Source organism: Squalius cephalus (assembly GCF_949319135.1).
Source record: "Squalius cephalus genome assembly, chromosome: 8".
NCBI classification, from domain to species: domain Eukaryota; kingdom Metazoa; phylum Chordata; class Actinopteri; order Cypriniformes; family Leuciscidae; genus Squalius; species Squalius cephalus.
Window position 1 is genome coordinate 425,001 of NC_137129.1, and position 70,000 is coordinate 495,000.

The 70,000-nt window shown below is 44.2% G+C and overlaps 4 protein-coding genes across 6 annotated transcripts; 1 reads left to right on the plus strand and 3 right to left on the minus strand.

Annotated features, from left to right (window-relative positions):
* Positions 1–1,021: 1,021 nt before the first annotated feature.
* On the minus strand, positions 1,022–16,420 carry LOC307163831 (uncharacterized protein). Its single transcript, XM_079880071.1, has 5 exons — positions 16,298–16,420; positions 5,832–6,197; positions 1,569–1,679; positions 1,434–1,486; positions 1,022–1,326 (listed from the first exon to the last, which is right to left on the minus strand). The coding sequence occupies exons 1-5, from the start codon at positions 16,326–16,328 to the stop codon at positions 1,219–1,221; spliced, it is 669 nt and encodes a 222-aa protein (XP_079736197.1). The 5' UTR covers positions 16,329–16,420; the 3' UTR covers positions 1,022–1,218.
* A 7,520-nt stretch (positions 16,421–23,940) lies between these two features.
* Positions 23,941–29,092, minus strand: rpl14 (ribosomal protein L14). 2 transcript variants are annotated; one of them, XM_079878878.1, is made up of 6 exons: positions 29,015–29,092; positions 28,153–28,254; positions 27,910–28,004; positions 25,177–25,276; positions 24,889–24,942; positions 23,941–24,035 (listed from the first exon to the last, which is right to left on the minus strand). In XM_079878878.1, the coding sequence occupies exons 1-6, from the start codon at positions 29,015–29,017 to the stop codon at positions 23,973–23,975; spliced, it is 417 nt and encodes a 138-aa protein (XP_079735004.1). In that variant the 5' UTR covers positions 29,018–29,092; the 3' UTR covers positions 23,941–23,972. The 2 variants fall into 2 exon arrangements, with proteins under 2 accessions (XP_079735004.1, XP_079735005.1); XM_079878879.1 differs by lacking the exon at positions 23,941–24,035 and adding an exon at positions 24,777–24,790 and having other exon boundaries at positions 24,856–24,942.
* A 1,995-nt stretch (positions 29,093–31,087) lies between these two features.
* Positions 31,088–42,397, minus strand: sgo1 (shugoshin 1). 2 transcript variants are annotated; one of them, XM_079878873.1, is made up of 9 exons: positions 42,009–42,397; positions 41,215–41,399; positions 39,394–39,437; positions 37,471–37,520; positions 36,323–37,138; positions 33,217–33,318; positions 32,248–32,415; positions 31,660–31,759; positions 31,088–31,317 (listed from the first exon to the last, which is right to left on the minus strand). In XM_079878873.1, the coding sequence occupies exons 1-9, from the start codon at positions 42,151–42,153 to the stop codon at positions 31,185–31,187; spliced, it is 1,743 nt and encodes a 580-aa protein (XP_079734999.1). In that variant the 5' UTR covers positions 42,154–42,397; the 3' UTR covers positions 31,088–31,184. The 2 variants fall into 2 exon arrangements, with proteins under 2 accessions (XP_079734999.1, XP_079734998.1); XM_079878872.1 differs by having other exon boundaries at positions 31,660–31,825.
* Positions 42,398–62,901: 20,504 nt separating this feature from the next.
* On the plus strand, positions 62,902–64,969 carry LOC307163367 (uncharacterized protein). The gene is made up of 2 exons (XM_079879397.1): positions 62,902–62,998; positions 63,941–64,969. Exons 1-2 carry the CDS (start codon positions 62,930–62,932, stop codon positions 64,412–64,414), a joined length of 543 nt encoding a protein of 180 aa, XP_079735523.1. The 5' UTR covers positions 62,902–62,929; the 3' UTR covers positions 64,415–64,969.
* Positions 64,970–70,000: the final 5,031 nt, after the last annotated feature.

Here is a 70,000-nt window from a genome sequence, read left to right on the forward strand (position 1 = left end):
ATCAAAAGTGACAAAGACATTTATAATTTTACAAAAGATTCTATTTCAAACAAACGCTGTTCTTTTGAACTTTCTATTCATTAAAGAATCTTGAAAAATAAAATGAATGACGGTTTCCACAAAAATCTGAAGCAGCAGAACCCAACTGTGTGTGTGTTGTGAAGCCGTGACTCGGGGTGTGTGTGTGTTGTGAAGCCGTGACTCGGGGTGTGTGTGTGTTGTGAAGCCGTGACTCGGGGTGTGTGTTGTGAAGTAGGGACTCAGGGTGTGTGTTTTTGTGAAGCCGTGAGTCGGGGTGTGTGTTGTGAAGTAGGGACTCAGGGTGTGTGTTGTTGTGAAGCCGTGACTCGGGGTGTGTGTTGTGAAGTAGGGACTCAGGGTGTGTGTTTTTGTGAAGCCGTGAGTCGGGGTGTGTGTTGTGAAGTAGGGACTCAGGGTGTGTGTTTTTGTGAAGCCGTGACTCGGGGTGTGTGTTGTGAAGTAGGGACTCAGGGTGTGTGTTGTTGTGAAGCCGTGACTCGGGGTGTGTGTTGTGAAGTAGGGACTCAGGGTGTGTGTTTTTGTGAAGCCGTGACTCGGGGTGTGTGTTGTGAAGTAGGGACTCAGGGTGTGTGTTGTTGTGAAGCCGTGACTCGGGGTGTGTGTTGTGAAGTAGGGACTCAGGGTGTGTGTTTTTGTGAAGCCGTGACTCGGGGTGTGTGTTGTTGTGAAGCCGTGACTCGGGGTGTGTGTTGTGAAGTAGGGACTCAGGGTGTGTGTTGTTGTGAAGCCGTGACTCAGGGTGTGTGTTGTTGTGAAGCCGTGACTCAGGGTGTGTGTTGTTGTGAAGCCGTGACTCAGGGTGTGTGTTGTGAAGCCGGGACTCGGTGTGTGTGTGGTTGTGAAGTAGGGACTCGGGGTGTGTGTGTGTTGTGAAGCCGTGACTCGGGGTGTGTGTTGTGAAGCCGGGACTCGGTGTGTGTGTGGTTGTGAAGTAGGGACTCGGGGTGTGTGTTGTTGTGAAGCCGTGACTCAGGGTGTGTGTGGTTGTGAAGCCGTGACTCGGGGTGTGTGTTGTGAAGCCGGGACTCGGTGTGTGTGTTGTTGTGAAGCCGTGACTCGGGGTGTGTGTTGTTATGAAGTAGGGACTCGGGGTGTGTGTTGTTGTGAAGCCGTGACTCAGGGTGTGTGTTGTTGTGAAGCCGTGACTCAGGGTGTGTGTTGTTGTGAAGCCGTGACTCAGGGTGTGTGTTTAGCGATGGTTGCGTACGTCACGTCCACCGGAGCCGGAGCCGGAGTTCTGGAGCGCTGGATGAACCGGAGACTGGAATACTGGACCGGAACCGCCTGGAGAACAACAACAAATCAATGTTCATCTGACTCTCAAAGCAGTCGAGCACAAGCTACCCTGACCAACAACACGAGAGTATTTGACAGGATCCACGAACTCAGACCTGGACATTGGAGTTGCCGCGCACACAGCGGACGCAGGAGACCGCCGCGGAGTCTGAAAGAGAAGCACTCGGGTAACTCACGCATGCAGGAGGAATCACCTTCACATGAGTTTTGTTTCATGAAGTTTATCTCACCTTTTCTGAAACAGAGCACACAAGCGCAGAGAAACCCGCAGAACACACACGCAGCACACACACACACACTGATGCAGAGCGCAGAACAGCCCACGCCTGATGGTGAAGCGTCTGAAACAACAAAACCACACGATCAACAGCAGTGGAAACTACAGCAGATTCACTGGAACACATGAACGACAGAGACGAGCTGCTGTACACACACACACACACACACACACACACACACACACACACACACACACACACACACACACACACACTTCTGTGATTCGTCAAATAATGACCAACTGACTGAGGATGGAGATTGTGTGAATAAAGAGACATTTATTGCATCTATATTGCATTTGTTGTGTTGTCAACAAATAAAGCATAAAGCAAATTTTAACTGAATAAAAATAAATAAACAAATAATAAAGTACACATACACAAATATACATCTCTCTCTCTCTCTCTCTCTCTCTCTCTCTCTCTCTCTCTCTATATATATATACATACTGTGTGTATATCACAGATTGTTGTTATCATTACATAAAGCTTTAAAAAAAATCTGTTACTTGAAATACAGTGTAAATGAATTAAAAGCTAATTTTAAGCTAATTTTAAGCTAAACAAAAATTGGAAATGTTTCCTTGGCAATAAACTGAAATAAGTTTAGGTTGAAACACTAAAATTGTTACCTGGCTGGAAATGAATAAAAACCAAAAACTGAAATAAAAAGAAATGAAACCAAATAGCAATATATAAAAAAGAGAGAGATAAAAGCACATAACATAATTACTAAAAACTAAACTAAAATTAATATGAAAACTAAGAATAGTCAATACACACACACATATATGTATATACTGTACACTGAACAAAATTATAAACACAACACTTTTGTTTTTGCCCCATTTTTCATGAGCTGAACTCAAAGATCTAAGACTTTTTCTATGTACACAAAAGGCCATTTCTCTCAAATATTGTTCACAAATCTGTCTAAATCTGTGTTAGTGAGCACTTCTCCTTTGCCGAGATGATCCATCCACCGCACAGGTGTGGCGTATCAAGATGCTGATTAGACAGCATGATTATTGCACAGGTGTGCCTTAGGCTGGCCACAATAAAAGACCACTCTAAAATGTGCGATGTGATCTTCACTGTCCTCTATAATGATTCAGTGTATCGATGTGATCTTCACTGTCCTCTATAATGATTCAGTGTATCGATGTGATCTTCACTGTCCTCTATAATGATTCAGTGTATCAATGTGATCTTCACTGTCCTCTATAATGATTCAGTGTATCGATGTGATCTTCACTGTCCTCTATAATGATTCAGTGTATCGATGTGATCTTCACTGTCCTCTATAATGATTCAGTGTATCGATGTGATCTTCACTGTCCTCTATAATGATTCAGTGTATCGATGTGATCTTCACTGTCCTCTATAATGATTCAGTGTATCGATGTGATCTTCACTGTCCTCTATAATGATTCAGTGTATCGATGTGATCTTCACTGTCCTCTATAATGATTCAGTGTATCGATGTGATCTTCACTGTCCTCTATAATGATTCAGTGTATCGATGTGATCTTCACTGTCCTCTGTAATGATTCAGTGTATCGATGTGATCTTCACTGTCCTCTATAATGATTCAGTGTATCGATGTGATCTTCACTGTCCTCTACAATGATTCAGTGTATCGATGTGATCTTCACTGTCCTCTATAATGATATAGTGTATCGATGTGATCTTCACTGTCCTCTACAATGATTCAGTGTATCGATGTGATCTTCACTGTCCTCTATAATGATACAGTGTATCGATGTGATCTTCACTGTCCTCTATAATGATCCAGTGTATCGATGTGATCTTCACTGTCCTCTATAATGATTCAGTGTATCGATGTGATCTTCACTGTCCTCTACAATGATTCAGTGTATCGATGTGATCTTCACTGTCCTCTATAATGATATAGTGTATCGATGTGATCTTCACTGTCCTCTACAATGATTCAGTGTATCGATGTGATCTTCACTGTCCTCTATAATGATTCAGTGTATCGATGTGATCTTCACTGTCCTCTATAATGATTCAGTGTATCGATGTGATCTTCACTGTCCTCTATAATGATTCAGTGTATCGATGTGATCTTCACTGTCCTCTATAATGATTCAGTGTATCGATGTGATCTTCACTGTCCTCTATAATGATTCAGTGTATCGATGTGATCTTCACTGTCCTCTATAATGATTCAGTGTATCGATGTGATCTTCACTGTCCTCTATAATGATCCAGTGTATCGATGTGATCTTCACTGTCCTCTATAATGATTCAGTGTATCGATGTGATCTTCACTGTCCTCTATAATGATTCAGTGTATCGATGTGATCTTCACTGTCCTCTATAATGATTCAGTGTATCGATGTGATCTTCACTGTCCTCTATAATGATACAGTGTATCGATGTGATCTTCACTGTCCTCTATAATGATTCAGTGTATCGATGTGATCTTCACTGTCCTCTATAATGATCCAGTGTATCGATGTGATCATCACTGTCCTCTATAATGATACAGTGTATCGATGTGATCTTCACTGTCCTCTATAATGATACAGTGTATCGATGTGATCTTCACTGTCCTCTATAATGATTCAGTGTATCGATGTGATCATCACTGTCCTCTATAATGATACAGTGTATCGATGTGATCATCACTGTCCTCTATAATGATACAGTGTATCGATGTGATCTTCACTGTCCTCTATAATGATACAGTGTATCGATGTGATCTACACTGTCCTCTATAATGATACAGTGTATCGATGTGATCTTCACTGTCCTCTATAATGATTCAGTGTATCGATGTGATCTTCACTGTCCTCTATAATGATTCAGTGTATCGATGTGATCTTCACTGTCCTCTATAATGATTCAGTGTATCGATGTGATCTTCACTGTCCTCTATAATGATTCAGTGTATCGATGTGATCTTCACTGTCCTCTATAATGATTCAGTGTATCGATGTGATCTTCACTGTCCTCTATAATGATATAGTGTATCGATGTGATCTTCACTGTCCTCTATAATGATCCAGTGTATCGATGTGATCTTCACTGTCCTCTATAATGATTCAGTGTATCGATGTGATCTTCACTGTCCTCTATAATGATAGTGTATCGATGTGATCTTCACTGTCCTCTATAATGATCCAGTGTATCGATGTGATCTTCACTGTCCTCTATAATGATTCAGTGTATCGATGTGATCTTCACTGTCCTCTATAATGATAGTGTATCGATGTGATCTTCACTGTCCTCTATAATGATCCAGTGTATCGATGTGATCTTCACTGTCCTCTATAATGATTCAGTGTATCGATGTGATCTTCACTGTCCTCTATAATGATTCAGTGTATCGATGTGATCTTCACTGTCCTCTATAATGATACAGTGTATCGATGTGATCTTCACTGTCCTCTATAATGATTCAGTGTATCGATGTGATCTTCACTGTCCTCTATAATGATTCAGTGTATCGATGTGATCTTCACTGTCCTCTATAATGATACAGTGTATCGATGTGATCTTCACTGTCCTCTATAATGATTCAGTGTATCGATGTGATCTTCACTGTCCTCTATAATGATTCAGTGTATCGATGTGATCTACACTGTCCTCTATAATGATTCAGTGTATCGATGTGATCTTCACTGTCCTCTATAATGATACAGTGTATCGATGTGATCTTCACTGTCCTCTATAATGATTCAGTGTATCGATGTGATCTTCACTGTCCTCTATAATGATTCAGTGTATCGATGTGATCTTCACTGTCCTCTATAATGATACAGTGTATCGATGTGATCTACACTGTCCTCTATAATGATTCAGTGTATTGATGTGATCTTCACTGTCCTCTATAATGATTCAGTGTATCGATGTGATCATCACTGTCCTCTATAATGATACAGTGTATCGATGTGATCTTCACTGTCCTCTATAATGATTCAGTGTATCGATGTGATCTTCACTGTCCTCTATAATGATATAGTGTATCGATGTGATCTTCACTGTCCTCTATAATGATCCAGTGTATCGATGTGATCTTCACTGTCCTCTATAATGATACAGTGTATCGATGTGATCTTCACTGTCCTCTATAATGATTCAGTGTATCGATGTGATCTTCACTGTCCTCTATAATGATACAGTGTATCGATGTGATCTTCACTGTCCTCTATAATGATTCAGTGTATCGATGTGAACATCACTGACCTGTGAGAGTGAGTCTGACCGCGGTCCCGAAGCGCAGGCTCCTCAGACTGGTTCCAGTAGAGCAGAAGTAAAGGCCGAGATCCTCGTCTCTGAGGCTGAAGATCCTCAGACTCACAGACTCCAGTCGCCTGTCGGCCTGAAGCTCAAACCGGCTTTCCTCCTTGTGTTCGACTATAAACGCTTCTCTCTGCAGGCCTCCTCTGCTCGCAGACACCAGTAAAGTCATGTTCTCCCCGGAGCCCAGCCGGAACCAGGCCAGGACAGCGCTGGAGTTACTGTGAGAGTCACAGGGTAGAGAGACGTTCTGCTGGAGCTGGACACTCATGTTCACCGCAGGAACACACACCACACACACCACACCGAGACCTGGGGTCAACAACACACAACACATCAGATCTTCAGCAGGAACACACACCACACACACCGCACCGAGACCTGGGGTCAACAACACACAACACATCAGATCTTCAGCAGGAACACACACCACACACACCACACCGAGACCTGGGGTCAACAACACACACCACACAACACACATCAGATCTTCAGCAGGAACACACACCACACACACCACACCGAGACCTGGGGTCAACAACACACACCACATCAGATCTTCAGCAGGAACACACACCACACACACCGCACCGAGACCTGGGGTCAACAACACACAACACATCAGATCTTCAGCAGGAACACACACCACACACACCGCACCGAGACCTGGGGTCAACAACACACAACACATCAGATCTTCAGCAGGAACACACACCACACAGAGACCTGGGGTCAACAACACACAACACATCAGATCTTCAGCAGGAACACACACCACACACACCGCACCGAGACCTGGGGTCAACAACACACAACACACACACATCAGATCTTCAGCAGGAACACACACCACACACACCGCACCGAGACCTGGGGTCAACAACACACACCACATCAGATCTTCAGCAGGAACACACACCACACACACCGCACCGAGACCTGGGGTCAACAACACACACCACACAACACATCAGATCTTCAGCAGGAACACACACCACACACACCACACCGAGACCTGGGGTCAACAACACACAACACATCAGATCTTCAGCAGGAACACACACCACACACACCGCACCGAGACCTGGGGTCAACAACACACAACACATCAGATCTTCAGCAGGAACACACACCACACACACCGCACCGAGACCTGGGGTCAACAACACACAACACATCAGATCTTCAGCAGGAACACACACCACACACACCGCACCGAGACCTGGGGTCAACAACACACACCACACAACACACATCAGATCTTCAGCAGGAACACACACCACACACACCACACCGAGACCTGGGGTCAACAACACACAACACATCAGATCTTCAGCAGGAACACACACCACACACACCGCACCGAGACCTGGGGTCAACAACACACACCACACAACACACATCAGATCTTCAGCAGGAACACACACCACACACACCACACCGAGACCTGGGGTCAACAACACACACCACACAACACATCAGATCTTCAGCAGGAACACACACCACACACACCACACCGAGACCTGGAGTCAACAACACACAACACATCAGATCTTCAGCAGGAACACACACCACACACACCACACCGAGACCTGGGGTCAACAACACACACCACACAACACACATCAGATCTTCAGCAGGAACACACACCACACACACTGCACCGAGACCTGGGGTCAACAACACACAACACACACACATCAGATCTTCAGCAGGAACACACACCACACACACCACACCGAGACCTGGAGTCAACAACACACAACACATCAGATCTTCAGCAGGAACACACACCACACACACCACACCGAGACCTGGGGTCAACAACACACACCACACAACACACATCAGATCTTCAGCAGGAACACACACCACACACACCACACCGAGACCTGGGGTCAACAACACACACCACACAACACATCAGATCTTCAGCAGGAACACACACCACACACACCGCACCGAGACCTGGGGTCAACAACACACACCACACAACACATCAGATCTTCAGCAGGAACACACACCACACACACCACACCGAGACCTGGGGTCAACAACACACACCACACAACACACATCAGATCTTCAGCAGGAACACACACCACACACACCACACCGAGACCTGGGGTCAACAACACACACCACACAACACATCAGATCTTCAGCAGGAACACACACCACACACACCGCACCGAGACCTGGGGTCAACAACACACAACACACAACACATCAGATCTTCAGCAGGAACACACACCACACACACCACACCGAGACCTGGGGTCAACAACACACACCACACAACACATCAGATCTTCAGCAGGAACACACACCACACACACCACACCGAGACCTGGGGTCAACAACACACACCACACAACACATCAGATCTTCAGCAGGAACACACACCACACACACCGCACCGAGACCTGGGGTCAACAACACACACCACACAACACACATCAGATCTTCAGCAGGAACACACACCACACACACCACACCGAGACCTGGAGTCAACAACACACAACACATCAGATCTTCAGCAGGAACACACACCACACACACCACACCGAGACCTGGGGTCAACAACACACACCACACAACACACATCAGATCTTCAGCAGGAACACACACCACACACACCACACCGAGACCTGGGGTCAACAACACACACCACACAACACATCAGATCTTCAGCAGGAACACACACCACACACACCGCACCGAGACCTGGGGTCAACAACACACACCACACAACACATCAGATCTTCAGCAGGAACACACACCACACACACCACACCGAGACCTGGGGTCAACAACACACACCACACAACACACATCAGATCTTCAGCAGGAACACACACCACACACACCGCACCGAGACCTGGGGTCAACAACACACAACACACAACACATCAGATCTTCAGCAGGAACACACACCACACACACCACACCGAGACCTGGGGTCAACAACACACACCACACAACACATCAGATCTTCAGCAGGAACACACACCACACACACCGCACCGAGACCTGGGGTCAACAACACACACCACACAACACATCAGATCTTCAGCAGGAACACACACCACACACACCACACCGAGACCTGGGGTCAACAACACACACCACACAACACATCAGATCTTCAGCAGGAACACACACCACACACACCGCACCGAGACCTGGGGTCAACAACACACAACACACAACACATCAGATCTTCAGCAGGAACACACACCACACACACCACACCGAGACCTGGGGTCAACAACACACACCACACAACACATCAGATCTTCAGCAGGAACACACACCACACACACCACACCGAGACCTGGGGTCAACAACACACACCACACAACACATCAGATCTTCAGCAGGAACACACACCACACACACCGCACCGAGACCTGGGGTCAACAACACACACCACACAACACACATCAGATCTTCAGCAGGAACACACACCACACACACCACACCGAGACCTGGGGTCAACAACACACACCACACAACACATCAGATCTTCAGCAGGAACACACACCACACACACCACACCGAGACCTGGGGTCAACAACACACACCACACAACACACATCAGATCTTCAGCAGGAACACACACCACACACACCGCACCGAGACCTGGGGTCAACAACACACAACACACACCACACATCAGATCTTCAGCAGGAACACACACCACACACACTGCACCGAGACCTGGGGTCAACAACACACACCACACAACACATCAGATCTTCAGCAGGAACACACACCACACACACCACACCGAGACCTGGGGTCAACAACACACACCACACAACACATCAGATCTTCAGCAGGAACACACACCACACACACCGCACCGAGACCTGGGGTCAACAACACACACCACACAACACACATCAGATCTTCAGCAGGAACACACACCACACACACCGCACCGAGACCTGGGGTCAACAACACACAACACACACCACACATCAGATCTTCAGCAGGAACACACACCACACACACTGCACCGAGACCTGGGGTCAACAACACACACCACACAACACATCAGATCTTCAGCAGGAACACACACCACACACACCACACCGAGACCTGGGGTCAACAACACACACCACACAACACACATCAGATCTTCAGCAGGAACACACACCACACACACCGCACCGAGACCTGGGGTCAACAACACACAACACACACACATCAGATCTTCAGCAGGAACACACACCACACACACCACACCGAGACCTGGGGTCAACAACACACACCACACAACACACATCAGATCTTCAGCAGGAACACACACCACACACACCACACCGAGACCTGGGGTCAACAACACACACCACACAACACACATCAGATCTTCAGCAGGAACACACACCACACACACCACACCGAGACCTGGGGTCAACAACACACACCACACAACACATCAGATCTTCAGCAGGAACACACACCACACACACCGCACCGAGACCTGGGGTCAACAACACACACCACACAACACACATCAGATCTTCAGCAGGAACACACACCACACACACCGCACCGAGACCTGGGGTCAACAACACACAACACACACACATCAGATCTTCAGCAGGAACACACACCACACACACCACACCGAGACCTGGGGTCAACAACACACAACACATCAGATCTTCAGCAGGAACACACACCACACACACCACACCGAGACCTGGGGTCAACAACACACACAACACACCACACATCAGATCTTCAGCAGGAACACACACCACACACACTGCACCGAGACCTGGGGTCAACAACACACAACACACACACATCAGATCTTCAGCAGGAACACACACCACACACACCACACCGAGACCTGGGGTCAACAACACACACACACACATCAGATCTTCAGCAGGAACACACACCACACACACCACACCGAGACCTGGGGTCAACAACACACACCACACAACACATCAGATCTTCAGCAGGAACACACACCACACACACCACACCGAGACCTGGGGTCAACAACACACAACACACACACATCAGATCTTCAGCAGGAACACACACCACACACACCGCACCGAGACCTGGGGTCAACAACACACACCACACAACACACATCAGATCTTCAGCAGGAACACACACCACACACACCGCACCGAGACCTGGGGTCAACAACACACACCACACAACACACATCAGATCTTCAGCAGGAACACACACCACACACACTGCACCGAGACCTGGGGTCAACAACACACACCACACAACACATCAGATCTTCAGCAGGAACACACACCACACACACCACACCGAGACCTGGGGTCAACAACACACAACACACACACATCAGATCTTCAGCAGGAACACACACCACACACACCGCACCGAGACCTGGGGTCAACAACACACACCACACAACACATCAGATCTTCAGCAGGAACACACACCACACACACCACACCGAGACCTGGGGTCAACAACACACACCACACAACACATCAGATCTTCAGCAGGAACACACACCACACACACCACACCGAGACCTGGGGTCAACAACACACAACACACACACATCAGATCTTCAGCAGGAACACACACCACACACACCGCACCGAGACCTGGGGTCAACAACACACACACATCAGATCTTCAGCAGGAACACACACCACACACACCGCACCGAGACCTGGGGTCAACAACACACACCACACAACACACATCAGATCTTCAGCAGGAACACACACCACACACACCGCACCGAGACCTGGGGTCAACAACACACAACACACACACATCAGATCTTCAGCAGGAACACACACCACACACACCACACCGAGACCTGGGGTCAACAACACACACCACACAACACATCAGATCTTCAGCAGGAACACACACCACACACACCGCACCGAGACCTGGGGTCAACAACACACACCACACAACACATCAGATCTTCAGCAGGAACACACACCACACACACCGCACCGAGACCTGGGGTCAACAACACACACCACACAACACACATCAGATCTTCAGCAGGAACACACACCACACACACCACACCGAGACCTGGGGTCAACAACACACAACACACACACATCAGATCTTCAGCAGGAACACACACCACACACACCACACCGAGACCTGGGGTCAACAACACACACCACACAACACATCAGATCTTCAGCAGGAACACACACCACACACACCGCACCGAGACCTGGGGTCAACAACACACAACACACACACATCAGATCTTCAGCAGGAACACACACCACACACACCGCACCGAGACCTGGGGTCAACAACACACACCACACAACACACATCAGATCTTCAGCAGGAACACACACCACACACACCACACCGAGACCTGGGGTCAACAACACACAACACATCAGATCTTCAGCAGGAACACACACCACACACACCGCACCGAGACCTGGGGTCAACAACACACAACACACACACATCAGATCTTCAGCAGGAACACACACCACACACACCGCACCGAGACCTGGGGTCAACAACACACACACATCAGATCTTCAGCAGGAACACACACCACACACACCACACCGAGACCTGGGGTCAACAACACACACCACACAACACATCAGATCTTCAGCAGGAACACACACCACACACACCACACCGAGACCTGGAGTCAACAACACACAACACATCAGATCTTCAGCAGGAACACACACCACACACACCACACCGAGACCTGGAGTCAACAACACACAACACATCAGATCTTCAGCAGGAACACACACCACACACACCACACCGAGACCTGGGGTCAACAACACACACCACACACACATCAGATCTTCAGCAGGAACACACACCACACACACCACACCGAGACCTGGGGTCAACAACACACACCACATCAGATCTTCAGCAGGAACACACACCACACACACCGCACCGAGACCTGGGGTCAACAACACACATCAGATCTTCAGCAGGAACACACACCACACACACTGCACCGAGACCTGGGGTCAACAACACACACCACACAACACACATCAGATCTTCAGCAGGAACACACACCACACACACCGCACCGAGACCTGGGGTCAACAACACACAACACATCAGATCTTCAGCAGGAACACACACCACACACACCACACCGAGACCTGGAGTCAACAACACACAACACATCAGATCTTCAGCAGGAACACACACCACACACACCGCACCGAGACCTGGGGTCAACAACACACAACACATCAGATCTTCAGCAGGAACACACACCACACACACCGCACCGAGACCTGGGGTCAACAACACACAACACACAACACACATCAGATCTTCAGCAGGAACACACACCACACACACCGCACCGAGACCTGGGGTCAACAACACACAACACATCAGATCTTCAGCAGGAACACACACCACACACACCGCACCGAGACCTGGGGTCAACAACACACAACACACAACACACATCAGATCTTCAGCAGGAACACACACCACACACACCACACCGAGACCTGGGGTCAACAACACACAACACATCAGATCTTCAGCAGGAACACACACCACACACACCACACCGAGACCTGGGGTCAACAACACACAACACATCAGATCTTCAGCAGGAACACACACCACACACACCACACCGAGACCTGGGGTCAACAACACACAACACATCAGATCTTCAGCAGGAACACACACCACACACACCACACCGAGACCTGGGGTCAACAACACACAACACACAACACATCAGATCTTCAGCAGGAACACACACCACACACACCGCACCGAGACCTGGGGTCAACAACACACAACACACACACATCAGATCTTCAGCAGGAACACACACCACACACACCACACCGAGACCTGGGGTCAACAACACACACCACATCAGATCTTCAGCAGGAACACACACCACACACACCGCACCGAGACCTGGGGTCAACAACACACACCACACACACCACACCGAGACCTGGGGTCAACAACACACAACACACACACCACACCGAGACCTGGGGTCAACAACACACACCACACACACCACACCGAGACCTGGGGTCAACAACACACACCACACACACCACACCGAGACCTGGGGTCAACAACACACAACACACAACACATCAGATCTTCAGCAGGAACACACACCACACACACCACACCGAGACCTGGGGTCAACAACACACACCACACAACACATCAGATCTTCAGCAGGAACACACACCACACACACCGCACCGAGACCTGGGGTCAACAACACACAACACACACACATCAGATCTTCAGCAGGAACACACACCACACACACCACACCGAGACCTGGGGTCAACAACACACACCACACACACCACACCGAGACCTGGGGTCAACAACACACACCACACAACACATCAGATCTTCAGCAGGAACACACACCACACACACCACACCGAGACCTGGGGTCAACAACACACACCACACAACACATCAGATCTTCAGCAGGAACACACACCACACACACCGCACCGAGACCTGGGGTCAACAACACACAACACACACACATCAGATCTTCAGCAGGAACACACACCACACACACCGCACCGAGACCTGGGGTCAACAACACACAACACACAACACATCAGATCTTCAGCAGGAACACACACCACACACACCACACCGAGACCTGGGGTCAACAACACACACCACACAACACATCAGATCTTCAGCAGGAACACACACCACACACACCACACCGAGACCTGGGGTCAACAACACACACCACACAACACACATCAGATCTTCAGCAGGAACACACACCACACACACCACACCGAGACCTGGGGTCAACAACACACACCACACAACACATCAGATCTTCAGCAGGAACACACACCACACACACCACACCGAGACCTGGGGTCAACAACACACACCACACAACACATCAGATCTTCAGCAGGAACACACACCACACACACCACACCGAGACCTGGGGTCAACAACACACAACACATCAGATCTTCAGCAGGAACACACACCACACACACCGCACCGAGACCTGGGGTCAACAACACACATCAGATCTTCAGCAGGAACACACACCACACACACCGCACCGAGACCTGGGGTCAACAACACACAACACATCAGATCTTCAGCAGGAACACACACCACACACACCGCACCGAGACCTGGGGTCAACAACACACATCAGATCTTCAGCAGGAACACACACCACACACACCGCACCGAGACCTGGGGTCAACAACACACAACACATCAGATCTTCAGCAGGAACACACACCACACACACCGCACCGAGACCTGGGGTCAACAACACACATCAGATCTTCAGCAGGAACACACACCACACACACCACACCGAGACCTGGGGTCAACAACACACACCACACAACACATCAGATCTTCAGCAGGAACACACACCACACACACCACACCGAGACCTGGGGTCAACAACACACACCACACAACACATCAGATCTTCAGCAGGAACACACACCACACACACCGCACCGAGACCTGGGGTCAACAACACACCACACAACACATCAGATCTTCAGCAGGAACACACACCACACACACCACACCGAGACCTGGGGTCAACAACACACACAACACATCAGATCTTCAGCAGGAACACACACCACACACACCACACCGAGACCTGGGGTCAACAACACACAACACACACACATCAGATCTTCAGCAGGAACACACACCACACACACCGCACCGAGACCTGGGGTCAACAACACACACCACACAACACACATCAGATCTTCAGCAGGAACACACACCACACACACCGCACCGAGACCTGGGGTCAACAACACACAACACACAACACATCAGATCTTCAGCAGGAACACACACCACACACACCGCACCGAGACCTGGGGTCAACAACACACACCACACAACACACATCAGATCTTCAGCAGGAACACACACCACACACACCGCACCGAGACCTGGGGTCAACAACACACAACACACAACACACATCAGATCTTCAGCAGGAACACACACCACACACACCACATAGAAGTCAGTCATTATAAAGCGTCTAGTTTACTCACTAACTAACAGAATCAGTCTGAAGATCATCGTTCAGTCAGATGGAGTTTGACTCTGAGGGTCTCGCTTATAAACGCTCATGTTTAACACTAGCCGGGTCAGGCTTACACTCGTCAACCACAGAGGGGTCGCTGGTGCCACTGAAGGGAAGACTGCCTTTCAACAACACACTTAAGTTTCGGTTTACAGGGAAAAGAAAACTACAGCTCCGTCCACAGACTGCATGAGGAGCAGGGGTTAGATGAGTCCACACACACACACACACACACACACACACACACACACACACACACACACACACACACACACACACACACACGTGTCATTCCTGGCATGTAAGACCAGCATCCCATGCTTTCTGGTTTATATCTGGGCTTTCTCCGTGAGAGAGGAGCCCGTGATCTCTGAGCTGAACCGGAGCGAGAGCCAGACGAGATGAAGTTTCGGTTTCGTGTTTGACGTCAGGAGCGCTGAAGGGATTCTGAAACTGAGCATTTCATCTCATGCCCTTCCTCCAGTTCCTGTCTTCAGTGTCGGCCGATGGCGATCTGAGGAACTGATGAAGGAAAACCCCTTTAATACTCTTTATGAGTCATAATCATAAATACAGTGCATGTTCACAATGACTCAAAAGAATGATTTAAACTCTGTTTTACATCTGATATACACATTTAGATTAAATATGCCATTCTCATTAATGGAGTTAATACACAGGAAATCATTACTGAGAAATAAATAGTAATATTAGTAGTGTATGCGCTGCTGTTGAACACTTCTCCTGAGGCGTGCTGTGTGTTAGTGTTTGATTAGTGCATGATAACAGCAGAATATTTACACACAAATAATGCACAATAAGGCCTCTGTTTACATTAAAAATCTAAAGCAATTAAAAATACTATTTGGTCAGTGGAACAGATTAAGAAAAACTTTTCTCTAAAATGTATTTTATACTATTTGATTTATTTTTTCAAAAACAAGTCAAGGATCGGCAACTCCGCCCCCTGGATCTGATCCAACTCCGCCCCCTAGATCTGGATCCAACTCCGCCCCCTGGATCTCGTGCACTGCAGTGCCACTGGTGAAAGTGTGAAACTCAAGCTACAGTTGTGATGAATTAAGAGTCAGTATATAATCATGACTAACGCAATGAAAGCCTGATATTAAACACCACCGACTGCAGATCAGCGGAGGCAGAAGCGGACCTCATCCAGAACACGCCACTGAGAGGCGGAAGCGGACCTCATCCAGAACACGCCACTGAGAGGCGGAAGCGGACCTCATCCAGAACACGCCACTGAGAGGCAGAAGCGGACCTCATCCAGAACACGCCACTGAGAGGCGGAAGCGGACCTCATCCAGAACACGCCACTGAGAGGCGGAAGCGGACCTCATCCAGAACACGCCACTGAGAGGCGGAAGCGGACCTCATCCAGAACACGCCACTGAGAGGCGGAAGCGGACCTCATCCAGAACACGCCACTGAGAGGCGGAAGCGGACCTCATCCAGAACACGCCACTGAGAGGCGGAAGCGGACCTCATCCAGAACACGCCACTGAGAGGCGGAAGCGGACCTCATCCAGAACACGCCACTGAGAGGCGGAAGCGGACCTCATCCAGAACACGCCACTGAGAGGCGGAAGCGGACCTCATCCAGAACACGCCACTGAGAGGCAGAAGCGGACCTCATCCAGAACACGCCACTGAGAGGCAGAAGCGGACCTCATCCAGAACACGCCACTGAGAGGCGGAAGCGGACCTCATCCAGAACACGCCACTGAGAGGCGGAAGCGGACCTCATCCAGAACACGCCACTGAGAGGCGGAAGCGGACCTCATCCAGAACACGCCACTGAGAGGCGGAAGCGGACCTCATCCAGAACACTCCACTGAGAGGCGGAAGCGGACCTCATCCAGAACACGCCACTGAGAGGCAGAAGCGGACCTCATCCAGAACACGCCACTGAGAGGCGGAAGCGGACCTCATCCAGAACACGCCACTGAGAGGCGGAAGCGGACCTCATCCAGAACACGCCACTGAGAGGCGGAAGCGGACCTCATCCAGAACACGCCACTGAGAGGCAGAAGCGGACCTCATCCAGAACACGCCACTGAGAGGCGGAAGCGGACCTCATCCAGAACACGCCACTGAGAGGCGGAAGCGGACCTCATCCAGAACACGCCACTGAGAGGCAGAAGCGTACCTCATCCAGAACACGCCACTGAGAGGCAGAAGCGGACCTCATCCAGAACACGCCACTGAGAGGCGGAAGCGGACCTCATCCAGAACACTCCACTGAGAGGCGGAAGCGGACCTCATCCAGAACACGCCACTGAGAGGCGGAAGCGGACCTCATCCAGAACACGCCACTGAGAGGCGGAAGCGGACCTCATCCAGAACACGCCACTGAGAGGCGGAAGCGGACCTCATCCAGAACACGCCACTGAGAGGCAGAAGCGGACCTCATCCAGAACACGCCACTGAGAGGCGGAAGCGGACCTCATCCAGAACACGCCACTGAGAGGCGGAAGCGGACCTCATCCAGAACACGCCACTGAGAGGCGGAAGCGGACCTCATCCAGAACACGCCACTGAGAGGCGGAAGCGGACCTCATCCAGAACACGCCACTGAGAGGCGGAAGCGGACCTCATCCAGAACACGCCACTGAGAGGCAGAAGCGGACCTCATCCAGAACACGCCACTGAGAGGCGGAAGCGGACCTCATCCAGAACACGCCACTGAGAGGCGGAAGCGGACCTCATCCAGAACACGCCACTGAGAGGCGGAAGCGGACCTCATCCAGAACACGCCACTGAGAGGCGGAAGCGGACCTCATCCAGAACACGCCACTGAGAGGCAGAAGCGGACCTCATCCAGAACACGCCACTGAGAGGCGGAAGCGGACCTCATCCAGAACACGCCACTGAGAGGCGGAAGCGGACCTCATCCAGAACACGCCACTGAGAGGCGGAAGCGGACCTCATCCAGAACACGCCACTGAGAGGCGGAAGCGGACCTCATCCAGAACACGCCACTGAGAGGCGGAAGCGGACCTCATCCAGAACACGCCACTGAGAGGCGGAAGCGGACCTCATCCAGAACACGCCACTGAGAGGCAGAAGCGGACCTCATCCAGAACACGCCACTGAGAGGCGGAAGCGGACCTCATCCAGAACACGCCACTGAGAGGCGGAAGCGGACCTCATCCAGAACACGCCACTGAGAGGCGGAAGCGGACCTCATCCAGAACACGCCACTGAGAGGCAGAAGCGGACCTCATCCAGAACACGCCACTGAGAGGCAGAAGCGGACCTCATCCAGAACACGCCACTGAGAGGCGGAAGCGGACCTCATCCAGAACACGCCACTGAGAGGCGGAAGCGGACCTCATCCAGAACACGCCACTGAGAGGCGGAAGCGGACCTCATCCAGAACACGCCACTGAGAGGCGGAAGCGGACCTCAGAACACGCCACTGAGAGGCGGAAGCGGACCTCATCCAGAACACGCCACTGAGAGGCGGAAGCGGACCTCATCCAGAACACGCCACTGAGAGGCAGAAGCGGACCTCATCCAGAACACGCCACTGAGAGGCAGAAGCGTACCTCATCCAGAACACGCCACTGAGAGGCAGAAGCGGACCTCATCCAGAACACGCCACTGAGAGGCAGAAGCGGACCTCATCCAGAACACGCCACTGAGAGGCAGAAGCGGACCTCATCCAGAACACGCCACTGAGAGGCAGAAGCGGACCTCATCCAGAACACGCCACTGAGAGGCAGAAGCGGACCTCATCCAGAACACGCCACTGAGAGGCAGAAGCGTACCTCATCCAGAACACGCCACTGAGAGGCGGAAGCGGACCTCATCCAGAACACGCCACTGAGAGGCAGAAGCGGACCTCATCCAGAACACGCCACTGAGAGGCGGAAGCGGACCTCATCCAGAACACGCCACTGAGAGGCAGAAGCGGACCTCATCCAGAACACGCCACTGAGAGGCGGAAGCGGACCTCATCCAGAACACGCCACTGAGAGGCGGAAGCGGACCTCATCCAGAACACGCCACTGAGAGGCGGAAGCGGACCTCATCCAGAACACGCCACTGAGAGGCAGAAGCGGACCTCATCCAGAACACGCCACTGAGAGGCGGAAGCGGACCTCATCCAGAACACGCCACTGAGAGGCAGAAGCGGACCTCATCCAGAACACGCCACTGAGAGGCAGAAGCGGACCTCATCCAGAACACGCCACTGAGAGGCAGAAGCGGACCTCATCCAGAACACGCCACTGAGAGGCGGAAGCGGACCTCATCCAGAACACGCCACTGAGAGGCGGAAGCGGACCTCATCCAGAACACGCCACTGAGAGGCGGAAGCGGACCTCATCCAGAACACGCCACTGAGAGGCGGAAGCGGACCTCATCCAGAACACGCCACTGAGAGGCGGAAGCGGACCTCATCCAGAACACGCCACTGAGAGGCGGAAGCGGACCTCATCCAGAACACGCCACTGAGAGGCGGAAGCGGACCTCAGAACACGCCACTGAGAGGCGGAAGCGGACCTCATCCAGAACACGCCACTGAGAGGCGGAAGCGGACCTCATCCAGAACACGCCACTGAGAGGCAGAAGCGGACCTCATCCAGAACACGCCACTGAGAGGCGGAAGCGGACCTCATCCAGAACACGCCACTGAGAGGCAGAAGCGGACCTCATCCAGAACACGCCACTGAGAGGCAGAAGCGGACCTCATCCAGAACACGCCACTGAGAGGCGGAAGCGGACCTCATCCAGAACACGCCACTGAGAGGCGGAAGCGGACCTCATCCAGAACACGCCACTGAGAGGCAGAAGCGGACCTCATCCAGAACACGCCACTGAGAGGCGGAAGCGGACCTCATCCAGAACACGCCACTGAGAGGCAGAAGCGGACCTCATCCAGAACACGCCACTGAGAGGCGGAAGCGGACCTCATCCAGAACACGCCACTGAGAGGCAGAAGCGGACCTCATCCAGAACACGCCACTGAGAGGCGGAAGCGGACCTCATCCAGAACACGCCACTGAGAGGCAGAAGCGGACCTCATCCAGAACACGCCACTGAGAGGCGGAAGCGGACCTCATCCAGAACACGCCACTGAGAGGCGGAAGCGGACCTCATCCAGAACACGCCACTGAGAGGCGGAAGCGGACCTCATCCAGAACACGCCACTGAGAGGCGGAAGCGGACCTCATCCAGAACACGCCACTGAGAGGCAGAAGCGGACCTCATCCAGAACACGCCACTGAGAGGCGGAAGCGGACCTCATCCAGAACACGCCACTGAGAGGCGGAAGCGGACCTCATCCAGAACACGCCACTGAGAGGCAGAAGCGGACCTCATCCAGAACACGCCACTGAGAGGCGGAAGCGGACCTCATCCAGAACACGCCACTGAGAGGCGGAAGCGGACCTCATCCAGAACACGCCACTGAGAGGCGGAAGCGGACCTCATCCAGAACACGCCACTGAGAGGCGGAAGCGGACCTCATCCAGAACACGCCACTGAGAGGCGGAACTGCTTTACATTACAGACAATACCCATCATGAACCAACAACGAGCAGTTTTACAGCATTTATTAATCTAAAAACCCCAGAAGAAATCAACATTCTGTAATAATGAATGTCATAAAGTATATAAAACATTGTTAGATCATGACACTCCAATGTTTCAATACATTAAACTGAACTAACAGCAAATGTTCATGTCAAACATTTTACTATTTTTTTAAATCAAAACTTGTAGTTTAATATTATTCAACACCAGGGGCCTGTTTCAGAAAGGAGGTTAAGTGAAAACTCTGAGTATGTTAGCCCTGAAATGAGGGAAACTCTGGGTTTTCTGTTTCAGAATGGGAGGTATGTCAAACCTGAGAAAGCAGAGTAAGTCAAGCCTGTTTCTGAAAGAGAGGTAACTTATACTCAGCTACCATGGTAACTTACTCTGTGAACCTAACCTGGTCGGGAGCAGGTTTCCTTTGGTAAACCCAGAGTTTCTATCGGTCTCCTGCCCTTTTTTAAAGAGGAAGTAGTGTTTAAACACCTCATTCATTCCTTCAGTACATTTTTATTAATAAAATTAATCTTTTATTAATAAATAAAAGATTGCTATTTTTACTGCAGTTTTTTTCTATTTTTTTAATAAGATGAAGTCTATATATCTCCTTTACTGGCAACTGAAAATACAGTAGTATATTAGAGATACATAATGTAGTTCTAAACAAATTATACAGAATTAAACTGTGGCATTTACTGGAAATCACTGAACTGTGTTCATCTGTGTACCAGAAGCTGATGGAGCGTCCTCCTGCTGTTCTTCCACACTCTGGGGGAGAGATAAGAATACCCGTTTATACTTAGATTTAAACTTATTCTATAGGCTACTCCACATAAAAGTGTGAAATAATCAGAATGTGTAGACACATAATGTTAACATTACCTCTGTAGGCCTCTCTGTGGCAGCAGAAGCTCTTTATCCCCATGTGAGGAGCATTTGGTCGAGTATAGCCTACACTTTATAACACTATTTGTCATAATTTCTGGTGTATTGAGTGGCTACTTACGACTGCCTGGGGTTCTGTCGGGACAGGAGGCTCCAAAAGACAGATATTACCATCAGAATCTGTTGGGACCAACAAAAACCCAACCCAAAGTAAAATAAATGGAAATATCAAAAAACCTCTTACATGTTATGAGGCCCTTGGATCTTCGGGAGTGACTGGCTCTGAAGTCCCTCAGCCGTAAATGCTGCTGCACTGCTGGACACTATTTAGTTATTTAATATGTCAAATGTTTGTAAAGTCAGGCCTACACCCATGATATGCTCAAGCCTTACTTGACTGAATTATGTTTTCATATTTAATTTTCAGCTGCTGCCATGCTCTTTTAATACCTGCAGGATTGCCCCTACATGAACATTAAAATTAGGTTTAATAACACACTGTTCTTCCAGTTTCACCTCTGATATTAAATTACTTGTATTACTACTACAAATTACATCTTCAACAGTGTAATTAGATTAATGTAATAATGACTAACTTTAGAAAGTATTGGTCTACTTATTACTAACCTCAACCACTTGAACAATACAAGGAGAGACAAGAAACTGCACTTTTAATGCTTTCAGATAAGCAATATACAATTGCATGAATTATTCTTGAATTGACCAAAGTGTGTAGAGGGAGAATGTTACATTAAAAATATACCTTTTAAAAATGTATGTTAAATATACAGAATTGTTCTATAGTCTAATGCAATTACATCAGATTTTACTTTAAATTACAGAAGAATTAAGAGTAATCCCTTTAATTAAATTACAGTAATAATGTTCGTACTGGTGAGAAATATGAAGACCTCTTTGTGTCTGGCGCTGTTGCCATGGTGACTCATATCTGTGCTCCATTGATAATGGCTTTTTATAGTAGTGGTGCACGCGCTAAACTCAAGAGTTCCCCATCTCAGGGTCAGTCCACTCAGAGATCAAGTTGTTCAGAGTTGGTTGAACCTCCTTTCTGAAACAGGCCCCTGGAATAATAAGTAATTATTTTAACACATTAAAGCTGAATGAAAATACTTGCTAACACTTTATAATAATGTTTCATTACATGAACTGAGATTCAACACTTTGACAATCACATTTCTCATTAGGGTTCAGACAATAGCTAACGCTAACGAATGAGACCTTATCGTAAAGCGTTAGCAGATTCAGCTGATCTGACCTCTGACCTGTTCATGTGATCTGACCTCTGACCTGTTCATGTGATCTGACCCCTGACCTGTTCATGTGATCTGACCCCTGACAGCTAATCGCTAACGCTAACAGATTGACCGCACTGAAGACCGTTCCTCACTCCTGTCTCACATCAACTCTAAACTCATCAAAACTACACACACTCCGGATCACACAACACACACACGAGTCACGTTTACAAGTCAAACACGTTTATTTATGGTAGTTTATGCTTTCTTCTGTTCAGCTTTCTGGAGCTTCTTCATCTCGTGCTTGATGATCTTGTTCCTCTGCGGAGAGAAGACAAACTGATCAGCTCATGTTCACCACACACACACACACACACACACACACACACACACACACACACACACACACACACACACACACACACACACACACACACACACACACACACACACACACACACACACACACACACACACACACACACACACACAATAACCTCATGTTCACTACACACACACACACACACACACACACACACACACACACACACTAACCTCATGTTCACTACACACACACACACACACACACACACACACACACACACACACACACACACACACACACACACACTAACCTCATGTTCACTACACACACACACACTAACCTCATGTTCACTACACACACACACACACACACACACACACAATAACCTCGTGTTCACTACACACACACACACACACACACCCTCATGTTCACTACACACACACACGTTCATAACCTCGTGTTCACTACACACACACACACACACACACACACCCTCATGTTCACTACACACACACACGTTCATAACCTCGTGTTCACTACACACACACACACTCATGTTCACTACACACACACACACACACAAACACTAACCTCATGTTCACTACACACAATAACCTCATGTTCACTACACACACACACACACTAACCTCATGTTCACTACACACACACACACACTAACCTCATGTTCACTACACACACACACACACTAACCTCATGTTCACTACACACACACACAATAACCTCATGTTCACTACACACACACACTCAGTCAGTCCAACACATGTATTCATATACTCACTCACTATGCACACACACACACACACACACACACACTCAGAGTAAACGTACCATTTTCTTGGCCTTCATCACCTTGAAGCGATCGAAGTCGGACATCTTGGCCCTCTGTTGGAGGAAAGCATCATGATTATGTCTCAGATCATTAATACACTCATTAATACACTCATTAATGCACTCATTAATGCACTCATTAATACACTCATTAATACACTCATTAATACACTCATTAATACACTCATTAATACACTCATTAATACACTCATTACACTCATTAATGCACTCATTAATGCACTCATAGATCATCAGTGTCTCCAGCAGAGTCTCTGAGCGCCGCATCACCTTCTTCCTGGCCTCGATCTTCTTGGCCCAGCTGCTCTCCTCCCACTTCTTGCTGACCTCGGCCTTCTCCCAGGCTCTCCTCACGTACTTCTGACGCGCGCTGGGGAACACACACACACACACACACACACACAGATCAACATCTGTTCCTCCACTCCTGTATTCTCCACATCTACAGCTCGGTTACACAGACCCACGCCAGTGGAGATATATCGGTCTTTAAAGTAATTCTCAGCAAAAATATTAGTAGAACAGTTTGACATTGGTGTAAATGTTACAAACACAATTTAAAGAACACAAAATTAATAACAAGTTTGACAAATGAAAGTCAGACGTTCAGATTGAAAAGCACAGCTGATACTGTAACGCCCTCACTCGCAGCGGAGACACTGGAGCCTAACGCCCGTTTCACACATACGTGTGCGGTGCGTGTTTTCCCCGTACCCATGCTAACAGGTCAGAGCTTTCACACGCGGCTGCAGTCCGGCGACCCGGTCCAGGTGCGGTGCGTACACAGCAGTGCAGAGATCGCTTCCACACCGAGTCTATTTCTGCTGTGCTGCACGCGCTGAATTAAAGTGACAGCGCATGTTTCGTGGTCAAAATGAACACAGATTGAACTGAAAATGTAGCAATTTCACCATAAATGCGATTAATTAAATAAAATGTAGTAATCTCACCATAAATGTATTTAAATACTTTTTTTTTTTTCACTTTAAGACCGGGGTAAAGCAAGGAAAGCTACAATTTACCTCAACAAGGGACATAATGAACAACACTTCTCTCTTTCGTGGAGGTGGAAAAACAAGAAAAACAACTTTGTGATATGCAAGATTTATTGTGTTAAAATTTAAATGAAAAAGAAAAGGCATGAGAGTCGGCTGTTTTTGTCTGCGTTTTAATTTAAAATGTTTGCGATTTAATATAAGTACATGGCTAAATATTTGGCCACTTACTTGAGCAACTTAATATAAGTAGAAGTAATGCATTGAATAATAGGCTGACGTTGTTTAAATTGTGTTTAAGCGTGCATACGTCTGTTAAACAGTGTATATGCGTACAAAGAGAATCGCAATGCTGACAAAAAAACTTTTTTTTTAAATAAAAGTTGCTGATAACTTCTGGATTTGAAATACAAATAGTGAGTATGTATTTGTGGTATAGCTTACAGCAGCGGATCAGTTACGCACCGCACACGGAGTATGTGTGAAACGGGCGTAACGCTGGTCTAGCGGATCTACATCTGGACCAGGGGCCGTATTCACAGAGCATTTATCTTACCACTAGGAGTTTTCCCTTAAAAGTTATTCACAACGCCTTTCAGACCTACTCTTAGTAAAGGAAAATGACAACTCCTAAACTAAGAGTGAGTCTTCGTTGCTATGGATGACGTCATTACTCATGCACGAGCTTGACTGAAGTGACCACCTTGATTGGCTGATGATTGTAACGCGGGAATGATTCCAAACTCCTCCCCTACGATGATGAGTGACAGGTGACAGGTCTGAGGATGCGTGCGCTACACAAGTAGTGCGAAGGACGGAAGATGATGAATAACTGAATAAATAGCCTAAATGAATAAAGAGTAAGGCAAAACAAATAGCCTATAGCCTAATGAAACATATGGATTGATGCAATATCTTTGCAACATTATTGAATTAATCTGTCACTATATGCCTCTGCCTACGTTTGCAAAGAGAAGAACATTTTAATTTGATTCACAATGAAACGTTACGATTAGTTTACATGCAATGAGTAGCCTAGTTTTGGTTGTTGTTGGTGGCGTTATTACATCCCTAGTTATGCCGACAATGCAGAATTGTTCCCTCGCGATTGGAAGCTCCTGTAGCGCCGCATACGCATTTCAAAACATCACAGCGTGAAATGCCACAAAAGCGGTTTGTGAAGGTCTTAGTGAGTTAGGAGTCCTCTCGACTTCTTTTAAGCTGTTCCAGACTTAGCTGCTACTTTTAGGGCTAAAATGCTTCGTGAATTACTCTTAGTCAAAAACATTAGGAGTCCTAAAGTTACGAGTGACACGCCCATTATTTTTAGGAGTTGCTCCTAAATTCGCCAGTTAGGAGCTACTTTTAGCCTTACAATTCTTTGTGAATACGGCCCCAGAGCCGGACTGATGAACTCTAGCGCTGTCCCTATCCACAGATTAAATCTCAGGAGTAAAATGGCTGCAATTTCGAGCCTTGTGGTTTGAATCTGGCTTTTTAACTCAAGCATGTTCTGTACAGGGACGGGCAGATGCGAGTCGCAGATATATATCTGACTAATCTAATGTAGGATATCTGACTAATCTAATGTAGGATATCTGACTAATCTAATGTAGGATATCTGATGAATCTAATGTAGGATGCGTGTGAGTTTATAAACCCGCTAGTGAACCGCTGCAGTTTACTCCAGCTCTAATGCTACGCCAGACATCACTGACTGGGTTACTCGACTAACCCTAATCCTAACCCTAACTCGAGACCGTCCGTTTCCTTTATAAAACACTGATGCGTCATAATCTAGCACTGTTCTCTTTTCTATTCATACGTTCATGTTTTTATAGAAATGTTTATTGTCAACATTCATTTTCTTAAAATATCTCCATGACGGACACGTTTCTCCTGCTCTACAGTGATGAAGCAGGGCATGATGGGACACACACACACACAGTGTTTCTCCTGCTCAACAGTGATGAAGCAGGGCATGATGGGACACACACACACGGCTCACCTGTGAGGGACTTTGATGACGTAGTCTGTGAGCTGCAGGCACTTGAAGGGCATGGCCTGCCTCTTGACCCCAGTGCACGGGCCGTCCACCAGCGCCTGGACACAAACACAGCACTCACTACACGTGACCCAGCACTCACTACACGCGTGACCCAGCACTCACTACACGCGTGACCCAGCCCTGACACACAGTGTTCATGACGCTTTATAACGGGACACAACGGTACTGTAGTGTAAAACTCACCCTGTTTTGGTCAATAACATCTACAATCGCCACCAGCTTCCCCTCATACGGCCCGAAAGCCACGAATGCAACGCGGCCGATTTCGACAAAGCGCTTAAAAACCTGAAGAAAAAAGCAAATAAAACTATTAATGCATTTTCAGTGTAAAACATCCCAGTGACAGAAACACAGATCTCATGAATGACAGACATGGCCCTGTGTCTCCAGCAATGTTAACAATCTAACTTTAATTCTGTCATTTATGTCAAGTTGTTCCAGACCTGTACGAGTTTCTCCAGCTGAACACAGATGATGTTGGACCCCATTCACTTCAATAGTGTTATTTCCTACTATGGGCAGAGCAACTGTTCGCTTTACTCTTTACAGCATCTGTGTTCAGCAGAAGAACAAACTACATACAGCTTATGAACAACATGAGCATGAGTAAATTATGACAGAATTGTAATTTTAGTGTGAACTGTCTCTTTAAGCGCGTGCTTCAGCCGGCTGCTCTCGGGCGCGCTCTCTCTGCTCGTGCCCGTGTGAACGGGACCGAATAACACAACTTTCCCGCTATAAAACACATTTATATCGAGTGTTTCGGTAATTTATCATCATTTGATGGTCCTGTGAAACACGAGTGTCTGCAGACTCCGGCCTAACTCTCTCTCTCTCGCTCTATCTCACTCCACCACGTTGTTTCGAGGCACATCTGACGCTCTTTCTCACCGATAGCGCTAAAAGCCTCATTTAAACTTCAAAACTACTATACAGAGGGACATTAAGGTATTAAAATGCGTCTTCGATGCGTTATTCGTCAGTAATACTTCAAAAAACACCATATTTATTTGATTTTAGACTCCGCGACAGTGAGTTCACTCACCATGATGGCAGACCGTGGTGGAAAAAGGACGAAACCACTTCCGCTCTGCAATGAAGAGGCTTCCGTTTCAGCACTGCGCATGCGCGGCGTCAATAAAAGTTCAGGAATGGGAGCGGATTCAGTTATAATGTACAAGACACACTTTCTTTTCACGTTTTAACAGTTTATATTATACAAGGCCACACGCGTGCTGTGACATGGTCTTTTTTATCTTTAGAAAGAATAAACACCGGCGAGTTAAATTAATAAAAGTTCACATTGCTTATTAGTCTAGATGGAAATAGGGGTCCTCGCGCACCCCCCGGCTTTTTTTATGCCACCTGATTTTTTTAAATCCTTAAAGTGTCTATTTCTAGAATCTGCCAGGTGCCAAGCTGAAATAATGTCCCAAAGGCTTCATTTTTAACCCTTTGCGGAACCCGACCGGAACCCGAAAAATCAAAAAATTATGTAGAAAGTGGCATAACATTTGAAGTAAACAACATACAGACACAAATGAACACATTTTCCCATACAATTCTGACCCCAGGAATTTAATTGAATGGTTATTTTTGACATTTGACAACATATTGAGCCTAATTCTGGACAAAAATAGCAAAAAATGGCCAAAATGTGTAGAGGATCAACTATATTTTCGTTTTCTCAAGCGCATAGGGTGATTTTCTTTTCACAAACTGTTATTTCTTTATCATTCAAGTGTCTATTTTAAGATTAAATTGGGTACCAAGCTGAAATAATGTCCAAAATGCTTTACTTTTAACCCTTTGCACCAAACCCGAAAAATCTAAATATGATATAAAGTGGCATAACTTTTGATGTAAACAACTCACAGAGACAAATGCACACATTTTTCCATACAATTCTGACCCAGGGAAATTGTTATTTGTTATATTTTACAACATCTTGACCATCTATGGTCAAAAACAGCAAAAAAAAAAAAAAGCTAATTTGACAACGTTTTATTATACTATAATAGCAGCCTGAAATGGGGTTTATTTTAACCTTTTACTGCACCTATCCTGAACCTGAAGAAATTGAAAATAGCTTTACTTTTGAAGTAAACAAAACAAAGCAAATTAACTTAAAAAAAAGAAAAAACTACAGAAAAAATTCCCAAAAGGTCCAAAAAGTTACTATCTGCCAGTTTGGGCATGTTGGGGCTTTGCAGTGGTGGCCGTCGGTTGGTACCTGCAGATCGCCATCTCCCACTGCTCTCTCTTTTGGAACAATTTCAGTAAGTATTTAAAATCCAAGTTCAAGGGCAAGACTGAAGAGCTTACAAAGTTTCAGACTGAAGAGCTTACAAAGTTTCAGAGCTGGAAACACAAGGACCCAGCCTGGGAAGTTATTTCCCTAGGGCACAGGAGTTAAAGAACAGTTGTATTTTACTAACATTAACTAGGATTAATAACGAATGTAATGCTCATTATTAGTTAAAAGTCTCCCTGTGGTGTAAATCCAGCTTTTAATGTAATTTATGTGACTATGTGGTGTTTTTAATATGCTTTAACTCAAAGCATGTGTAAGTTCATAAGTCGACAGCATTGCTGAGTATTTCCTCCTTAAAACTGCAGTGAACCAAAGACAGTCTCAAAAACACGCTTTGAAATCGCTGGTGTTTCTGACGTCACAAACTACCTTGTAACCAATCAGATCAACGTGTGATCGTCAACCAGTGGATCTCTGAGCTGAGGGAGTGAGTGGAGGCGGGGCTCATTTGCATATTCATAGAGCCGCGCATACTAAATGAGGCAAGGGTGTCGAGTTACAGTCAAGATATTTTAAGGCATGAAGACATTTTGTTTTCAAGGTAAAAACGTTTAAATATGTACTTTTGGTGATCAAAGATGAGTTTTAATGGATAAAATGATTGACGACAGGGGGACTTTAATGCATTAACCAATGGGATTAACTTAAGTGTTATGACCTCAGTAAAGTGTCTCAGAATTACATTATAAATGTTAAATCTTTCTAAATGTCCAGGACACACTCAGTTTAGAGGAATTAAAGACGCGTCCAGAAGTTAAAAAAGTGCCTCATCAGAAACGCTAAAATAACAGAACTCTTTAGGAGAATTAAAAGGACAAACTTTATTAATATTCACAATTAAAATCATGAGATTTAAAAGCAGTTAAGAGTGTTGCTGAGAGCTGGAGCAGGAGCGCGGAGTTCAGCGGCAGCCCACGAAGGACTCGTTGTAGATCTCCCTCTTCTGGAGGCTCCGCCGGGACGCCTGCGTCTGCTTGAAGATCGGGGAGCGCAGGAACCGCGTGTCCGTGAACTTATCGCCCCGCCGGAGCTTCCTGCAACACACACACACACACACACACACACACACACACACACACACACACACACTGTTAGACACACGCCACTGCAGCCGAGAGCAGGAGAGAGGAATAACCCCAGTCCGCATGGAGACGCGGGAGTGCGTAAATAATTCTGTTTTATACATTTTTAAGGCCAGACAAGTAATCCGCTGAGGTAAACATGTAAAGAAAGACACACGCCTGCACACACACACACACACACACACACACACACACACATATCCAAACACGCACATCTATAGACTCGACACGTGACACTGACAGCTGGTCTGAGTGGACGGACAGTAACCGGGATGAATAAAGCGAGGCACGTACGAGCTGATCGACGGCTCCTTGTAGTTCACGGATCCGGTGCAGCGACGCCTGGGGGCGGAGCTCGGGGGCGTGGCCAAAGCACACGCCGGCTTCTGATAGGCTGCGGGGGAGAGATTGCTCACGTCACTCAAAGCCACGCCCAGAAATGAGCGAACAACCAGCCGGCCTGCAGAAACACACGTGCCACACATCAGTCCTCCTCCGACACCGGGAAACGTGAAGAGAGAGAGAGAGAGAGGGAGGGAGGGAGGGAGAGAGAGAGAGAGGGGGAGAGAGAGAGAGAGAGGGAGGAGAGAGAGAGCGAGAGAGAGAGCGAGAGAGGGAGGAGAGAGAGAGCGAGAGAGAGAGCGAGAGAGAGAGAGAGAGAGAGAGAGAGAGAGAGTGTGTGTGTGTGAGTGTGTGTGAGTGAGAGAGAGAGAGAGAGAGAGAGGGAGGAGAGAGAGAGGGGGAGAGAGAGAGAGAGAGAGAGGGAGGAGAGAGAGAGAGTGTGAGTGTGTGTGTGTGAGTGTGTCAGTGTGTGTGATAGAGAGAGTGAGAGTGAGAGAGAGAGAGTTCCTCCAGAGCCCAGGTCAAACATGAAGGATTTACCTCTTCTTCTTCCTCTGTCCATCACCACTGGCTTCTCATTCTCCCGATCGGATGAGTTGCTGGGACACTTTGGGAATTGAAATATTGGGCAGTCAATCATCATAAGCTCCGCCTCTCCATCAGGAATAACAGGAAGTGGAGACTCCAGAGGGACGCCAGCAGGGGGCGCTGCAGGGAAACAGGAGAACACCTCACGCTACAGCCTTATTCATGCTTTCATATTGGGTTAATATTAGTAATTTCACTGTGCTTTTGTCATTTTATTTCATATATTGCTATTCAGGTTTAATTTGGTAACACTTTACAATAAAGGTTCATTAGTTAACTTTAGTTAGTTAACATTAACTAATAATAAACACTTCTACAGCATTCATTAATTTTAGTATTAATTTCAACATTTACTAATACGCAAGTAAAATCAAAGGTTGTATTTGTTGGCATTAGTGAACGCACTGAGAACATCCAGAGGCATGTGATCAGATTCAGCCGGACACAGAAAATAAAAAAAATTATTAATCGCGCAATTATTATTATTTAAAAATACTATTGTAAGTTAAAAAAGCAAATTTTTAATAATAATAATATATTACACTATAATACAATATATGTTATAGTAAACATAATCATTATTATCATCAATAATAGCAATTATTATGTGTAATAAAAAAAATGTGTGTGTGTTTGTAATATTAAAGAAAGAAAAACTCAGCATCTGCCAAACACACACACACACACACACACACACTGAAGCTCATTTACTGAGACACTGGAACACAACCGGTTTAGATGCACGGCTTTGCTTTTTACAGTTTTACAGACCTGCGAGTGATCATCTTCGACAGGAGCATTAGTGAGCAATAATAGTTCAGCATCGTAAAGCTGATTATACTCCACAGCTCTGTTCATAACCCTGGAGCAGAGAGCAATAACTATGAAGAATTCACTCATCAGTTCCACTCCTCTGTTTACCTGTGCTCGTCTCTGATTGGCTGGGATGCTGGAGAGGAACACCGGCCAGCGGCTGTGTGTCGAGATGCACGTCAGTTTCGGCCACTTCGGCCCTGCTTTTCTCTGTGAATCATTAAATTATTAAAAGATATGATACATATTATGCCCATTTTCACATGATGTAATATAAATCTATGGCGTCCCCAGAATGTGTCAGAATTTCAGCTCAAAATAACAGATCATTTATTATTGCTTGTCAAATTTGCCCCGTTTCAGGTGTGAGCAAAAACGTGCCGTTTTTGTGTCTCGCTTTAAATGCAAATGAGCTTTAGCTCCGCCTCCATTCAGAAGAGGGCGGAGCCTTTACACAAGCTTCAGATACCGCGGAAGCTTTGCGTTTAGAGTAGGGATGTCAATTTACAAAAATCCCCATGATTGATCGTCGTTTAAAGGAGAACTCCGGTCAATTTTAACATTGAGCTCATTTTTTTGTAAATTTGGAGTGCTGTCAATACAGAGAACAACGACAGAAATCGGTGTTGCCTACACCGTGTTATCCTCTTTTTAAAATGTGCACCCTGTTGACTTCAATGGGGCAAGTTTTAAACCTGCTTTTAGCCTCTTAACATCCTTGATGTGTCATTACAAGTGCACAGGTCATGTGAGTGATTCCTTCAGAGTGAACACGGGTGAATCTGACTGCAGTAGATGTGAAAGATATGGATAAAAATGATGTTATTTAAGCCAGCGCTCATACCTTTGTTTACATCCTGTTTTCAGTCAAAGTCCATAGTAGTCGATTGTCGAGTTCACGCGCACAGGTTTAGTACCTATGATCACGCGCACAAACTCGACAATCGATTACTCTGGACTTTGACTGAAAACAGGATGTAAACACAGGTATTTGCGCTGGCTAAATAAATATCATTTTTATTCATATCTTTCACATCTACTGCAGTCAGATTCACTCGTGTTCACTCTGAAGGAATCACTCACATGACCTGTGCACTTGTAATGACACATCAAGGATGTTAAGAGGCTAAAAGCAGGTTTAAAACTTGCCCCATTGAAGTCAACAGGGTGCAAATTTTAAAAAGAGGATAACACGGTGTAGGCAACACCGATTTTTGTCGGTGTTCTCTGTACTGACAGCACTCCAAATGTACAAAAAAATGAGCTCAATGTTAAAATTGACCGGAGTTCTCCTTTAAATTAACGTTCAATTAATCGTCAGCCTTAATGCTGCACTGTCACAGCCCGACAGGGTGTGCAGACGCGCTCAACACGACGCGCTCCTCGCCAGATGAGAAGCGGTTTTAATCTGAGTAAAGGGCTAGTAGAGACTAAAATGAGTCGATTATTGAATTACTTATTTAATCATCAAATATAACGACTACTACGAGTCACCAACGCGCCTCAGATGCGTGCTGTTCATAATGAGTAACTCATGTTAAAGAGCATCTTGCAGGTAAAAAAAAAAATCTAAATGAATATATAACCGTGTATGAAAATACCATATGAAAAGATAATGCAGGATTTAAAATGTTTTAAAACGACGTAATGACACCAATTTAGTAGATAAAGTGAGCGTGTCTTTGACTGCTCGTACAAACCGCTTTTTTTCAACATCGCGTCACTTTACGTCACACGAGGGAGATGTGTGTGTGCTCTGCCAGCTCGGTGCAGAGTAGGTTGGTATTCAGTAAGAGCGGTCAGAGTCAGTGTGTTTTCAGTAGTTTTTGTATTTCAATTTATCATCTTCATGGTAAATTTATGTGTTTGTGGAGCTTGCAAAAACTCCCGCCTGTCAGGACATCGAGTCCACCGGTTTCCTAACAAGAAAAAGGCCGGTGCCATCTTTCGTGCCTGGGTGTGGGTTGTGCAGGTGAAGAGACGGGATTTCTCTTCCGCGCCGGCTTCGGAAAACGCGGTCGTGTGTAGCGTTCACTTCAGATCGGAGGATTATCGTCCCGGCGATATGATGGAGCTCAACATGGGATACCGAAGTAAGAACCGGGTGAGACTCAGAGCTGGTGCGGTTCCTTCAGTGCACGCATCTTCGGGTTCTCCCGCCGGGTGTAGGCGCGAGCACAACATCAACTGGCAAACGCAGTGTACGCAGAACGAAACTGAGCTACTCGTTATTGTGTTTGTGTGGACCGTTTATCAGTTTGGACCAGTGCAGCGCGAGCCTGATCAAGCAACACTGTAAGAAATATGTGAGAAATATTCACATTTCTCCGTTATTAACGAATCAAACAGCGCTGACGTGGAAACCAGGAATAAAGATTGTGCAATGAATGAACGAACTATCCAGTGTCCACAGATCAGCAACATTCACCATGGCTTTACTGTAGTAACACTCACTGCAACCATGGAAGTTTGGCATTTTCCACTAAGGCCCAGAATGCATCACTCCCTGCAACACTGACTTTCCTCAGCTGTAAACATTGCCTCGCATTTCCCACACAAGCACCTATGGAACAAAATATGTATCAGGAATAAATATCTCTGTCTCTCGATGAGAAACCGCTAAGTTATATCACGTAACGTTAGTCTGGGCGGATATTAATGAGCATGACAAACGCCTGATCAAAGCTTAGTTTCAGTTATTGTAAGTTCATATGTTCTGTGTAACATTAACCCTGGCCTGTCCCTGCTCTCTGGGCAGCCTAGCAGGCTCATCATTGTATGGCTGTGGTCCGTCAACAATTTCCTCAACGTCCGAAACGTCATTGCGATCCATTTTTCCCTGTTGTTTGGATCGACCGCTCTCCCTCGTGCTACGTCACGCCCATTTTCAGATGCGGAAGTAAAAATTTCTCACAAAAACGACTCCAGAAGCCACTGTAGCGTATTTATACGTTTTTTGTTAAAGAAAATCTAGTTCCTACATTATTTTTCTATACATTGACTTGTTGGGTCTTCTAACCTGCAAGATGCTCTTTAACACGGCAACTAAACCCAATTACTTAATATTATAATAAGATCCTCTTCATTCGACAGAAGGGGAGCGAAATCTGATCGGGTTATTGCAGAGAAAGGCTCACCAGAACACAGTTACAGCACTGACACACGGGGAAGTCAGACCTTCATGATACGCCCCGTTTAAAGTGCGGTGAGGTACCTGAGTGCTGGTTCCGGATCTTCTCCTGAGCGGAGCGCCGTTTGGATCGAGCGCGTCTGGCCGGAGGACTTCGAGTTCTTCTAGTCTTCCTCTTCGGCACGTACGGGGAATCATCATCATCATCATCATCATCGGTGAGGCTGCTGTCGGCCTGGTCCTCTTCATCCGCAGGTTTATCCGGCCTCTCCGCAGGTTTATCCGGCCTCTCCGCAGGTTTATCCGGCCTCTCCGCAGGTTTGTGTCCGGTTCTGAAGGGCGTCAGATGAACGGCCTCCTCACAGTCGAAGTCGAAGGTGTCGTTGCCGCCCAGTGAGGAGTTCAGGCCCTCGGCCGGCGCCCGGGACCGGCTCTGGGAACGCTCACGGCTTTTGGAGCGGGCTCGGGGTTTGGGGTTCTCCCAGGGTTTCTTCAGCGGGGCCCGGTCCGGTCTGCGGCCCCGGTCCGGTTTGGTCCGGGTGGGTTTCCTCCTTCTGCTCGGTCTGACGGGAGGCTCCGGCGTCGAGTGCTGGACCTCAGAAACCTCCAGCTCAAACTCACAGTTCTGTTCCCGGTTCTGCTCAAACTCACAGTTCTGCTCCCGGTTCTGCTCAAACTCACAGTTCTGTTCCCGGTTCTGCTCCTCCGGTTCGACCCGCTGCTCCTCCGGGCGAGTGTTGAGCGCCTCCTCTCGGCGGTCATCGAGAGTCTCTGGTGTTCTCCCGATGGAGTGCAAGCGTGAGCTCCGTCTCCTCGCAGCATCGGAGCGTCTCTTTCTCCTGGTTCCCACTGTGGGCGGCAGTGAACCCGGCCTGTCCACACAGCTCCCCGGAGCAGCCTCTGCACACACACAGCACAGTGTAAAAGCCCGGACATCTGTGTGTAACGAGCATGCCACACACACACACACACACACACACACACACACACACACACACACACACACACACACACACACACACACACACACACACACTCACACACACACACACACACTCACACACACACACACACTCTCACACACACACACTCTCACACACACACACTCTCACACACACACACACACTCTCACACACACACACACTCTCACACACACACACACTCTCACACACACACACACTCTCACACACACACACACACACACACACACACACACACACACACACACGTACCTGCAGTCGGAGGAGGCTCCTGCACGCCAGACTCAAACACACCGTCCGGCCTGCGACACAGTCACAATATCATCAACAAAAACCTTTCAACACTGATAATAATCATAAATGTTTCTTGATCATCAGATCCTCATATTAGAGTGATTTCTGGAGGATCATGTGACACTGAAGACTGGAGTAATGATGCTGAACATTCAGCTTTGATCACAGGAATAAATTACACTTTACTGTATATTCACATAGAGAACAGCTGATTTACACTGGAATAATATTTCACAGTTTTACTGAATGATAAAAATGAACACAGCTCTGATGAGCAGAAGAGACGTCTTACAACAACATTAAAAAATCGTACAGACTCCAAACTTTTAGAGTTTTGTAGAGTTATTTAAAAGCAACCGGTGCAAATTGTTCTAAGAAACAGATGCCGACATGTTTTTGAATGTGTGTGTGATAAAGGTCACAGAGGTCGTCGACACCTGCGCCTCCTATCAGGAATAAACTACACTTCACTATATATATATATGTTAGTGGTGGGCCGTTATCGGCGTTAATCTATTCTCCAAGTTGGGTGGGAGCTGCTCTATACTACACAAGCTATGATGACGCAATCTACCCGCGGCCGCGAGGAACACCCGGCTGCAACGCATCATATTCATCGTCATCTTAAGTAAACACGGCTGAAAGTGAAAGCTGGTGTAAAAGATCCGTGCAACATCCATTATTTGGACTTGGTTCGGATTTAAGCCGTCCGACGAGCAGCAGCAAACTATAGACAGAGTGTGTGGGGTCACGGTTCGGTGAGTTAACACACGACTAATCCGTTCTACCACCTCAAATTCAAAACGAAACATGATATCACTGAATACCAGCGCGCGCGTATTATTCCCAATATATCTTAGTGGTGTAGCACATAATCTCTGTCTGCGCCCGATTTTAAGAATCGTTGTTGTGTTTCTTTTTAACTGAAAATACATCAGTTAGACAATATTCTAATTTTAAATTTGGGGTTTCATAAGCTCCAACATTAGACCTACTTAAGTCTCTGCAGCTAGTGTACTTACATTATATTCATCTGCAAAATTATGTTGTATACTGACAGTTTTGCACAATATATGTTCTCAAAAGAATACACCCTTTAAAAAAGCAGGGTCTGTGTAACCTGTTCTGAAATGGTTTTATTATAATATCGTTATCGCAAGAGGCTGCAATGTATATCACAATATGGATTTTAGGCCATATCGCCCATCCCTAATTGATAGCCTATAGTAGTTGATAATAACATAGGCCTACCTAATGTTGCCTACGTACGGTAAGAGTACAGTAGTAACCTTTACAGTCTATGAGTAGAACAGCTTTCTCAAGCAGTTTGTGATGCATTGTGGAAACAGGAGATGAGCCCCTGGTCTAATGCGCCACCTGGCTTGAGAAACCCGTTCTCAAAGACTTACTTTTATAGTCATTATTTGGGTAGCACACATACTCTGAATGCCTTCGGCAGAATTCAAATGAGCCATTTTAATCTAGATTAAAAAAATTAATCTATGCCCACCTCTAATATATATATATTCACATAGATGACTATGGAAGCTCGTTTCTGCAACAGAATGAACAATAAAAAAGGTAATTGCGACTTTTCTTCTCACAATTCTGACCCTTTTTTCCTCATAATTTCCTGATATAAAGTCGCAATTGCAAGAAATAAACTTGAAATTCTGACTTTTTTCCCTCAGAGTTCTAAACTCACTATTGCGAGATTTAACGTCACAATTATCTTTTGAAATGTTTTATTCTGTGGCGTAGTTTCCATAGAAAGCCGCTGATTTACACTGGAATAATATCCCACTGTTTTACTGTGTGTTTGCAGCTTCGGTGCGCAGAAGAGCCTCTCTAAACACGGATGTGTGTGTGTGTGTTTCTCACCGAGGACTGACGGGCGGCGCTGATGTCGACTCCACCGGGGAAACCTGCAGAAACACCAGCAGAGAGAAGTTACACCGGCAGAGGAACTAGTGCACACACTCTACAGGGCACTGATACACACACTCTACAGGGCACTGATACACACACTCTACAGGGCACTGATACACACACTCTACAGGGCACTGATACACACACTCTACAGTAATACACACACTCTACAGGGCACTGATACACACACTCTACAGGGCACTGATACACACACTCTACAGGGCACTGATACACACACTCTACAGGGCACTGATACACACACTCTACAGGGCACTGATACACACACTCTACAGGGCACTGATACACACACTCTACAGGGCACTGATACACACACTCTACAGGGCACTAACTCACACGCTCACACAGAACGAGATCTGTACATCGATGAGGAGTCCTGTACGTCTCACCTGTATATCAGCAGTGTGTGTGTGTGTGTGAGTCTCACCTGTATATCAGCAGTGTGTGTGTGTGTGTGTGTGCAGTCTCACCTGTATATCAGCAGTGTGTGTGTGTGTGTGTGAGTCTCACCTGTATATCAGCAGTGTGTGTGTGTGTGTGTGTGTGTGAGTCTCACCTGTATATCAGCAGTGTGTGTGTGTGTGTGAGTCTCACCTGTATATCAGCAGTGTGTGTGTGTGTGTGTGTGAGTCTCACCTGTATATCAGCAGTGTGTGTGTGTGTGAGTCTCACCTGTATATCAGCAGTGTGTGTGTGTGTGTGTGAGTCTCACCTGTATATCAGCAGTGTGTGTGTGTGTGCAGTCTCACCTGTATATCAGCAGTGTGTGTGTGTGTGTGTGTGTGAGTCTCACCTGTATATCAGCAGTGTGTGTGTGTGTGTGTGTGTGAGTCTCACCTGTATATCAGCAGTGTGTGTGTGTGTGTGTGAGTCTCACCTGTATATCAGCAGTGTGTGTGTGTGTGTGAGTCTCACCTGTATATCAGCAGTGTGTGTGTGTGTGTGTGTGAGTCTCACCTGTATATCAGCAGTGTGTGTGTGTGTGTGAGTCTCACCTGTATATCAGCAGTGTGTGTGTGTGTGTGTGTGTGAGTCTCACCTGTATATCAGCAGTGTGTGTGTGTGTGTGAGTCTCACCTGTATATCAGCAGTGTGTGTGTGTGTGAGTCTCACCTGTATATCAGCAGTGTGTGTGTGTGTGCAGTCTCACCTGTATATCAGCAGTGTGTGTGTGTGTGAGTCTCACCTGTATATCAGCAGTGTGTGTGTGTGTGAGTCTCACCTGTATATCAGCAGTGTGTGTGTGTGTGTGCAGTCTCACCTGTATGTCAGCAGTGTGTGTGTGTGTGCAGTCTCACCTGTATGTCAGCAGTGTGTGTGTGAGTGTGAGTCTCACCTGTATATCAGCAGTGTGTGTGTGTGTGAGTCTCACCTGTATATCAGCAGTGTGTGTGTGTGTGTGCAGTCTCACCTGTATGTCAGCAGTGTGTGTGTGTGTGTGCAGTCTCACCTGTATGTCAGCAGTGTGTGTGTGTGTGTGCAGTCTCACCTGTACATCAGCAGTGTGTGTGTGTGTGTGCAGTCTCACCTGTACATCAGCAGTGTGTGTGTGAGTGTGAGTCTCACCTGTATATCAGCAGTGTGTGTGTGTGTGAGTCTCACCTGTATATCAGCAGTGTGTGTGTGTGTGTGCAGTCTCACCTGTATGTCAGCAGTGTGTGTGTGTGTGCAGTCTCACCTGTACATCAGCAGTGTGTGTGTGTGTGTGCAGTCTCACCTGTACATCAGCAGTGTGTGTGTGAGTGTGAGTCTCACCTGAGCGCGGTCTCGAAGGGTCCTCTTCAGCATCAGCAGGTGGAAGACCAGCGCCTGCCTCTCCTTCTTCAGCTGCAGAATGACCCCCTGCGCTTGCCGTACCTTCTCCCGCTCCGTCTGCAGCGCCACCGCGAGAGCTTTGTTGTTCACCTGGACGCTCTTCAGCACAAACGGCTGCACCGCCGCTGTAAACACACGATCCGCCCAAAATAAACTGTCAATGATTGTTATTTTTTAATGGAATATTGCAGTGTTTATTCTAAGTGATTTATCAGTGTTTTAATAATCTCGAATCAGAATAAGTTCCTCTTGCAGCATCTCTTCCCTGATGACGAGGGCGGGGCTATAACCTGTCACTCACAGGAGATCAGCCAATAGCAAACCACAACCATCAGTACAATTCCCAACACACACAATCAAGCCCCGCCCACATGTGTTCTTGTTCCAGAAGTTTCACTCGGTTATCATCACAACTCCTGTTTCATGCTGACTTTCTTTCTTCTGTGGAACACGAAAGGCGATGCTAGGCGGAGTGGAAAGCGACAGAATGAGGATGTCACTCCTAAACACCTCAGTTTGTTTTCCACAGAGGAAAGTCAGTCGTAGGTTTGATCAACGTGTGTCAATGACACAATTTACATTTCTGTGTGAACTGTCCCTTTAAGAGCTGGGAGATCGGCTGATATAGACCCAGTTCTGGTACTAACGATACCATAAAACACAAGCTAGACGTTTATATACACAAACACACATCAGAAGGCAGGAATGTGTGGATTCCTCGGCATTACTCGCACCTGTGCTTCTGTTCTTCATCTTCGACAGGCCGCGGCTGACAGCTGAAGCACTAGCCAGGCGTTTGTTCCTCTTTTCCTTCATTTTGTCCTTGATTTCGTCCAGACTCTGCTGGAAGCTCTTCTTCTGCACCCGCTCGCGCGCCATGGCCGAACGCGCGTCTCTCAGGAGATTAACGGGTTAAACTTCTCCTCCACGAGCCTCTGAGCTCCACATGAACTCGACACACACCCCGCACCGCTGTTCGCCGCGATCCACAGACGGATGAACGGCGGCTTTAGGACGGATAGCGCGTAAATCGTGTATTTTATGCGAGTTTCTTCTCTGGCGTATTTCCCGTCGGGACGTTGATGTTCGAAATCATGCGCTGCGAGCTCTGATTGGAGGAACACACGTCACTTCCGCAACTAGCTCACACGTCATCTGCAGTCAAAAACAAATAACATTCGCGGACACTCTTAAGGTGATGATACACAGGGCAACTTTTTGAGCAATCTTGCCGAGCGATCGTTGCTTGGGCACTTTCCCATTGAAAATGGGCAATACATTTCTATCTGGATAATTTAGATCGGTTGTGGGCCCTGTGTCTCACCTGGTTGCCCGTTGATGGCAACATTGCCCAAAAAGTTGCCCCGTGTATCATCACCTTACATTCTCTCCTCAGAATCCCTTAATCACGGTTTATAGAAGAGAGGTCCAACAGTACATCCAAGCATTTCATCATCTAAGAATCTTAAAGCTCTTAATAGTCCAGTCATTTTATGAAATAAGGTTGAACAAACTGCAACAGAAGCAAACTCAACTGATGTTGTATCCTCAATATGTCCTGAGTAAGGGGGAAAAGCCCAGAAGAATCCCATTAGGGGGAAGTTTGGAAAAAGACCCAAATATAGTCTATTCATACGCCTGTTCATTCTTCTCACGTGAATACGGTAAAACATTTAACCTTTAGATATCACCATGAACATTACTGAGTTGATTACTTACATCAAGACAAACAAAAAATGTATTACAAGTTTTTTTGAAACTGTTTGTTAACATGGAAAAACGGTGCATAATCTAATTACTTATGTGCTAATTTGCATAAATACCACAACAGATCTAAACATTGTGTCTAGCCAGGAGAACATGTGTTGCTGAATCTTGTTGACATATAACAGTAAAATACTTAATATTAAGGTCTGAATGAACCCGTTTAGGCTACCCATGAGCTTTACTACACAGAGGCAGGAAGAAGTACTTTAAACCAGCCTTTATTAATTATTGCAGAGATGAGGCTGGGTCTGTGGGACTGTTTCTGGGGGACGAGTCTGAGGCAAGAACAGGAGACGATGGTAAGGAGAATGCAGAAGACAAAAGGTAAGTAAAATAAAAAGTGAATCCCCAGAAACAGTCCCACAGACCCAGCCCCAAACCCCATCTCTGCAATAATAATGAATAATAGTATTAATGCTCATGGGTAGCCTAAACGGGTTCATTCAGACCTTAACATCAAGTATTTTACTGTTATATGTCAACAAGATTCAACAACACATGTTCTCCTGGCTAGACCCAATGTTTAGATCTGTTGTGGTATTTATGCAAATTAGCACATCTGTTATTAGATTATGCACCGTTTGTCCATGTTAACAGACCATTTAAAAAAACTTGTAATACATTTTTTGTTTGTCTTGATGTAAGTAATCAACTCAGTAATGTTCATGGTGATATCTAAAGGTTAAATGTTTTACCCCTATTCACGTGAGAAGAATGAACAGGCGTATGAATAGACTATATTTGGGTCTTTTTCCAAACTTCCCCCTAATGGGATTCTTCTGGGCTTTTCCCCCTTACTCAGGACATATGGAGGATACAACATCAGTTGAGTTTGCTTCTGTTGCAGTTTGTTCAACCTTATTTCATAAAATGACTGGACTATTAAGGCAATAAACTTGTTTCAACTCTTTCATTTATTTCATCAAAGGTTTCTGTTCTGCTTTTTTGTTTGTTTTTATAAGTACAGGCTTTAACCGATATATGTGATGCTTTGCTTTCTTTATTTCATTGTAATTTGTACATTTTTGCTATGTACTTATATTGTTGATACCTTGGCATTAATAAAAATAATAATAATTGCGCCGACACTATATTGTGTTATGTGTTATTATTATGTTATGACAATGAGGATAATTGTTTTTAATGTTTTTTCCCCGTTTATTTTCTTCAAGCATTTAATTTTTTTTTTAAAATGTGCCGACTCTCTAAGTCTAAATGATTATACAATATTTATTATTGAAAGCATTGACTCTATAAGGTTTTTCTTTACAGTGGGAAAAAAGTTCATAATCTTATTTTGTTAACACAATGTTAAATACATAAATGCAAAATTTCAAGACAGAAACAACTTCTCTCTGTTTGGCAGCATTACTCCGTGACTATCTCTAACTCATGCACAATAATAAAAACTATTGAAATATGTACGTCCTTTAATCTTTTCCTTTGATGCGTGATCCAATCTGTTTTTTATTCATGTATTTTTAACTGCTAATTTCTTTGTTTATATGATGTTCTCAATACAAAAATGCATATACTGATCTGATGCTATGAATAAAATACTTACAATTCATACTGTTGTGCACAGAAAACATGAGTGTTTATTCCTGCACGTGCCTTAATATTTCAACTTCAATAAATTATTTATTTTGTCCATCATTGATGATCAAAACTGTAATCATGACAAATCAAAATGTCTTCAGACTTAGAGTTTGTTGTACTATGAAGACACTGTAAACTTCGTTGGTCTGGATCTGAACAGAATATGCTTTATTAACACTCGCAGTGATGTCATGTCAGCTTTCCAGTTCATTTGATTATGCAAACCTGAACAATTTTCCCAGGTATATTTCCTTAAAATGGAGTATTTTCCTCAAACTATAATTACTTAGCAAAACTGTATTCCAGAAGTGATTGTTTAATTTGTGAAGCAGAGTCAGTGGAAACATCATCTAGTTTATTTTTCTGACTGCACTGACAGATATTCTTGTTTTAAGCACTTGTTTTTTCAGATTTTAAACAAGACTTAACATCATTACAGTTCTTCTCGATTGCTGAAACACATTTCTTGAAACTGCCTCGTATTCTCAAAACTGTAAACACAAATCCACAACGTCTCACCCAGTTCCCCAAATCTTCAGGTCAAAATGAAGCTCTCAAAGCCATTCACTCTTGCTGAAAAACCAAACGTTGCCCTCAGACAGACAGACACACACACACACACACACACACACACACACACACACACACACACACACACACACACACACACACACACACACACACACACACACAGATTATTCCGCCTTAGTATTTGATCTGGGTTAGGCCAGAGGATTTCATGGTTTTGAAATGTTAGTTCAGTGTTTAAGCAATCAAGAAAAACTGTAATATCATAATAATTTTGGGAAACACTTTATTTTACAGTGTCCTTGTTACATATTACATGTACTTACCATAGTAATAACAGTAAATTGTGCATAATTACATGCAACCAACCCTCAACCAAACCCTAATCCTATAGTAAGTACATGTTGTTGCCTAATATTACTCAGTACTTAAATATATAATTACACTGTAACGATGACACCTTAAAATAAAGTGTAACCTCATTTTGCTTCTCCAGTAAATGTGTCTTGATTTAAGAATGTTTCGATATTGTTGATGGAAAGCAAGACAATTTTTTTTTTATGAACATGATAACATTTAAGAAATAAATAACAAAATAACAAATAAATAAATAACAAAATAAGCAAACAACATACAGTGAATTCTGGGAAAAAAAAGAGGAGGATTTGCTGCAAAACAATAAAGCATATATAAATATTGGCTCCCATGGAAGCCGTGCAGTGAACGAGAACTGGAAAGCATGAAGTGAGATTATATTTAATTTTCAGTCATGCTAACTAAAGTCAAATGCTCTGCCAGCGTGTCTCTATCACTGATGATGAATTGGTGTTTCTATGAAAATATCCTTCAGACTTGTGTCATAAAAGTGATTTTGCATATTGCACTGGCCCCAGTCATCAGTATCTGAGGAAGTGTGTATATAAAGCGTGGATACGGTGGGCTCTGCTGTAAACCTAAACAACCAGTTACTGTTTATATCCACACACCTGTGACCATGAGACGCGCCGCTGTCCTCTACTCCTGCCTGATGCTCTTCACTGCTCAGGTGAGTTTACCCTCATGACACAACTGTTCCAACGCTGATAATAATCATAAATGTTTAATGAGCATCAAATCATCATATTAGAGTGATTTCTGAAGGATCATGTGACACTGAAGACTGGAGTAATGATGCTGAACATTCAGCTTTGATCACAGGAATAAATTATACTTTATAAAAAACAGCTGATTTACATTGTAATAATAAGTCACAATATTACTGTCACAAAAGTAAAAATTACAGTAACATTTAAATCTGATTTATTCAGATTTCAATGAATCTTTTCATTCATTATTTTCATTCCTATACCAAGCAAATATCCCTTAGTTAAACAAATCTACTTCAAATTACTTGTTAAGTAGGTTTAATCAGGTTTAGAACTGGTTGTAAAGATTTGTGAAATATAAATATATAAAATGCATTACAATATTGTACAGTTGCAATACAATAATTGTAATTATGAATTACAATAACATTTACAGTAATGCAGTTACTCCCTAAAAAGTAACTAATGTATGTATTAATTTTCCTAAGTTATGTTCATTTGAATTCTGACTGACAGGATTGTTGTCATCCTATTGCAATGGCATATAAATGTGGATTCTTGGGTTTCGCTTTTGGCAGGTATGGCATATAGAGGAAGTTTATTTCCTTTTAATTGAATATTCTGTATGAGTTAAGCAACTTAGCTACTTAGTTAGTCTTTATGGAAAGTAGTGCGTTATGTTACTTTTGCGTTACTTTTTCTTCATCTGGCCTGGGCTTGATTGGTTGTTTCTTAAAAACAAAAAAAGTTCTAGTTTTGGCAAATGTAAAGGTAGCCTAGAAATCTAGACGCACCCTAGCGGCAGCAAAATGTAGATTGCAGCCAGGGTAGTCTAGCAACTCTCTGTTGACTTTCGTGCTGGAAAAACCTAAATTGGGTCAGGCCAATCACGTCGTGTATAGAGTAGGCGGGGCGGGCTTAACATAATGACGACAGAGTTGCTATACGGTTCCCTGCTACTTGAAAACAAAGAATGGCGGCTGCTGCTGGCGAACAGCGATCTGTCGAATCTTGCTGCCATCTGAACCCTGAGACCACTGACCGCTGGAAAGACGTGACACACTCCGCTTCCAACTCAACTCTGGTGCGGTTCGAATGATACATGAACGCAACACGGACCAAAGACATATGAACGGACCAAAAACAGGAAGATGAGACCCAAAAGGAGGGAATGCTCACACATATTGTTTTTTCCTCAACATAGTCGTCACGAGATCTCAGCTGATAATCATACGTTTATCCCAGAACACATCTCTGTTTTGGATGTTCAATAAGTTCTGTCTCAAAATAGGTGACCAATCAGGGTGTGGACGTATCCCAGTGCCTTTAGGTTCGGTGATAAAAATGCCAATCTGAGCGCTAAGCGGAATAGGACTAAATGTTTTTTTTTCTTTTGGTCCGGACCAAACGAACCAAGCGATCCGAAAAATAAATGTGAACACACCCTTTGTTCCGTGCCCTTCATTCAGCTCAGTTTTAAAGGATGCCTCAAGTGTATCCTTTGCGTCATCAATCACCCAAACCACTTCAGGGTTTTATACCACAGCAGCCTTACAACACCAGTCTCAGCAATCCAAGGGGAACGGTCCTCTGGAGATTTTACCGTGTTTATGGAGTGGGTCAGGGGTGGAGTGGGACCAAAAAATCTACCGGGAAATTTCGTAGACCACCGGCCCTCGGTGGTGAAAAAAAAAATTTGCTAAAAAATATAGCGGTGAATGAGAGAATATTAATTTTTTTTTGTTTTTGTTCCCATTTGCTCAAATAGCAAAAGAAAAACTCCTCTATAGTTTTTTCACAACTTTCAAAGAGAGGAAAAAAATTGCGAGAGATGGATAACGGCAGTCAGAACTCAGAAGAGAGAAATATATGTCAATTTGTCATCACTCCCACAGACGCTGTATTAGAAACCCTCACAGCAGCTTTAACTAGTTTTTTTGTAATTTTATAAAAAGGTAATATAAGTAAAGTGTTATATTATAAATATAAATACATATTTTTTCTGCCAACCACTGAAGGACAAATTCAAGAGTCACTCAATAGTAAACTATTCATTTGTCTCATATTAACCACAGCTACTTTCAAATTTCACAAGCTTTTGGCTGGCTGGCTGGCTGCATAGCTGGTGCTAATTCCCATCTGTGCCTAGCTTTGACGACATGTGCTTCAGTTTATTTCACCTGTAGTATCTTTGCTTGTTGATGCCCGGAACATGTCTGTTATTTTGGAGCATTTCACTGCCTCCTCCTCCATAATTTTTTTCTTTTTGAGTCTGACCTGTAATAATTGAGCAAAACTTGGCCACTAAATATTTAATATTCAATTATTTTAATGATCACAATTAAAGTTTTAATTTTATTAAATTGAACAAGCACAACATTCAGCATTCAATCAAATATTCTAAAAGATGTATTATTAATAATAATGTTATTTCAACATAATATCTCGTTTTTTCGACATAATATGTGTGCGTGCAACAAGCAAGATGTGCATTTGTAAATCCGGTGACAAGTGCATTGATTTTTATTAAAGGGGGGGTGAAATGCTCATTTTCACTCAATCTCCTGTTAATCTTGAGTACCTATAGAGTAATATTGCATCCTTCATATCTCCAAAAAGTCTTTTGTTTTATTAAATTTTTAACAGAAAGATAGGCTGTACCGAGTCTTTCCGGAAAAAAACGAGCGGCTGGGGGCGGGCCCTGTGGGCGAAGCTTAGCTGTGCTAACGCGCCAAGCTAGTGACAACACACAGAGACATTTGTTCAACAAACAGTTTTACTCACCGTCCGGTTCCAACGCACGACCGCGAACCTTTATCATTGTGACTGCTCGATCCTTAAGCATTAGACGATCTGCAAATCCGTCGATATGGGCTTTGTTTATAAAACAATCATCGTCGAAATGCAGGGAACAACAGTCTTACACAACTCCGTTTATGCTCAGAAAAACAAACTCCATCCACTGGTGCCTTAACGCCGGGTTCTTTGGGAATCTGTGCAGGGTTGTCTTGCCCTGGCAACCAAAAACACACTTCTTTGGTGACATTGACTTCCCAAAAGCCGGGCAGGGCGCTTTGATGGCGAACTGCTTTCACTCTCTTGCTCTAGTCTACGAGTGCGCGCGCGGCCGCGATCTTACCGGAGAAGTGCCCTTAGGACCCATATAAGGAAATTCCGCCCTATCTTACGTAAGACAGAGCCATACTCGAAAAAAACTTTCCGAAACTTGTGACAACCCGGAAGGAGTATTTTTGGAACAAAAATACTCCTTCAAACGTACAACTTAGTTTTTGAAACTTTGTCCATGTTTAGCATGGGAATCCAACTCTTTACCAGTGTAAAAAACTCAGTATGCATGAAATAGCATTTCACCCCCCCTTTAATAAACAAGTGTTTTCTGTGTCAGTGTCGGCTGCAAAGATGAAGTTGACGATCGCCAAATTCGTAGTGAACGCGCCTATAGAGAGAAATGCACATATAGGATTACGTAATCAGAGAGTAGCCTATTTCTTTTCGTTTTGAATTATTTCGTTTAAAGACATTTCAAGCTTTGTGTATTTGATGTATTTCTCATGTCTGTGAGAGGCATACACTGAGTTTCATTAAGATAGGATGAGATGCGCTCCAGTTAACGTACAGTGCAAGTGACCGCGCGGGCGCCTCCATGATTATATTGTCTGTTATATTTGCTTCTTATTTATTAAATCCAGGCAATTGGTTGATGAAAAATGGATTAAAATTAAGATACAATTTATACAAAACGAATTTCACTTTAAAGAAAGGTTTTCTACAAAACAAAACTTAATGAAGTGGTCAAAATCATGTCTGACCCGCTCCATGTCTCCCGATATATTGCGCATCCTATCTTACTCGTGCTGTTCACTTTTCATAATCAACATAAATGGAAAAAAATAACATTAGAATATTTTAACAAATATGAAACTAAATGCGCTTTTTTAATGGCTACAACAGTATAGTAGGCCTACAGACTCTCTATTTGTACAAATTGCTGCACATTCATTTAATTCTGAATTTTGCACACACAAGTTGAGAGGCATTTGTTCTAATAAAGTTCACGGATAATTGTGCGTGCATTTATTAATCATTATGATACTAAAATCATAACAAAGTAGTCTATGCTATGTACAAAAAATCAGATGAGCCCAGAATATGAACGCAACGTTTAATTACACGTTAAGCATTTTCCTCCCATAGAAAACCATTATAAGAACGCTTAATGTGGCTTAATGCAGACTAGAATGTCCCCTTATTATGTCGAAATAACGAGATATTATGTTGAAATAACGACTTAATATCTCGAAATAACAGGATAAGTTTTCTTTTTTTTTTCTTCAAAATGCGGTTTAGGGCTTCCATAGGATACAGCCTGAATATAATTGCTTCCAGAAATTATTTTTGGGGGTGCTATCGGGGTGCTTTGGTCTTTCTTGGGGGTGCTGAACTAGCACCTGCTAGCCCCTCCCTATCGCCGCCCATGCTCAGCGCCACCTTTCAGTTTTCTTTTTTGCCTTTCCATCATTTAACTCACTCACACGGACGTTAGACTTCCAAAACGTGACGAGGAAAAAGAGGTGTTCGGCGGCTTTTTACATCAAAGGCCTCCAGCTCCACCTGGGCTCCACTTCATCCCTCCAGCTCCACCTGCTTAGACGTCGCTCTGCCTATGCCATGGACTTCCAGGTCGCTTGCTACACCTCGACCCTCCACTCCCTTCATCAGGCTCTGCCTTTCCTCTCGCTCCTCCCTGGTCCTCAATCCACTGGCTCCACCTCAGTCCTCTGGCACCCTGGCTCCACCTCGAATGCTTGTCGCTGCAGCTCCATCTCGGTCTCCAGAGCCTTGGTGTTATGTGGTCCCATCAGCTCTTAGTCTTCATATGGGCCTCTACTTCCATCGGCTTCGTCTGCATCGGTCGCTCCCCTGGTTTTGTCAGCCAAGCCTTCACCATGGCTCCTCCCTCCCTCAACTCCGCCTTGGGCCATTGCCCTGGCTGCACTCTAGGTCCCCGCCTGGCTATCCCTACTCCTGGCTCCCCCTACTCCTGGCTCCCCCAACTCCTTGCTACCCTACTCCTGGCTACCCCTACTCCTGGCTCCTATTACTCCTGGCTATCCTTACTTCTGGCTCCCCCTACTCCTTGCTACCCCTACTCCTGGCTATTCCAACTCCTGGCTACCCCTACTCCTTGCTAACCCTACTCCTGGCTCCCCCTACTCCAGGCTATCCCTACTCCTGGCTCCCCCTACTCCTGGCTCCCATTACTCCTGGCTATCCCTACTCCTGGCTCCCATTACTCTTGGCTATCCCAACTCCTGGCTCCCTCTACTCCTGGCTCCCATTACTCCTGGCTATCCCAACTCCTGGCTCCCCCTACTCCGTGCTACCCCTACTCATGGCTCCCCCTACTCCTGGCTCCCATTACTCTTGGCTATCCCAACTCCTGGCTCCCCATACTCCTGGCTCCCATTACTCCTGGCTATCCCAACTCCTGGCTCCCCCTACTCCTGGCTCCCATTACTCCTGGCTATCCCTACTCCTGGCTACACCTACTCCTGGCTCCCCCTACTCTGTGCTACCCCTACTCATGGCTCCCCCTACTCCTGGCTCCCATTACTCTTGGCTATCCCAACTCCTGGCTCCCTCTACTCCTGGCTCCCATGACTCCTGGCTATCCCTACTCCTGGCTCCCTCTACTCCTGGCTACCCCTACTCCTTGCTACCCCTACTCCTGGCTACCCCAACTGAATGTAACACGTATGTTCTGTGTTGGTTTAGTTTCATTGTGCTTTGGTTCTGTTTTCCTTGTTCTGGTTTGCCTGTGTTCCTTAGTTTGTTTCCTTGGTTGTTAATTAGTTATACACACCTGTTTCTGTTCAGATGATTACCCTCCCTTGTGTTTAAACCCTCAGTTTCCTTTGTTTCAAGGTCTTGTATTGTATATGTTAAGCGTGGTTATTTCCTGAGCTTCTTCCCTGTGATTCTCCAACATGTTTCTAGTGGAATTTCCTATTAAAGACTCCTTTTGTTATCCTTTGGGGTTGTGCGCTTACCACAGCCTACAAAGCCCCTGACAGTTAGTTCATTTTAGTTAATATATTAACTAGTGTTATGTATTATGTAACTAGAGTTACCAGTGAGACCTTATTGTAAAGTGTTGCTGTTTTTCTTCTTTTCTTGTTCATAAAAAGGAGAAAACACATCAGAAATTTCTGTCATCTTGTTGGGTATTTCAAATGACAAATTTATCAATAGAAAAGACCTCATCTGAGCTTTATCTCCTTCTAACAGAAAACATTGGGACAGACTTCAATCTCGACCGACTCAAGCATTGATGATACAACAAACACTCCAACAACGACCTACTCAAGCATTGGTTATACAAACACTCCAACAACGACCTCCTCAAGCATTGATACAACAAACACTCCAACAACGACCTCCCCACGCATTGATACAACAAACACTCCAACAACGACCTCCTCAAGCATTGTTACTCCAAACACTCCAACGACAACCTACTCAAGCATTGTTACTACAAACACTCCAGCAACGACCTCCTCAAGCATTGATACCACAAACACTCCAACAATGACCTCCTCAAGCATTGATACCACAAACACTCCAACAACGACCTCCTCAAGCATTGATACCACAAACACTCCAACAACAACCGACTCAAGCATTGATACAACAAACACTCCAACAACGACCGACTCAAGCATTGATACCACAAACACTCCAACAACGACCTCCTCAAGCATTGATACCACAAACACTCCAACAACGACCGACTCAAGCATTGATACCACAAACACTCCAACAACAACCGACTCAAGCATTGATACCACAAACACTCCAACAACGACCTCCTCAAGCATTGATACCACAAACACTCCAACAACAACCAACTCAAGCATTGATACAACAAACACTCCAACATCGACCTCCTCACGCATTGTTACTACAAACACTCCAACAACGACCTCCTCACGCATTGATACAACAAACACTCCAACAACGACCTCCTCACGCATTGGTTATACAAACACTCCAACAACGACCTCCCCACGCATTGATACAGCAAACACTCCAACAACAACCGACTCAAGCATTGTTACTACAAACACTCCAACAACGACCTCCTCAAGCATTGGTTATACAAACACTCCAACAACGACCTCCTCAAGCATTGTTACAACAAACACTCCAACAACGACCTCCTCAAGCATTGTTACTACAAACACTCCAACAACGACCTCCTCAAGCATTGTTACTACAAACACTCCAACAACGACCTCCTCAAGCATTGATACCACAAACACTCCAACAACGACCTCCTCAAGCATTGATACCACAAACACTCCAACAACGACCTCCTCAAGCATTGATACCACAAACACTACAACAACGACCTCCTCAAGCATTGATACCACAAACACTCCAACAACGACCTCCTCAAGCATTGATACCAGAAACACTCCAACAACGACCTCCTCAAGCATTAGTACTACAAACACTCCAACAACAACCTCCTCAAGCATTGATACCACAAACACTCCAACAACGACCTCCTCAAGCATTGATACCAGAAACACTCCAACAACGACCTCCTCAAGCATTAGTACCACAAACACTCCAACAACGACCTCCTCAAGCATTGATACCAGAAACACTCCAACAACGACCTCCTCAAGCATTGTTACTACAAACACTCCAACAACGACCCACTCAAGCATTGATACCACAAACACTCCAACAACGACCCACTCAAGCATTGATACCACAAACACTCCAACAACGACCCACTCAAGCATTAATACCACAAACACTACAACAACGACCTACTCAAGCATTAATACAACAAACACTACAACAACGACCTACTCAAGCATTGGTACTACAAACACTCCAACAACGACCTCCTCAAACCTGACTGCTGTCCAAAGCTCCGTTGCTTCAGGCCAGTATATCCACTTCAGTCCTCTGCTGATCCCTCTGATAATTCTCGTCACACTGGAACTTTAATGCAAAATGTATGATCCTCAGTCGCACGAGGAGCCAAATAACATGAATTATTATTAACTTTCATTACTCTCTCCAATTATTTTGTAGTCTGTAGTCGAGGTCTTTCCGTGGAGGTTTCATGTCTAGATAACTCGAATTTTGTGTGATTTAATGCTGTATCTTGTGTTAGTGTGACGCAATGCTAAATCTTGTCTACTGATCTGTACACGACCTCACTAACTCCTGTTTCGGGGTAAAACTGTTGTGGTTTCCATTTCTAAATGCTTGTATATTTGTATGTAACCTAGGTTGAATTAAGTTCAAACCAGTTACTATTGTGGACCGTAAATTTATAAAACAAGGTTTCCTAATCAAAGTTATGGTGAACAGCCACAACGTTCAAAACGTTGCAATCGATAGTTTGTCTACTTGTGGAGCTGTGTTGTTGTGCCAGTCTTTCCTTTTGTGTTATTTTTGTTGAGCTCGTCATTGAGCTTTTGCCTGCTGGATGTGTGCCCGTTTTATTTACATTCTGTTTTTCAGAGTTACCAGGAATATGTGCAGTTTCAGCCATTTCATTTTAACATTCATAATACGTTCAGTATAACTTTCCTTGCTCAACTAACCACATGCAAATGCTTCATCTGATGTATCTGATAATCTGATGGCACGGGACATTTCCTGCAATTTCATTTTCAATTCATTGGACACATGGTCTTTGTCTTTGTCACGAACACCAATAAAACTGCACGTAAACATTATCATATAAAAATATTCTAAACTTTTAAGGTCACTTTAATTAAAGCCTCCTGATTCCTCATCTTTATCACGCCTCAGTTTAATGTTCTTCCAGCTCTGACACAAGGGTTAGATCCGATAATAATGTTTGAGCATTCCAGTCGTTCCACTGCTATCGAACGCGTCCCACTTTCATTCAATCTCCCGGATTTGGCCTTAAGAAAGACAACTCTATCACATCCAGTTTAAATATCTTTCTATTCTATTTAAAGCACATGATTGAGACCAAACAAACCCGAGTCACACATTCATCGAGTTATTTATCTTAACTCTCTATCTCAAATGTAAATACTGATAAAATAATCTGTATTTTTGTTTTGTTGCCATATAAATATCTCAACATTATTTAAACAAGATACGTATAACAATATCAGATTTGTTGATTAGAATGAGACTTGAATTCCTTACATTGTGTTAGATTCATGTTTAAAACAAGATTGTGGCGATGGGAGAAGAAACTTAATTCAAAACACATTTCTGACAATAAAATATTGATATACTGTGTTTTTTTACACCTGCTTTGCAGCAGAATTGATCATTATTTTCCTGTTTATCACTGTAAATCTGTATTGCATAAAGCAGAAATGACTTGATTATGTCTGTATTGATTTAGATGTATTAAGTTTTCAGGATGTTTATATATTTGTACTGGGAAATATGACAAAATAACGTTTTTTATTTTATTTTAAATAATAAACATTAAGAAAGACTGTAGAAGTGTCCTGATTAAAGCCGGCCAGCTGATTGGCTGTTCAGAGGGAGTATAAAAGCATCTTCTCAGGGTTAGATCATCACACACCAGATCTCAGCAGAACCGCAGCAGAACCTTCATGTTCATCATGTTCAAGATTCTGTTAGTCGCGTCGCTGATGGCGGATCTGCTGTTATTTGCATCTGCACAGGTAATTTTATTTCATTTATTTTTCATAAACATTATAATTTAAATTAATTGAGAAGCGCCTTTGTATTAAGGAAATCATCCATGTAAATAATGTGTGACTTTTGTTTTTTAAATATAACATTGCACTCTCTATCAGGAAATGCCAGTGTTTTAAATTAAATAGTTAAGAGGTTATTTTAATCCATGAGACTTTTGTTCTTGGTGTGTGTGTCTTTACAGTAACAGTTTAGCAAACACTATAGACTATAAAAACCTTTTAAACACATGATTCAGGTTTTCTCATGTAAAAAATAAATACATAAATGCAGTATTTTACGCATGGAAGTGGAACAAAAAATCAGTGTTGATGTAGAGCCTGATGTGATATTCAAAGTGTCTGATTTGCATATTTCCTCAGATAAGATAAAGGGGCGGGGCGAATGATGTCACATGTGGGCGTGTCTGAGCACTCTAACTGTACCATCTTGTACTGTGGTTCTATAAGCAAAGAGATTCATTAGAAAATAATTTTTTGTTGACGATTCAGAACTCATCGACTCCAAACTCACCGATTCAGAACTCATCGACTCAGAACTCAACGACTCAGACCTCAACGACTCCACACTCATCGACTCAGAACTCATCGACCACAGACCGCATGAACTCCAGCATCTCTACGCCTGCAGCTACAGCAGACACCGGCAGCAGCAGCACCACGGGCCCCGTGATGACCACACACACACACACACACACCGCCCTGGGCAGCAGCACAGATGGAGATCTCAGACTCAGTGTTTCAGTGCAGCTTCTGCTCCTGCCGCTGATCCTGAACCTGTGCTGAAGAAACCAGTGAAACCAGTGAAACCAGTCAACTCCGGTCTATATAACTGACACGATGGAGAACTTTTGTCTTTTCTTTTCTTTTTAAATATGCATTGACATATAATATTTGGATTAACAATTAACTGATTGTGAGAAAAAAATAAGCAATGAACAGTACTTACGGGAAAAAGTATTTTTAAATTAAGGGAAAAATAAACTCACACACTCTCTCTCTCTCTCTCACACACATACACACACACACACACACACACACACACACACACACACACACACCTAACACTCTCTCTCTCTCTCTCTCTCTCACACACACACACTAATGCCTCAGCGATTATTCAACACACACGTTAATCTTTCGCTCAGTGATTGTTGATGGATGATCTATTGTCCCTATTGTTTCTGTCGCTGGACTTCCTCCTGCTGAAGGTCATAATCATCATCATCATCGTCATCATCGTCATCACGCTTCAGACCGAGTCACATGACCTGCTCCACAAGAACACCAGGAAACTACAGATCTTTCATGCCACAACATTAGTGATTACAGAATAATGGACAGATTTACAGCACAATGATTTATAAAAAGCTTTTAAGGAACTTATTAATAAAATCAGTGCTTCTGTTTATGCATAATATATATTTACCATTGAATGAACTGAAGTCTCAGCATATCTGTTATATACAGCAGGTTAAACAGTAAATATATTTGGTATAAAGGATCAATAATTAAAAGAACTGAAACTGAATTGTTTGTTTGTTTTTACTACATAATATTTCTTTATAACTTCTATTGATATTCAATGACTGAAAGTTTTATTTAGTACCCAGAATCCAATAATACGTATATATCCTATTCAATAATACATATACTGAATATATCCTATTCAATAATACATACTGTATATATCCTATTCAATAATACATATACTGTATATATCCTATTCAATAATACATATACTATATCCTATTCAATAATACATACTGTATATATCCTATTCAATAATACATATACTGAATATATCCTATTCAATAATACATATACTATATCCTATTCAATAATACATACTGTATATATCCTATTCAATAATACATATACTATATCCTATTCAATAATACATACTGTATATATCCTATTCAATAATACATATACTGTATATATCCTATTCAATAATACATATACTATATCCTATTCAATAATACATTTACTGAATATATCCTATTCAATAATACATATACTGTATATATCCTATTCAATAATACATATACTGTATATATCCTATTCAATAATACATTTACTGAATATATCCTATTCAATAATACATATACTGTATATATCCTATTCAATAATACATATACTGTATATATCCTATTCAATAATACATATACTGTATATATCCTATTCAATAATACATTTACTGAATATATCCTATTCAATAATACATATACTGTATATATCCTATTCAATAATACATATACTGTATATATCCTATTCAATAATACATATACTGTATATATCCTATTCAGGATACATCACTGAGGATGCGTCCCAGTGCATCCATGAGATGATTCTGCATAGTTAATGTCTGGCTTAGCCAGTGACTCCTAGGAATAGACTAGGTGACAACCAAGAACAGTTTAGTCGACAACTGGAGAGACAGTTGACGGCACGGAAAGACGGCATCTGGGACAGTATGGGTTAGCACCCCAGCCTGTGTCTTTCGTGAGACAGAACCCAAACAAGCTACGGAAAGCCCTATAGAGAGATACCCCCAGGAGATCCCGAGAGATCTCCAATCGGACGGACCAAAGGTTCACAACCCATGCAAACGGACAGACGGTAGATGTGATATGCATTTGCGGAAAGCTGTGCAAAAATCATCGTGGCCTAAAAATCCATCAGGCCAGAATGAAATGTTTGGAGCGGGAGAGTGAGGTGCAACGCACAGGTCTTGAACCTGGTGACGCGCAGGAGGAGCCCGGCCAGGAGGCAACCCACAGAGCCCAGTCCCTCCACGTACCAGAGCCTCCCGATCCCAGCAGAGTAGTTCCGAAGCAGCGGATTCCCCCAGCCAGCCAACGGAGTGAGTGGATGCAGTTTGACGAGGATGTGTCCAACATCATCATCCAAGCCTCAAAGGAGATGTTGACAGCCGACTCCAAACGATGACTACCATCATCAGCAACTATGCCTCAGAGAGATTCGGCAGGGTAGAGAAAGGAAAAACCAAGCCTGCCTCCTACACCATGAACCGTAGGGCTACCAAGATACATCACCTGCGTCAGGAGCTTCGCACCCTCAAGAAACAGTATAGGATGGCTACGGAGGAGGAGAAGCGACCATTAGCAGAGCTGCAAAACATCCTGCGGAAGAAGCTGATGATCCTACACAGAGCAGAGTGGCACCGGAGACGGGGGAGCGAGAGAGCGGCCTTCATCGCCAATCCCTTCGGTTTCACAAAACAACTGCTTGGGGATAAGCGCAGTGGTCGGCTTGAGTGCTCAACAGAGGAAGTGAATCGCTTCCTACAGGACACAGTGAGCGATTCCCTGAGAGAGCAAGAGCTGGAGCCCCCAGCTCCAACAGAGCCCCCCCAACAACAGAGTTCAACCTAAGGGAGCCAAGTCTGAAGGAGGTTGAGGAGATCATCCAGGCAGCCCGCTCAGCATCTACCCTAGGCCCCAGTGGCGTACCTTATTTGGTATATAAGCACTGCCCAGAGCTTCTCCGGCATCTGTGGAAGATCTTGAAGGTGATTTGGCGAAGAGGAAGAGTTGCGGACCAGTGGAGGTGTGCTGAGGGAGTGTGGATCCCCAAAGAGGAGAACTCGAAAAACATCAACCAGTTTCAATCCATATCACTACTGAGTGTTGAAGAGAAGGTGTTTTTCAGCATTGTCTCACGAAGACTGACAGAGTTTCTCCTCAAGAATAACTACATCGACCCCTCAGTGCAGAAGGGGGATTCCTGGAGCTCCCGGCTGCTTGGAACGCACTGGTGTAGTTACACAACTCATCAGAGAGGCCCATGAGAACAGAGGCGATCTAGTTGTCTTGTGGTTGGACCTGGCCAACGCCTATGGATCAATACCACACAAGCTGGTCGAACTCGCCCTACACCTCCATCATGTTCCCAGTAGAATTAAGGACCTGATCCTGGATTACTATAATAATTTTAGGATGCGGGTCACTTCTGGGTCAGAAACATCAGACTGGCATTGTATTGGGAAAGGAATAATAACAATAAAAATTTTCGCTCTTGCCATGAATATGGTGGTCAAGTCAGCCGAGGTGGAATGCAGAGGGCCCGACAGCCCCCTATAAGAGCCTATATGGATGACCTTACTGTTACAACGACATCGGTCCCAGGGAGCAGGTGGATCTTACAAGGACTTGAGAGACTCATCACCTGGGCAAGGATGAGTTTTAAGCCACCCAAGTCCAGGTCCATGGTGCTGAAGAAGGGGGAAGTGGTTGACAACTTCCGTTTTTCCATCTCAGGAACTGTCATCCCAACCATCACGGAGCAACCTGTCAAGAGTTTGGGGAAGCTCTTTGACTCCAGCCTGAAAGACTCTTCTGCCATTCAGAAGTCCAACAAAGAACTTGGCGCTTAGCTCACCAAGGTTGACAAGTCTGGTCTGCCTGGTAGATTCAAAGCCTGGATCTACCAGCATTGCTCCGCCCAGACATGATAGTTACCTCCGAGGTTTCACAACATCTGATCATGCTGGAACTCACGGTGCCATGGGAAGAGCGTATTGAGGAACCCAATCAGAGGAAACGCGCTGAGTACCAGGAGCTGGTCGAGGAGTGCAGGGAAAGAGGCTGGAAAACCTTCTATGAGCCTCTAGAAGTCGGCTGTAGAGGCTCTGCAGGACGTTCACTTTGCAAGGTCCTCAGTCGTTTGGGCATTACCGGGGCGGCCAAGAAAAGGGCCATTCAATCCGCCAGCGAAACCGCAGAGAAGGCCACAAGGTGGCTTTGGATTAAGAGGGCTGATCCGTGGACTGCTACTGGGATGCAAGTTGGGGTTTGGCCAACCCCGGCTGGGTCACCTGGACGAGGGTGTATGATGTTGCGAGACCCGAAACACCCAATGATCCCAGGATACATCACTGAGGATGCGTCCCAGTGCATCCATGAGATGTTTCTGCATAGTTAATAATACTGTATATATCCTATTCAATAATTGCTAGAAATGTTGCTAGAAACGACTGAGATCAGTTTCCTGGAGAACATTGTGACAAAATACTTTTATTCTCACTAATAATCTTTATTTATCTTTTTAATGATGACTTTTCATGCAAGTATAAAGTCTGAATGTTATGTCAAATTGTTTTATCATGTCATGCTCGACACAATCAGACATTATAAAGCAAACGTATTGTAGCGACTGAATGCTGTGCAGCTGTCAATCAGCGGTGTGTAAGAGAGGGCCTGGAGAGGGGCGGGCCCCGGGGGTTATAGTGTTAGAGCTGAGGACGTTCGCTCTCTCTCTGTTCTGGGCGACACACGCCCGCTGTGCTCTAATGCCTGCACGTTGTGCTTTTGGTGAATAAACAAGTTAACTGAACTCTGGCCTATTTGAGAGACGTTACAGTATATTTCCACACACTGAATTCAAGCATTTCATTCATATCCATAAATAATGTTCAAATCAATGTGACCCACATCGGCATTATTCATTTTCAGTTCAAACTTCAAAACAATCAAAAGAGGAAACAAGCAGTTCAGAAAAGAGGAAAACACACACACACACACACGCACGCACGCACGCGTGCGCACACACACACTAGTTTGTGTTACACATTGATCTCCACATTAATCTTCCGCTCAGTGATTGTTATTGAAGGATTTAGTGTCTTTAGTGTCTTTATCATTTCTGTCGCTGGACTTCCTTCTGCTGAAGGTCATCATCATCATCATCATCATCGTCATCACGCTTCAGACTGAGTCACATGACCTGCTTCACAAGAACTCCAGATCTTTCATGATACGACATGAATGATTACCATGAATAATGTACAGATTTACAACACTGTTAAGGAGAATTTCATTCATATCCAGAAATAATTTACTATTCGAATCAATGTGACCCACATCGGCATTATTCATTTTCAGTTCCAACAAATCAAAATAGAGGAAACAAGCAGTTCAGAGAAGAGGAAAACAGAAGCCACGCTATTATAATATATTATAATACAATCAGAAGTTTTCACGTGATTTGTGTTTAAATTATGTTTTGAATGAACATTCTTATCTTCAAACTATTTTTATAGTTTTTATAACACATGCTAGAGGAACAAGGAAGCAGAGAAATATTTCTAAGAAACGGGATTTGCAGCTCGAATCAGTGTGTGTGTGTGTGTGTGTGTGTGTGTTACATGATAACTGGAAACACTCATTATAAGAAAAACAAGAGCGAAGGACAGAAGTGGCCAAAACTCACATCTCCACCCTTTATTCAAACATTATTAATTACTGATCGACTATTTTGCAGTCGATTGGTTTATGTGTGATAATAACGTAATGAAATATGACAAATTGTGTGACATAAATTTTGTCCAGGCAGTCAAAGAAATTATGAACACATGCCAAAAAAAAGAGAGAGAGAACCAACCAAATATTAATAAATTATTAAGTTGTAGTCAATGAATGTGTTTTTTCCCCTTTTATTCTTTGCATAGTAAAAGCTGTAGTTATAATCTTATCAGATAAATACCAAGTTTAGTGCTTTATTTTTCCCTCATATTTAATATATATATATACATATACATATTCTTCATATTTTGATGGTTTATTCAAACTTGTAGGGTCATTAAAAACAAATATCCCCACCTGACCTCATTTTTTGCCAATACTGTATTTACCTTCATAATAATATTTAACCTCTTAAACAAACAAAACAAAACAAAAAAATCTTTTCCTTTTTCCTTAATCCTTCCTTGTCTGGCTTATGATTCTGTGCATGAAACAGTCAGATGATATGTGGAGAGAGAAACAGGAGTGGCTGAGTTCAGCTCTCTCACACACACCTGACAACATCATCATCATCATCATCAGTGCAGCCTATATAAGAGCACACACACACACACACACACACACACACACTCTCACGGACTCACGGATCATCATGAAGGGTTTGATCACAGGCTTCTCTGCGCTGCTGCTGCTGCTGCTGTGCTCTTCTTCTACAGCGCAGGTACACACACACACACACACACACACACACACACACACACACACACACACACACACACATCTATAGTCCACTGTAGATACTCTGCTGACTACAAGTACGTCAACTTTTTCTACTAACCATAACCATAACCATAACCATAACAGTCTTGTAATACTCTAATGAGAGTGAGTTCCAAAAACTGATTTTGATAAGTTGTTTTCAAAGCTATAGATGAGAATGCAAATGTTGAGTGGGAAATGTTTTACAAAGACTAAAAGCAAACACTACATCTATTTATAATAATTAATATAATGTAATGTAATGCAATGTAATATAATATAATTAATATACAGAAAAAACTGTATTTTTTTGTGGTTTTCCATTAGAGATGTCCGAACATCTTTAATCTAAAATCATATTATTTGACAAGAAAAATGAGACTTGTTATAATATCTTGAATTATTTTCTGTTCTTGTTTTAATCACAACTCTAACAAATCATGAGATTTCTGCTTAAAACAAGAAAGAAAATGGCAGCACTTAACATTAGTTATTTAAAACATTAATAGAAATTCATAAAAATAGCATTTTAGTGCAGCTCAATTAAACAATGTTTTAAGTTGATTTTATTAATGTATTAGAAAATGATTAAATTAATAGTTTAAAGGTATTTTTCAATGTTAAAGTTAACAAAGGAAACCTTACCATAAAGTGTTACCAAAAATTGTCAATAAAGTTAGAATGATATCGATCCATGTTTACTCAGATATTTTTAATAGGAGACAAGACAAAGATTATGATTGAGGAAATAATTTTCAACTTAATATTTACACCGATTACAGAATATTAGGGAAGAGGAAGTTTCAAACCAATGAAATCTGAGGAACAAACTATGTATTGGGTTTTATTTTATTATCTAAAATAATTGGATTGCTTAATGGTTGTTTAAATTGTTCCCTAAAAGGTTAATGCTTCAACTCCATCCGCTCTTCCAACAACTAATGCTTCAGTGAGTGAAGATCCTACAACAACTAATGCTTCAAGTCCATCCGCTCTTCCAACAACTAATGCTCCTTCAACTACAGCTCAGAACACCTCAACCTTAACACCAGTGAGTGAAGCTCCGACAATCACATCTTCATCTTCACCAACACCTGAACTGACCAACTCGACCACACTGATGCCTGGGAATATCACCACATCTTCATCTTCACCTTCATCTTCATCTTCACCTTCATCTTCATCTTCATCTTCACCAACACCTGAACTGAGCAACTCGACCACTCTGATGCCTGGGAATATCACCATAGGACAGACCTTGACTCAGACCTCGGCTCAGACCTCGGCTCAGACCACGACTCCTTCGTCCAGCGAGTCTCTGAGAGTTTCATTCCTCCTCTGTTCTCTGTCGGTCCTGCTGTTCGCGCTGCTGATCTGAACTCTTCTGAAAACAACTTTAGCATAGCTAGACCAATACAAATGCAATACACAATTCACTTTGTGACTAAAAAGCTTCTGCCGAATGCATAACTGTAAATGTAAATGAAGGTAAAGGAGTTACACTAGCATAAACTGAATAGCAGATATTAGTTTTGTTTACTGAATATGTTTCTCATGACTGTAAAAACATAAATACTCATGCTTGAATGCTTGAAATTAGCTTGACAAATATAAATTGTGAATTTCTGTTGAATTTTTTATTTAAATGTAAGGAACAAGTTTCCATAAAGAATGAAGCAGACATAAAGAATCTTCATTCATTGAAAAGGGCTTGACGCATCACTAACGAGGAGAGTCATTAATCCAGTAATTAACCCTTTAATCTGGTTAATCCAAACTGTTGTCACTCCTGTTCTTTTCACTGTAATGTGTTTGTACATGTTTTGAGACTCTTCTGGATTAAAATAATTGATGTAAAATCATTTATTTCCTTATGGGTTTATGGTGTTATGACATCCTGGAAAAACATTATTAAAGCCTTTAGCTAAATATCAAACAAATGAGTCACGCTGCAATTCACATGAAAGTCAAATAAACTTTATTATTCGGCTTCAGTATCAGCAGGTCATAAACTCACAAACTCAGGCAGAGACTGAATAAAGTCATCAGATGTGAAATAAAACTGGATAGCTTCACTGTAGAAATTAATCCTCATTAAAGTTACACAACTGAAGTTCTCCACTGTTTCTGTTCACTTAACCATAACTGATATGTTTAGTAGGAACGGGCATTTATGACATATTTTATGCGAGTTTGTCCGTTCAAGCGCAAGAATACGTGAAAGAGCTCGATTCATTCTTCACACACTGTTCTCTCTGGATTGTTAGAATTCATAAAAATGTCAGCAACTAAACCCACAACACACACTCACCAACTCAGATGTGTTAATGATGTTTGGCGAGTGTTAATTTTAGGCCTGATAATCCGATATGACAGAAGAGATGCATGTTTTTCTGGTCCTAAAATATATGATGATCAAAAGAAATGGTAATAAGTTTATTGTGATTAAATATATATATATATAAAGGCAGCTGGAAGGCCTTTTAGCCCAAGGGTCGGTAAATACTGTGTACATTATAAATAAACAATGTCAAAAATTTCAGGTATTGAAATATTATGGGTTTTTGGGGCCTTTATTGATCATAGTTGGTCTTTAACTTAATGATTTAAATCACTTCAAAATTTTATAAGTATGGTCACATAAGAAAACAAATCGTGCTGTAGCATATCACTTTGAGATAAATGTTAAAAAATATGACATACTAAGTCTAGACTTATAATTATGACTTATTGGGCCCTATCTTGCACCCAGCGCAATTGACTTTGTATAGTGACGCACGTATCATTCCTATTTCTCACCCGCGCACAGCAGACTTTTCCCTCCACAGATACACGTCGGTAAATTAGGGAATGAACTTGCGCTCCCGGGGGCGGTTCAGGGAATAGAGGAGGCGTGTTCCGGCGCAAACGTTCCCTGGTGCTATTTTGCAGTTTCAGAAAACAATTCCGCCACTGACCAGGAGAAACCTCGTCTAAAGTCAGTGGCGCGTTGCGCATGTTATTCAGATGCTATTTTAAGGGCGCATGCTTGGCCATAATCAATGTAGCGTGAGCACAACGCACACACACTTTGATTCTCTCATCTACTCAGACGCAGCAGTTTTCATTTTTGCAAATCATACATTATTACAAGGAAAAATATTCCACACGAGGGAAATCATTGTTGTGTCCATGAAGATGTGAAAAATAGGCATAAATCTGGCTTACACATTTACCCAAATTATCATACGCCTGTTTAACCGAAGCTAATCTGGGTGTGTTTCTCCATCCCCAATGTCACTTCTCTGTGTTTTACGGCCCTGACGAGAACGTCGGTCTCCTCGGCTGTGAACCGCTCCTGGCAAATCCGCCGTTATAATAGCAATCCGCCATGGAACAAGCGCGCCTGCTCTTAAAGGGAATGTGAGATGATGCTCTGATTGGTTTATTTCACGTTACTCCCAAACCACACCTATGAATAATGAAGCGACTTCAGACCAACACATTTTAGATTTGCGTCGAGCGCAAGAGTCATTTATCCCGCCGGTATAATAGCAACAGCGCCCGAGACCCGCCCACAAAGTTACTTGCGTTTCACATTTGATACTTGCATTTCAGATCGTTAAAATAAGGCCCTTTATGTCAAAATTTAGTTAGTGGGCCCTATTTTAACGATCTAAGTGCATGGTCTAAAGTGCACGGCGTAAGTTCACTTAGTGCGTGTCCGAATCCACTTTTGCTAGTTTAATGACGGGTAAAATGGTCGGTGCTCCCGGCGCATGGTCTAAAAGGGTCGTCCCCAGGGGTTAAATTGGGATTTATTATGTGGGGGGGGGCTCTCCCTAGGGGGGTCCGGGGGTATGCCCCCCGTGAATTGTTTTTTGAAAAATAAACCATTAAATGGCATTTTCTGGAGAGTTTTGTGCAAAGAAATTGAGAAATTGAGTCTTACAAGATATGTGAAAAACTGCAAGGTTAAGAGCATATACTTTGCATTGTTGTAGTATCAACAGGTATTATTAGGACATTTAGCATTTACATTACTGTTAATCAGCAGTGGTGGAATGTAACGAAGTACAAATAGCCTACTTCGTTACTTTACTGAAGTACATTTTTCACGTAGGCCTATCTGTACTTTACTTAAGTAGAATCAATAGTGCATAGGCCTACTTTTGACTTTTACTTTCTACTCCACTACATTTCTACAACGTTTCGTTACATTTTCTGATCAGTTTTTCCCCCTGCCAAAACAGGGATTGAAAAAAATCTCCTGTTTTCGGTGCTGATGCGGTGGTGACGCGTTCATGTAACATGTAAGGGTGGCGCTGCCAATAAAGCACCTAAAAGCTGTCACAGAGAACCGGCCAAAGTAATGATTATGAATATGTCAAATATAGCTAGGAGACATTTTAATTGTTTATTAATAAACAAGTGTTTTCTGTGTCAGTGTCGGCTGCAAAGATGAAGTTGACGATGCTGACTCGCGATCTTCGCAGTAGTGAACGCGCCAGAGAGAAATGCACATTACATATGGATTACACAAGCAGCGGTCTGTTTTCTTTCGTTTTGAATTGTTCTGTTTAAAAGAAGACATTTCAAGCTTTCTATAGATATATGTCTCAGGTCTGTGAGGCAAGTAGGCTACCTTATACGCTGAGTTTCGGTTCATTTATGAGACGAGCTCCAGTTCACGCGCCGGCACCTCCGTGTCGTGATTATCTATTTTCTACTATATTTACTTCTTATTTATTAAATCCAGGCAACTGATTGATGAAACAATGATTAAAATTAAGATACAATTAATACAAAACGAGATTCATTTTAAAGAAAGGCTTTGTGCTTTCTGTTTGAGGTCTCTGTGGAAGTTTTAAACAGTCTTTTAGTGCCGCTTTTCAGTGCGCTCACGTCCGTAACATGTTCTGTGGAGAGCCAACCCTTCTTCATCCGGTGGATAGTACTTTGGTTTGCAGTGTAATTCACAGAATTACAAAAAAATATTTTGCCACCTAAAAGTTAAAGATTTTTTGTGTCACGTCCACGGCATGTGTAGCCTGTTTCCCTCATATTAAATATAAAATGCATGTGTAGACTGATATTTTTCTAATGTCTGGACTCCTGGATATATAAACAGTTTCAATATATTGGTATTACATGCATTTTCTAAGAATTTATATTTCAAGTTTTTACTGCAGATGTCACGTCCATAACGCTGGAATTGACATCACTTGATTACACATTGAATTACCTTGTTATGATATAGTGACCCATACAATGTGCCAAACATATTTTCCTTACCTTGTCATCAAGACCAGTCACTTTTTTGTACAACCAACGTTGTGCTGAACTTGACTAAATTGATCTGCTGCATCTGCGGCGGCCAGCGGCTCCTGAGGGTTTCCCCAAGGCAGTGGAAGGTTCTGGAACTTTTGCGTGCTTCCACATCCCGCGCAACTACGGATCTCCCTGCGTACATTTATTTATCTGTGTCGGAGTTCTGAGTAGTAGCCTACCTAGATGCGCATGGCATGCGCGAGCGGTGTGCGATCATGGTCGACTGACAACGAGATTAAGCAGCTGAACAAGAATACGGCCGTGTTCCGATTGTTCTCATCTCAGCTCCGCCGAGACAAATAGACATGCCATTTCAAAAATCTTTCATTTATAATCAAAAATATGTTTTCAAAAGCATCACTTTCATCAAATATTATGTGACATAATTTCCAGTAGGCAACTGACTGCAAACAGGCACGTCAGGACACAAACGAGCAGGCTTATGTGCAGGGGCTGAGCCCCGGAGAGCCCCGGCCCAATTTACCCACTGGTCGTCCCTATTCTCTTAATGAGTGATGGGTGTGTTTTTGGCGTAACGTGAAATAAACCAATCAGAGTCTCATCTCCCGTTCCCTTTCACAAGTTCACACTTACATCAATTAAACAGAGTAACGGTTATGCGTATTGGGTGTGACGTCTGGGGGGAGGGCTCCGAGCTCGGAATTTTTGCCCGAACCCAGAGTAAACTGTCAACGAACGGAGGGTTTGCTGTATATATACACCTCTGACTCATTGATTGGGTTGATTAACAGAGTGTGCTCCACTCGTGTCTAATTAGGTTTGATTATCTGAATGTGCTCCTCCCGAACTTTGTTAATAAAACATCCTTTAAATGGCAGTTTCGGATTCGCTATTTACATGACGGACTTTGATAGTGGAAAGCCCGAACGCGTCTCCAGAGCGCAAACGGATCTGCTCGTGCACAAGGTCAAAGTGCGCAAGCAGAACATCTACGGGACAAGCCGGATTCACCATATCTTTATGTACACAATAATAATCTTTTACATTGTAATCCTTTTATTTTAAATATTTGGCATGTGTGTGTGTTGCTGTGCGTCCCTGTGTGTTTAATAAGCAGAGTGTACGTGCGTTGTGGACCCGCCTATAGGCGCACATTACTAGCTCTTTAAATAACAAAACAAATATTGTGCCATTGACTTTAGAGCAGGTTCAGTTGGTCAATGGCTCAGTTGGTTCTGTTCCTCAAAATAGCAACGCTCCAACAATGCGCCAGAACACACACTCGTTCTCAGACCAGCAGCCGATGGGCGCACAAATGCATTTGCTATTTAAACAGTGTGTCGCAGGACGTGAAAATGAAATCTGCGTCGGGCTGAAACTAGCAAAACACCCTTGCGCCGCGCTTGGCGCTGCATTGCGCCGGGTGTAAGATCGGGCCCTGTGTGTCATAATTTTTACCTTTTGTCAATGTTGACTTTTTGTCATAATCTTAACTTTTAACATAAAAGTTAAGTTATAATTTTAACTTATTTTCATAAATTTGTCTGTTATAATTTTTAAATCCTAAATCATAATGACAATATAAGTCAAAATGATGACATAAAAGGTTAGAGATTACAACAATTATTCTTTTCCCAAAAAAATATTTGACCAAAACTTTTTACCTTTTTTTCCTCATATGGGCTTCCATAGG

Coding starts and splice junctions, on each gene's coding strand:
- sgo1 (XM_079878872.1), bottom strand. CDS start 42,153: ATGGCGCGCGAGCGGGTGCAGAAGAAGAGCTTCCAGCAGAGTCTGGAC. Junction 39,438..41,214: donor CCCTTCGAGACCGCGCTCAG/GTGAGACTCACA, acceptor GTGTTTCTGCAG/GTTTCCCCGGTGGAGTCGAC. Junction 31,826..32,247: donor GGACAGAGGAAGAAGAAGAG/GTAAATCCTTCA, acceptor GTGTTTCTGCAG/GCCGGCTGGTTGTTCGCTCA.
- rpl14 (XM_079878878.1), bottom strand. Junction 24,943..25,176: donor AGATCGAGGCCAGGAAGAAG/GTGATGCGGCGC, acceptor TTCCTCCAACAG/AGGGCCAAGATGTCCGACTT. Junction 24,036..24,888: donor TGATGAAGGCCAAGAAAATG/GTACGTTTACTC, acceptor TTCTCTCCGCAG/AGGAACAAGATCATCAAGCA.
- LOC307163367 (XM_079879397.1), top strand. CDS start 62,930: ATGAAGGGTTTGATCACAGGCTTCTCTGCGCTGCTGCTGCTGCTGCTG. Junction 62,999..63,940: donor GCTCTTCTTCTACAGCGCAG/GTACACACACAC, acceptor GTTCCCTAAAAG/GTTAATGCTTCAACTCCATC.
- LOC307163831 (XM_079880071.1), bottom strand. CDS start 16,328: ATGCTGGTCTTACATGCCAGGAATGACACGT. Junction 6,198..16,297: donor ACATGCCAGGAATGACACGT/GTGTGTGTGTGT, acceptor TGTTGACCCCAG/GTCTCGGTGTGGTGTGTGTG. Junction 1,327..1,433: donor GCGGCAACTCCAATGTCCAG/GTCTGAGTTCGT, acceptor GTTGTTCTCCAG/GCGGTTCCGGTCCAGTATTC.